General features: G+C 33.4%; 3 protein-coding genes and 2 long non-coding RNA genes across 5 annotated transcripts in view; 3 read left to right on the plus strand and 2 right to left on the minus strand.

Annotated features, from left to right (window-relative positions):
• Positions 1–15,972: 15,972 nt before the first annotated feature.
• Positions 15,973–20,731, plus strand: LOC127707305 (uncharacterized). Its single transcript, XM_052211832.1, has 4 exons — positions 15,973–16,323; positions 17,094–17,281; positions 19,477–19,543; positions 20,679–20,731. The coding sequence occupies exons 1-4, from the start codon at positions 16,104–16,106 to the stop codon at positions 20,729–20,731; spliced, it is 528 nt and encodes a 175-aa protein (XP_052067792.1). The 5' UTR covers positions 15,973–16,103.
• Positions 20,721–23,971, plus strand: LOC127707306 (uncharacterized). The gene is made up of 5 exons (XM_052211833.1): positions 20,721–20,894; positions 21,310–21,439; positions 21,963–22,121; positions 23,298–23,468; positions 23,941–23,971. Exons 1-5 carry the CDS (start codon positions 20,831–20,833, stop codon positions 23,969–23,971), a joined length of 555 nt encoding a protein of 184 aa, XP_052067793.1. The 5' UTR covers positions 20,721–20,830.
• A 276-nt stretch (positions 23,972–24,247) lies between these two features.
• On the plus strand, positions 24,248–25,300 carry LOC127707300 (uncharacterized). Its single transcript, XR_007984754.1, has 2 exons — positions 24,248–24,301; positions 25,254–25,300. It is a non-coding gene; the product is annotated as an uncharacterized LOC127707300 (long non-coding RNA).
• Positions 25,301–54,023: 28,723 nt separating this feature from the next.
• Positions 54,024–61,700, minus strand: LOC127707298 (uncharacterized). The gene is made up of 2 exons (XR_007984752.1): positions 61,671–61,700; positions 54,024–56,855 (listed from the first exon to the last, which is right to left on the minus strand). It is a non-coding gene; the product is annotated as an uncharacterized LOC127707298 (long non-coding RNA).
• A 4,738-nt stretch (positions 61,701–66,438) lies between these two features.
• The window catches only part of LOC127707293 (uncharacterized), a 21,757-nt gene continuing 16,106 nt past the window's right edge, over positions 66,439–72,089 (minus strand). The window contains exons 9-11 of the mRNA XM_052211825.1: positions 69,552–70,145; positions 68,716–68,837; positions 66,439–67,020 (exon numbers count right to left, since the gene is read on the minus strand). Coding sequence (XP_052067785.1) covers positions 66,733–67,020; positions 68,716–68,837; positions 69,552–70,145 — 1,004 coding nt within the window. The 3' untranslated portion in view covers positions 66,439–66,732. The remainder of the gene's footprint in view (positions 67,021–68,715; positions 68,838–69,551; positions 70,146–72,089) is intronic.

Consider the following 72,089-nt stretch of genomic DNA (forward strand, 5'->3'; position numbering starts at 1 on the left):
GAAATAAATTAGGGTTGGATTACAGAAATCGCAAAAACAAATGAAGAAGAAACACAAAATGAAAAAAATAGTACAGATCAAGAGGATAACCAAGATGAAAATGATTCAGACGATGAATCTGATCATTTCAGTGAAGTAGATGAAAATGAAACACATGTTGGAAATACAGATACACTGTTAGATTACATTCCAGACGACAATCCACCATATGATATAAGTTTAACTTTTGCTCCTGTTGAAGGCCAACGACCAATTAGCCTCTATAGTGATCCTGATGCAGAGTACTTATCTTTTCCAACTATATTTTGTGGGCAAAGGAGGCCAGATAACAAAGAGAGGTCTGTTTCTGTTCACTATACTGATATTGTCAAATGGGAACTAAGGTCCATGGATAGGAGAGTAGCACAGTCTGTACCAAACATATTTTTCAAGTTAAAGAAAATTCAGTTAAAAAACATAAGTGATAAGGTCAATCTTGCTCTGAAAAGGTGTCAATCAGAAGGAAAAAAATGGACAGCAAAAGATGTACCGAATCCTAACACTGTAAATGATCTTGTAAGATTGGATGAAGGTTATTATATCTTTAGAAGTTTAAGAAACTCTCCAGTATACCTTGAAAAGAGGAAGAAAGATTTGTTTGCAATGATCAGACAGTTGGGTCTTCCAACTTGGTTTGGCTCTCTTTTATCTGCAGACACTAACTGGAAAGATTTATTACGAATTCTAGGCAAATTAAATGATGGCAAAGAGTATACTGACAATGAATTGGAAGAAATGGATTGGAATCAGAAATCTAAACTTGTTCAGAAAGATCCTGTGACATGCTCTAGATATTTTGATTATCGTGTCCAACAGTTTATCAACTTGGTGTTGAAAAGTGATCATGATCCTATTGGAAAATTAACAGATTTCTTTTATAGGGTTGAATTTCACTGAGAGGTTCACCACATATTCATATCTTGATTTGGATTGAAAATGCACCAGTATATGCAAGCGATTCAAATGAAGATGTTGTAGCATTTATTGATAAATATGTCTCATGTTCAGTTTTAGAAAATGACAATAGTTTAGTCAATTTGCAAGTTCATAAACATTCAAAAACTTGCAGAAAAAAAGGTCACCCAATTTGTCGTTTTGGTTTCCCCCTTCCTCCTATGAAAGCAACAGTTATTCTAGAGCCATTGAAAGAAAATGATGACATAGAAAAGTACAAGACTATATATAAAGAAATACAAAACGAAATTAATACACTTCACAATTATGAAGATATAGACCAGACGACACATAACATGTTTTTAGATGATGAATGATGAAAATTACATCAAGGCCATTAGAAGTAGCTTGAGTGCTCCAAAAGTTTTTCTCAAACGAAAACCATCTGAAGTTCGTGTTAATGGTTACATGAAAACTGTGTTGGTAGCTTGGCAAGCAAATCATGATTTACAGTTTGTTTTAGATGCATTTGCATGTGCAGTATATATTGTTTCATACATCAGCAAGTCTCAAAAAGGTATGAGTGCATTACTAGACCAAGCAGCAAAAGAAGCACGACAGGGAAATTTAGACTTGAAACATCAAGTAAGGCACATTGGGAATTACTTTTCAAATTCTGTTGAAACAAGCACACAAGAAGCAGCATACTTAACACTACAGATGCCTTTAACAAAAGCTACAAGACAAGTTGTATTCATTAACACATCTCCACGACACAAAAGAACTCCTGAAGCAATCATCAGCCCTAGAAAAACTAGGCCCAGACTCTACTGAAATAGAATCAGACAATGATATTAAAAGATACTCGCGTAGACCAAAACAACTGGAGAACTGGTGTCTAGCAGACTATGTATCTCAGCTTGAATTGCAGTATCCCAAAACTTCAGAGTCCTCAGATCATGAAACAGAACAGCAGGAAAATGAATCTGAAAGTGAAAATGAAGAGGCAAATGCAGATGTTATAGAAGAAAACAATGACAAAATCGACATAACCCTGAAGAATGGTATTAGAATATACCAAAGAAAAACACCCAAGGTTATAAGATATGTTAAATACAATTACAAGACTGACTCTGAAAACTTCTACAGAGAACGCTTAATGTTATTTTATCCATGGAGAAATGAACTTTCAGATTTGCAATGTGGACATGAAACATTTGAAAAAATGTACTTGACTGTTTCAAGACTATTAGAAAAGAAAGCTAAACAATATGAATGAAAAGAAATAGATCTAGAGAAAGCTATAGAAGAGGCAGAAAATGAATATAATGAGAACGATCAAATAGCACATGCCACTCAGCAGGTAGAAATGAAAGATGCTGAAATAGGCCCAACAGAATCTGAACAGTATGTTCATTTCAATCTAGATAGGCCAACAGAACATAGACTGTATGATATGTCCCGTGAAGTTGGAATAGAAGCAAGAACAGTAGAATTGACAAATCATGCGAACAGAATAAGTGAGAGTAATAATTTGCATTGATAAGATCCTTGAATAAGAAACAGTGGGAATTTTTCCAACATGTTGTCACATGGGTTAAAACAAAACATGAACCATTTTATACATTTTTGACAGGTGGAGCAGGATGTGGAAAATCTGTTGTTGTCAGAGCAATATTTCAAGCTTTACACAGACACTTATGTTCTATTGAAGGTGAGGACCCTGACGATATTAGAATTCTTCTGTGTGCTCCTACTGGAAAGGCAGCTTACAATATAAATGGTCTGACTATTCACAATGCTTTCCAGATACAACCAAATAAAGGACTCGATCAATCACTGTCATGTGATGTCCTCAATACACTCAGAACGAAATACAGAAATTTGTCTCTGATTTTGATTGATGAAATTTCAATGGTTGGTAACAAAATGTTCTCTTTGCTGGAGAGAAGGCTGAAAAAAATCAAGGGAAGCAACTGTTCATTTGGTGGCGTGAGTATCATAGCTATTGGTGATTTTTTCCAACTACAACCTGTATTTGACAGCTGGATTTTCAATGATCTTAGCAAAGGATTAACAGCATTAGCACCTAATTACTGGAAATTATTCTTTTATTTTCATGAACTTACTGAAATAATGAGACAAAAAGATGATTTAGAATTTGCTCAATTACTAAATAGGTTGAGACAAAATCAGCTGACTGAAAATGATTTTGCAGTTTTAAGTACCAGAACTGTTTTAATCAGTGATCCAACATACAGAACTAATGCTACTCATTTGTTTGTTGAAAATGCTTTAGTGGATAATTTTAATTTACAATACATATCTAGATTATGTTCACTGAAAGTTAAAGTTAAAGCAGTTGACACTGTTTGTGGGGATTTACCAGCATCTGTAAAAGCTAAATTACTTAGTTCTTTACCAGAAAAACAGTCTGATACAGCCAATCTTGCAAAAGAAGTAGTATTAGCAATATGGATGAAATATGATATTACAGCTAATATTGAAGTCACTGATGGTCTCACAAATGGTTTAACTTGTGAACTTGAATTGATTGAATGCAAAACTACATCTTTAAGACCAAGTATCATATGGGTTAAGTTTGAGGATGCCAGAATTGGTGCTAACAATAGAAGAAAATATTCACACTTGTATGGAAAAGATGTTGAAAAAACATGGACTCCAATGTTCGACATTAAAAGGTCGTTTACTTATAAATATAAGACCTTTGAAAGAATTCAGTTTCCTCTTCGTCCAGCTGCCGGAAAAACAATTCATAAATCGCAAGGAGATACATTACACGAAGTTGTTGTTAGTCTGAAATCAAAACGTAAAGGAAAAATACCTCATATTCACTATGTTGCACTAAGCAGAGTTACATCTTTAACTGGATTACAGATATTAGATCTTAATCAAGAAGCAATAGCTGTAGCAGAGTGTGTTCGACAAGAATTACACAGACTAAGGACAGATGCAACTCTACAGTTGTGCTTTAAGCCATTGTATAACTTATCAAGTAATCATTTTAAAGTAGTTTTCAACAACTCAAGGTCATTGCATGCTCATTTTAATGATCTAAAATCAGACCCTAACGTCTTGGATGCTGATGTTATTGGTATTGCTGAATCAAGACTTATTTCAACAGATGAAAATGATGATTTTTATGTACCTGGTTTTGAACCACCAGTTCGCTTAAACCAGAAGCAAACACACTTTAATACAAGACCACCTCATGGATTGGTATTGTGTAATCGAAATGATTGTATTCTTCACAATACATTCACTTTCTCAACTCCAACATTAGAGTTTGTAATAGTAGACATAATATCATCCAGCAAAGGTCTTTTTCAGGTTGTCTTTGTTTACAAAGCACCAAACTGCAAGTTGCAACAACTGAAAGATACTTTCCTTGCAGAACTTCTTCCTGATGTGTATTTAAGACATCCAAAATTTATCATAATGGGAGACTTTAATTTAGATTTAAACACTGGAAACACTTCTTTTTTAAAGTTCATGAGAGATACATTTTGCTGTTCACAAATTGTGTCTAAACCTACTACATCTTATGGCACATTGTTGGACTTAATATTCCTAAATTTTGATAGTAAGGTAAATTTTGAAACAGATGTTCTTGATTCCTATTGGTCAGATCATAAAGTTATATATGTGGCCATTGAAACACAATGATTCAGTGTAATGATTATTTTATGTACCAAAACCAGCTTTGTTTGATACGGTGAAAATTAAACCCGCTGAAAAAATATGGCACATTTCAGGTTGCTGAAAATGCAACCTCAAATGTGCATGGAGTGGTTTTAAAGGAAAAATGGGTTTCCACTCTAACAGATTTGCCTTTTTATAAGTAGGAATAAAAATGAGTTGGCTTCAAGACTCCTGATATCCAGTATTACCTGTATAGAAAAAAGCTTCTTTACAAAGCTTTCTTCTTTATAGGTACACTGGATTAAGGGTAGCAGAGGTACAGAAATTTGAATGTGTGTTACTTTGACTTCCATAAAGCAGAAAGACCCTTTTTGATTGGTTAACCATTTTGCTATGGAAGAAAAGTAAGAATCCATTCATTTCAAGTCAGTAAGGATTGGAGACATTAAATTTTAGCACATCTACTACCTGAATGCTCATTGTATCAATAGAGAGTGCCGTGCACTTTGCATGTGAACACTCCTGATATTAACTTGAAATATTTGTTTTTGAACACAATAAAAAATATCTTTTAAATATAGATGTAAAATAAAGGAGTTTTGAAGACCACATTAGTTCTATGTCACATTTCTCTTCTTACAAAATTAATAATTTTAACTTGCTGTTTGATGAACTATCATTAAATCATCAGAATGTTTATGAATGTTAAAATCTTTGCTGTCACTTCTTTCAATTGTATAATAAACCCTTATTATTTACATATATTCATTATAATTTTTCATATAGATTACTTGATACTTATTTCAATAGTTCTAACACTGTTGGGTGTGATTTTCAGACTTATATATAATATATATATATATATATTACTAAACATTTATCATGTTTTAATATGTACAGTTAACTTTTTGTAATGCCAAATTTATCTTATTCAATTTTCATTGACATTTTACTTTGAAAAATGCTCTCATGTTCATGTATCATCAGACATATTAAATCAGTTTCTGTACAGAAACCAAATATTTTACTGTAATATAATTACTTGAAGTTCTTCAAATTGAAAAAAATGCTTAAATCTAACATTTTTGATTTCTTAGGATTTCAATTGTTTCTTATGATAATTACAAGTTTATCAAAATGTGTAAATCATTAATTCATGCAAAGGGCTGAATGTTGAAGAAAAATCAAATATTGCATTGAACTGACGTTCTACTCAACTATGTGTTTGCTTATATTTGATAAATGTGTAGTAGACATTTATAAGACAGTAATTAACGAACAATTCATTTACACATTTGCTTTATAGAGAAGAAATTTGTGAACATTGATGATACTGTATTATGATAAGCCAATGTAAAGTATATTCAGTAAACTAACTGCTGAAGAAAATTTGAATTATACAGATTGCTTCAGTAGTTGTTATATTAACATACAACAATAACGTATTGAGTAAACTCTTGAATCTGACAGGAAAGAAAATAAACTAAATTTGATATGACAGAGTATAACTCAGTATACAATGAATATAAAGGAAACAAAAATGACAATTATATATAATTATTTTAACATGATATTTGTTAAATGCCCAAGAGGAAATGAAATATAGAATCTAGACTTTTAAGTTGAAAAAACTGCTGAAAATTCTTCTCAATAAGTGTTTCCTACAAATTAACTTGAAGGCATTTTAAAGGTCAAGTTATGGAAACAATTCTCATATCATAATGTAATCAGTGTGTTGCTTTTCATAAAAACTGTCTTTTACTGTCATATTTTGACTTTGAAAAAAGTGTTGTTGTAGAATGTACTTTAAAGAATGTAAATATTGTTCTATAACTGAACTGTTTAAATGCACCTTTTGTACATATAAAAAATGTATAAGACAATGAATATTTTAATGCATCGTTTGAAGTATTTGATGAGTTTAATTTTTCATAATAAACAATTAAATTTGATGTCTTTTATTTTTTTTCTCACCCCATTCATTTTTGGAGTAGATAAAAACATAACATCCAGTCGAGAAGGAAAAAAAAAAACCCAACGCGTCAGAGACAAATATGGTCACAACTTAAAAATGACATACAAATGGCAGCTTCACACATGTTAGAACTACTAAAAATTTTAAGGTTATCTCTATTTAGCAAAAACATACCTCTCTGTGGCTATCTTCTTGTTCGATTCAAGTAATACCTATGCATTTTGAATCTTAATTTAAAGGTCTGGAGTCGGTTTCACAAAAAACTTAGGATTAAGATTTGTCGTGAATATACCACATAGTTCATGACTTACGATAAGTTTTTTTGTGAAACCGACTACTGGTCACCACTCATAAAAAATGCTAATCTTGGGTCTAGGAAAAAAATCTACAAACAGATTGTCACAGTTCTGCTGTGAGTCTCCATAATGATCAGTAACTTTGCTGTGACAACCAATTGAACAACTTAAAATAAACATGACAAAATTAATTAAAGTTTCCTTGATGATCCTTTACCAGTAATGATTTAGAACAGATATATATAAAAATGTATGTTCATTAGAGAGCAATACAAAATACTTGAAAAGTGTGTTTTAAACTTGAAAACTGAAGATAATAAACTGGTTGAAAGCAGTTAAATCACAAGAAAGATTAGATTTTGATCCACAAAGTTTTCTTTAAAAAATGTTTTATTGTTACATTATTTCATGCATCAATTGTCAACAAAAATATCAGGTGAGCGACACAGGCTCCTTGAAGCCTCTAGTTTAAATGTTCTTTAAGGAAAGAAACAGAAACCTCATGTACATAGACTAACTGAAAATCCATTTATAATTTGAATTTCGGAGTTATCTCCCCTTATAGCGCCAAATTTAAGAAATTTGAAATAGCAAAACAAATTATTCCGTATTGTTCAAAACAAACAAACTATATTTCAACATCAACAATTCTTCATTTGAATATAAATTTTAAGAAATTTGTTGCATGTTTGCCTCCAAATTTGCATATTTCTTCAGAGAGCATTAACGACTGTGTATTGCTGTTTTCCAGAAAAGAACAAAAAAAAAAAACGAAACCCCAAATCGGCCTCAACGCCATCGTTTGTTAATTTCATTGTTACTCATTTCATACAGTAAGTAAGGGAAATTGCCATAGATATAACTGGGAGATAATATTTTTAAGCACATACTCGCCCACAGAGTGGTGAAGAAAGAATTACGTAGAATCTTGAAGAAAGGATTTCATTATTTAGAACATCAAAATTTAGATTTACTGCTGCCTCCTGTAACAGGCAGAAGAATAAAAAACCAGGACCTGGACTTGTGAGTTTGTCTGTTTGTCTAACAGAGACGCCATTAAAACCCCCACCGGAGAAGAGAGGGTGATGCTCAAAAGAGCAGGCATGGGAAACAAGAAAATACAATTCTGCTTAGATGACAACGAAGAGCTCTTTAGAAAAAAACTAATCAGCGGTGAGGGATTCAGTAAGTTGCAAGATTGTGGTAGGTTTGAGCTTCTTCGATGTCAGAGCAATTGCCAAATACTAGAAATTATATCTAGTAAATGTTCACCAGAAAGTTTGAGGTCAATTATTGGTGACCAATCTAAAATTTACATTCGACCAATCCAAACAAACCTGTCAATGAGTGTAAGTTCCGTTGCCAAGATTGCAAATACATCGGAAATAAAGGGAAAATGCAGATTTTGCGATAAAGATATTCTGATAACAGATCTTAGAGATCATTTGAAGAATTGTGATGGTAATGTACAAAATGTACAGTCATCAGAACCTTTTGCAGAAACACAAAGCGCATCTAGTTTTAACCTTCCAACAGAATTTGATTTGGTAGACAATTCAGATGAAGATCTTCCAGATTTGTATTTAGCTAGAAATAATAATGAAACAACTACTGAAATGACGGGACAGACTGAAGATCTATTGAAGCAAACAATAAACTCTTGCATAGATTTCTGTACCGAACATAAGGTAACAGTACCTGTTGACATTCTTCGCCACATACAAGAGAAAATTGTTTGTGGCCGAGACCTGGATCTTTCAGATGATGCCACAACTAATGATGGTCAAACCAATTTTATAATAGTTGATAGGTATACTTTGTTGCAATCGGTTTTGAAGAGATACCTGCCCTTACAGATCTTAGATTGACTTTGCTAGAACAGTTTTATGAGGAGGTATAGTTACGTGTATCATTAATTTAAATTATACCATCTTCAATGTAGCCCATGCAAACTTTTTACGACAAAATGAGGCAATATATTGAACAAAACCTATAAATTATCCCATAGTTAATTTTGAAACACAAAAGAAAAGTACTTAGTCTGAGATTTATCCCTAGCGATTGATAAAATTCACTCTAGCTTATTCCCCTTAGCGGAGTATGAATCCACACTTCTGTAGCAGTGTAATTATTCAAAACTTACTTGATATGATTATTCCATGTATTCAGACAATCAACATTCACATAAGACATAATGGTTTTACAACATATTTGTTTTCTAAATGGATACAATTAACTTATCTAAATGGATACAATTTACTTATAATCAAAATATGTCGTTTAAACTTCTAAACTTATTTTTGGCATTTACGTCACAGCGTTTACCATTAAAGACGGTGGTATTGACCACTAGATCAAATCTGTCCAAATCATCAATATACTAGGATAAATAATTGTTTACATCAATGTTACTTAGTCATGTACCGATATAGTCCCTTCTTCCTCCAGCAGGAGCTTGTGTTTCATTTGTTCCCTTTCACATATATAAGCTACTATGTTTTACATCTATCGTTGTCATTAAATTTTTAAGATTCATCTACTTCTGTTTTCACTTTCGACTAACTTGATAAGAATGCTATACATACATGAACGTTCATTTAGCGGTTTTCTTTCTTGAATCTATACAACATAAGATTTTATACAGTTAGTTGAAAATTATTTGTACACATTAAATGTTTTGAAATGTTATAAAATTGATGTCGATAAAGTGGCAAATAGTGTGGTAATGATGGCAGATATCCATGGAAATCCTATGCGAAGAAATCACATATTCATCTGCTTCTCTGAAAATGATTAGCAAATACTAACCTGAAATCCTATAATTCCAATACGAAATTATAAGGCCGGTATTACGACTGGAAATCTAGCGTAATAAACTTAAGTGGTAGTTACGTGTACAGAGCCAGGCGTAGGGAGCAGGAAACGTATTTATTTGTACAGGTGTAGAAAAAAATGGTTAACTTGACGTACTAAATCGAAGTAAGCAAGGCGTAAATTTTCATACGGGCGTAAACTTTTGGAAGGACGTGAATCATAATACCATTATTGCTTTAAAGGGTCATGGGAAATTTTGTCAAACTTAGGCTCACTGACCAGTATTATCTTATATGACCGCTTGATTATGATATATTCAGATGAAAAAATTGTTTTTTATGCTTTTTGGAAGAATTTGAAATTAGAATTATGGAATCAAATTGTAAATGAAAATTGTGAAATGAAAGGAAAGTAGTATACATGGTAAATCAGAAGCGGATTTAGAGTTTTTTTTTAGTCCCACCCAATCCCTTTATGGGGTGAAAATGTGGTTGATTATATTGGGAATCACTGAAGCATGACTGGAGCGTGCCTCCTCTAAGGCAGTCAGTGGGCCCCTAGGAAAAATAATTGTCATAACTCTTATTTAAACTTAAACTTATTTTATCAAGTGTCTGTCTAATATGTATTTATCTTTATAGCTTCTTCGGTCGTTGATATTTCAACTTGTATATCAAACAATGAGAAATTTTAAACAACAGTACAAGTTTCACAAATACACAAAGTACACAACTAGAGTAATACACTGATTGAAGTCTGGAGCTGGCATGTCAGTTAACTGCTAGTAGTCTGTCGTTATTTATGTATTATTGTCATTTTGTTTATTTTCTTTGGTTACATCTTCTGACATCAGACTCGGACTTCTCTTGAACTGAATTTTAATGTGCGTATTGTTATGCGTTTACTTTTCTACATTGGCTAGAGGTAAAGGGGGAGGGTTGAGATCTCATAAACATGTTTAACCCCGCCGCATTTTTGCTCCTGTCCCAAGTCAGGAGCCTCTAGCCTTTGTTAGTCTTGTATTATTTTTAATTTTAGTCTCTTGTGTACAATTTGGAGTTTAGTATGGCGTTCATTATCACTGAACTAGTATATATATTTGTTTAGGGGCCAGCTGAAGGACGCCTCCGGGTGCGGAAATTTCTCGCTGCATTGAAGACCTGTTGGTGACCTTCTGCTGTTGTCTGTTCTATGGTCGGGTTGTTGTCCCTTTGACACATTCCCTATTTCCATTCTCAATTTTACTGATGTAAATTAAGTGTAGTATTATGTAAGGATATTACACCTGGTTTATTTTTTACCAGACGTACTCATTTGTATATTACGTCTTGTTTTCTGTCGACCAGTCGAATTCATTTAAATGTTACGCCTAATTTTACGCCTCAGTTACGCTTGATTTCCGCTGGTTTACGCATGGTTAAATTATTTGACGCCTGGACATACATTCCTAAAACACTGCAATGACGCCAGGATAAAGTATGATTTCTACGCCTGGTTTCTAGTAATTTACAGGCTTCACCTTTCGTACAGGGTAGATTGAAAAAAAAGAGGCTAATGAACGTTAAGCCTCGATCACACCTTAACGGATAGCTCGAACGGATGCCGAACGGATTACTTTTTTTCTATCCGTTCATGTCCGTTAGACGTCCGTTCTTATCCGTTAGACGTCCGTCCATATCCGTTTCATGTCCGCTTAGCGTACGTTTTATCTGTCGACGTCCGTTCTGTCCGTTGGAAAATTGTGAGATGTTCAAAACTTTGAACGGACGTCCAACGGATAAAGTGTCCGTTGAACGTCCGGTAGGCGTCCGTTTTGTACGGTACTCGTCCGTTTCGTTTCCGTTTTGTATCCGTTACTTGACCGTTATACATCCGTTGGAGGTCTGGTAGACAAATTCATAAACGGACTTCTACCGGACGTTTAACGAATAAATCGGATGTTGAACGAATGTGAAACGGACTTCTACCGGATGTATAACGGATAAAACGGATGATGAACGGATCTGAAACGGATAAATGCTAATTGAAAATTTCGCGTCAGAAATGCCAATTATTGGTATGTCAGATTTCTTGAATGTCATGAATTCTTATTATTCATAATCGATCTTAGAGTAAGGGCACATCTTCACTATCAAGTAGCTCTTATTCAGGCCAGACACTACCCTTTAGCAGCATTTTGAAGAACATACCAAAACCAGTTACACATAATCTTTTTGAATATTTCTGCGATTTACATGTATTATTATTGTCTCCTTTAATTTTTCCGTATATATTGTTCATCCGTTTTATCCGGTACGCTTCCGTTAGGTGTCCGTTTTATGCGGTACTCGTCCGTTGGATGTACGTTCGAGATCCGTTCTGTCCGGTACGTTTCCGTTTCTCGTACGTTGCATATCCGATGTGTGTCCGTTATGCATTCGTTACTCGTCCGTTTTATTTGGTCAGTACATCAACGGACTCCCAACGGATAACAATTTTGTCAACGGACAACTTTTATTTTCATCCGTTAGGCGTCCGTTCGTGTTATCCGGTAAGGTGTGACCACAGCTTTACATTTGGTTAGACAGTAACGTTTAATGTTTCCAATCAGGCTCTTCTAATGCAATATTTTAAAAATATTTCTCTATTTTAGAGTGCAGTTGATTTGGGTGGACCACGAACATTTTTTTTCGCAATTCTAATGAGAGAAATCATACAGAGGTATTTTGATCCAGTAAAGGAATGGTCAAAATATTACGAGGTTATTGGGAAAATATTTGGTAATTATTTCTCACTAGATTATGCATATGTTCTTCTCGCTATAACTATTATCTCGATTATTTAGCTCGTAATTAGTTTCGAATCAATATTTGTTGCTGACTGATATAATTTTGTAAGTCGAAATTCGTGTAAAATTATATTTGAAACAACATCGGAATACCTAATTTGTATCATTTTAGCTGACTAGCGGCAGCCAAGGATTACATACGAACATTACAATCCGACCCTCCAGTTCAAGTGGACCCTAAGCTTGCGAAGATATGTTGTTTAAGGGGTCTCAGCAAGTCTGTGTCCTCCATTAAAAAAATGGTTTCAAAACATCTGTCACTGTTCTCCATCAAATATAATCTATCAAATACACTTTCTGCTAAAAGGGATATCTTTCTAGTTTGAACATGTTGAATGTCTCCATGTTTCAATGAATATTTGCATATATAAAAAGGAAAGAACAAAAAAATTGCGAAAGCAAATTACCAGATCTAACATTGTTGGGCTGTTGTTTAGACGAATTATATATACAGAATGTATTGTCAGCCTTGTATCACTGTCACAGCTGGTGATCCGATGGATAAATCTGTTGTAGAGTTGTCACGGGTTCAGTCTTTCTTATAAATATATTTATTTCTGTGACTGTATCTTGCATTTATTTGTAGGATCCTTTACAATAGATAATTCAGCTGATCTGCAACAAATCCATCTTCGTACCTTATATATCATTTACTGTATTACGACGCTAGATTAAAACGGACGTGGAAAGGTAACACCCGGCCAACGAAAGCTTTATTTTGAAGCCTAGGTGGTCGAGTGGTCTAGCGGACCGGATACAGTGCAAGGCGATTTGGTGTCACGATATCTCACTAGTATGAGTTCGAATCCCGACATCAAAAGCACTATTTTGTGTCAGAGTAGGGCTACTTTTACATACGTTCTCAATTAGAGGGAGTAATTGGTGGTCTGACACCTAAAAAGTGATTCGGTTGATAATTTGTCTATACTGACTTATTTATAAACCTTCTCTATTATGGTTTTCAAGATAATAGACAGCAACGCATAAAATTGATAAAATCGTCATTCCAATAAGGAATCGAAAACAGTTTTGGTCATGTTGACTTATTTGTAGATCATGTCTTGTTGATCATTTGTGTTATTTAATGTTTGTATCTATGTATTAAAGTTTGGAAAGATATTAGGCAAACACGCAAAGAAAATAACCGTCATTAAATGGCAATAACTCCAAAAATGAATTATGTGATTTTTTCGACAAAGTTGGCTTACTTGTAAATATTGTCCTGCTTGTAAATTTTCCTTTTAACGATTCCCTCTATCTATTACAATTTCAAAGATAATAGGCAAAAACTGGAAAAAAATTGTTAAAATCCGTCATTAATGGGCAATAACTCCTAAAAAAGTCGTCTTACAGTTTAAAGGAAAATGAACAGTAGCTATATCGCAACATTTTGAGCATTTCTGTCCCTGTCAGATCTTTCTATCTATAGCGGTTTTCAAGATAAAAGACAAAACTTGCAATTTACCCCTATGTTCTATTTACAGACATGTAATGCCTGTAGGGGTCATCGGACACATTTGTTTTTATCTAGATTAGAAGGTCGGTCAATTTTGGACTGCCACGAGAAAAAGAGGGTAAAATTAGATAGAGACAGAAGTTTTGCCTTGCAACAGGCCACCTACGAACCCTTTAAAGATCTTAACGTGCATTGAGTGTGGCACTCTATACACGAGGCATCGGATTTCACGTCCCAATTTTACCGCAAGTAGCTGCGTACGTTTTAATTCCGCACAGCCAAACAGACGCTCCACTTCGACAAGGGTTTTACTGCCGGTCGGAAGAAAACCTGTAGTGACCATATTTTTATTTCCCAGTCACCCTTGGGGGGTTTAAAAAGATACCTCAACAATATTTGTGACCAGGTTTGGTTAAATTTGGCGAAGTAGTTTCAGGGGAAAAGATTTTGGTAAAAGTTAACGAACGACGGACGCCAAGTATTTGGGACTGAGGAAGACAATCTCCGGGCTCAGCTGAGAGCCCAGCTTATACCCGATATGAGAAACAAATTTGTTAATGCATATCGTTTTATTATGTTAAGTTATTTATTTGATTTTGTTATATATGCCTGGAATATAGAAAATTTATTATCTAAAGTAAATTTATTAAATAGATTCGTGCAAAACTATTTTTTTTATATATTTTTTTCAATGTGGATATTTTAATGTACTTTAACATGTTTAAATGGACAAAAAATTGAAATAACATAGTTTACGTTAATCAAACAATATAACGTGTTTAAATATCGACTGAAAAAAATGTAAAGAATAATCAAATTCCGATATTCACAGTAAAATCCGATAAATATATATATATATATAATGTGGTGAATTTGTTTTTTATATTTGGCTTTTTAAACTAATAATTAAAACTCACCTCACTGACGTTTGATATTTATTTCACTATTCAGCCTTTCTTATCAATCTATCGTTTGAAAACAATCCATTTACTCTTTCTTTCCATTTAAGGTATTGATGTCTTTAAATTACATTGATAACTCCCCAATTATAATTGTTTCAAATATTTTGTTAACCCTTTTTTTTTTAACTTTTACTTGTAAAACAATGTGAAAATTAACAATTACTTGTAAAACAGTGTATCACAAAAGTTAAATGTCCGGTGAGAAGTATAAGGCTGATCTAGTACACCGAAGTATGTAATATGATATGATTCAGTTTGACTATAACTTATTGTTGTTTTAATGCAATGTATTTTTTTTTATTTTAAAAAGAAAAGATAAGAAGCCAATATGTATTGCAATTTAACAAAACCAACACCGTATATCATAAAAAACAAAAGGAAATTAATGAAGGGAAATTGAATTTAAATAATGAAATCAAACGAGAAAGACATACCTTGTCAAAAAGACAGATTTTAAAAGAATACTAAACAGAGACACCTATCTTTGTTTTCTCCATAAATAAAATAGGATTGATTTTAAAATCATTAAGTGAATTAAAAAATCGTCAAGACAAAACATTAACATTTTTACAATTGTTACATACAAAAGATAATCTTTTTCTGACCTAAAAAATAAAGAATACAGAAATGAAGGATCCCCCATCTAGACCCTCATACCACACTGTGATATAAAATATACGTCTACTCAGATTGACGGAATTGCACAACGCACAACGCTGTAACTCGCCTATTTTACGTGGACCTGCGCTGAAGGAAGTCTATTTTTTTTTTGCTAATATACTTAAGGGGGTACCATACACCTAAGAAAAGATAACTCTTACTGAAATTCTGAATTAACTTACGTCAATATAGCTTTTTAAAATACGCCTCATATTACAAGTTTTATTGACCTTGAATAGTTGTTTACCTGTTGATATGAAACAGACGGTACATCAATGTTATAATGGAACAGCGTAAACGTGATCCATTTGGTAAATTTTCGAGGTCTTAATCTGCCGATAAGAAATCAAATCGTTCAGATTACTTCAAATGGTTAAACGATGGCAGGAAATTGGAAGATTCTCCGCAAGTCGGCTTGCGTAATGATCATGGCAATTACGTATACGAGTTTCTTGATGTTGGGGCCGAGGCTGAATTGGAAGATGATAACAAGTCTGATGTGTCAAAATCTTGGACAATGGGGAGAAGAATTGTTGAGTTGAATGTCCTAGCAAAAGGAATGTATTGCTGCACTTGCAAGTGTCCGTTTCACCTGTCAAATATTGTAGGAGAACGATTGTTTGGGCTAGGTGGTCTACTGATGGTGGATTGTGAACTGTGTCATACTGTAACTGATGTCCAGTTTGGGAAGAGGGGGCCATCTGGAAGTTATGACATCAACACAAAAGCTTCCATAGGTAGGTATAGAAACTATATGATTATATCACATGATTGTAAATTATAATAGTCTGTATGATGCTAATATTTACAGTTTTACTGTTTACATTTAACATGTTGCATTGTTTATTTTTCATAATTATATTTAAATGCATTCATGATTTCTTGTTTAATAAATAGATTAGTATTGAGTCCTTGGGGGCAATTACAACTAATGTGTCTATATATACAGCTCACTCAAACAGTGCATACTGCTTGCATACTTGGGCAAATTGGGGTGTTGGGAAAACTTTTTAGATTAAGGTATATAGGATTTTTTCTGAGACAAGTGCCTGTGCCTTATAGCAAATTAATTGTTGAAAACATTGTCATTGTTCAATGAACATCACCAACTTTCAACCCCTCTCTTCTTATCTTTTTCATAGTCAAAGTAGGCTTTGAAAAGAGTTATAATAACTAATTATAAACTGTGAAATATTTTTTTTTAGGGCTTGGCCATTAAATGTACAACTATATGTACATCATCATATCGTGTAAATATTCTTAGATGATATTTTGTAAGCCAAGCCAGAGAAATTAGCACAGGACTGTCAGCCTGTGTCCTGTTAATATATCTTCAGTCTAGGAAATTTTAAAGAATTTTACAATTTTAAGAGAAACAAATTACCATCTTTTCTTTGTTTATAACACAACTGTTTCTTAGTCTTAGAAATGCAGGTGTGTACATTTTCCATTATTAAGACATCAATTTTCTTTCTCAATTTTAATAATAACTCATATTCTATTAAAGGAATGATACATGCAGGGATGGGCCGAACTCATCTGCAGAACTTTCTAGCAGAATGTAACCTGCCATCCATTACAGAGAGCACATTAAGGAAAAAAGAGAAAGAATTAAGTGGACAGATTAAAAATGTAACAATCCAGTCGTGCAATATGGCATTAAGAGAGGAAAAGTCACTCAGCACAAATGGCAATGTTAGTATTAAATGTATGCACACAAAGTGGAATATCCAGACTGGATGGCCCTTTCTAGAAAACTAAGTCTTTTTTACCCCCCCCCCCCCCCCAAAAAAAAAAAAATCCTTATATTATATAACTTTTCATGGAGTACATCTGAAAAAGTCCTAGATCCTAGATCTAATTCAAGGGACTTAGGTAATATATATGAGAATTATAATACAATTTGATCATGTAATGCTACATTGTATATATGTACAGGTATATCATATGAAAGTAACTGCAAACATGTTTTTGAAGTTAAGCTGATTTTTAGCTCACCTGGCCCAAAGGGCCAAGTGAGCTTTTCTAATCACTTGGCGTCCGTCGTCCTGTGTCCGTCGTTCGTAAACTGTTACAAAACTCTTCCCCTCTGAAACTACTGGGCCAAATTTGACCAAACATGGCCACAATCATCATTGGGGTATCTAGTTTTAAAAATGTGTCCGATGACCCGGCCAACCAACCAAGATGGCCGCCATGGCTAAAAATAGAACATAGGGGAAATATGTAGATTTTGGCTTATATCTCTGAAACCAAAGCATTCAGAGCAAATCTGACATGGGGTAAAATTGTTTATCAGGTCAAGATCTATCTGCCCTGAAATTTGCAGATGAATCTGACATCCGTTGTTGAGTTGCTGCCCCTGAATTGGTAATTTTAAGGAAATTTTGCCGTTTTTGGTATATCTTGAATATTATTATAGATAGAGATTAACTGCAAACAGCAATAATGTTCAGCAAAGTAAGATCTACAAATAAGTCAACATGACCAAAATGGTCAGTTGACCCCTTAAGGAGTTATTGCCCTTTATAGTCAATTTTTAACCATTTTTATTAAATTTTTGTAATCTTTTACAAAAATCTTTTCCTCTGAAACTACTAAAACAAATTTAACCAAACTTGTCCACAATCATCATTAGGGTATCTAGTTTAAAAAATGTGTCCGATGACCCCGCCCGCAAACCAAGATGGCCGACATGGCTAAAAAATAGTACATAGGGTAAAATGCAGTTTTTGGCTCATATCGCTAAAACCAAAGCATTTAGAGCAAATCTGACAGAATAAAATTGTTTATTAGGTCAAGTTCTATCTGCTCTGAAATTTTCAGACCAATCAGGCAACATGTTGTTGGGTTGCTGCCCCTGAATTGGTAATTTTAAGAAAATTTTGCAGCTTTTGGTTATTATCTTGAATATTATTATAGATAGAGATAAACTGTAAACAGCAATAATGTACAGCAAAGTAAGATCTACTAATAAGTCAACATGACCAAAATTGTCAATTAACTCCTTGTTTCTCTTAAAATTGTAAAATTCTTTAAAATTTCCTAGACTGAAGATATATTAACAGGACACAGGCTGACAGTCCTGTGCTAATTTCTCTGGCTTGGCTTACAAAATATCATCTAAGAATATTTACATGATATGATGATGTACATATAGTTGTACATTTAATAGTCATTCTTTTACAATTTTCATAAACTTTGTAAATTTTTGTAAATTTTTACAAAATATTTTCCACTGTAACTACTGGGCCAAGTTCATTATACTAACAGCAAGAATGTTCAGTAAAGTAAGATCTACAAACACATCACCATCACCAAAACACAATTTTGTCATGAATCCATCTGTGTCCTTTGTTTAATATGTAAGGTGAGCGACACAGGCTCTTTAGAGCCTCTAGTTTATTATTTCATGGTTTCATGCATCAAGAATCATTCAAAGAATTATTTAACAAAAAACAGTGTCACAGAAGAGTAAATTTGTAATAATAAAATGTGTCCCCTTAGTAAATATTGTCCTAATTACAAAAAATACAATGATCATTTAGGTATAAGTGTGAGACAGACAGAATAAACAACAATACATGTACATGCATGTACAGATCAAGACTTTTCACCACCTAAAATTGCACAGGACAGCACAATTTTTGAAATTTTTCATTAGATTTAACAGTGAGGACCAGCAGAATTTCTTTAAGGACCACAAAAACATTAATTTCTAATTGTGTATTTGGTGTGCAGTCACTGCAAAGATTTGTTTGTGTTCTTAATAATGTATTTGTAGCTTACTACAAAACTAGGTATCCTAAAGATGAAGGTAAATGTTTAAGGTCAATCTATAAAAAACTTGCTGGGACTTTTTTTTTATTAGAAATGCAATCTTTTTCTAGATTGAAGCAAGTTTTGACGGTGGCTGGCAAAAGAGAGGCTCCGGTTGGAATTATAATAGTAATACAGGTAAATACACAGCATTCATATTATATAATTTAATGTCTGACATTCACTATTTAATTTCTGTATTTTGTTAAATTTTGCTGAATCAATTATTAATATAAATAACTGAATTGGACAAAGATTTAATTTCACTATTTAGTTTGATATAAAACATGTAAGAAGCTGTAGTTAAAGAAATATCTTCCCATACTTATTTTTATTCAATCCCTAGGCTAGATCTTTTTAACTTACCTGGTTCAATTATAGCAAATAGGTGAGCTTTTGCCATCATTTTGCATACATTATAGAAGTAAGATGTGTTACATGATTGCCAGTGACTCAACTGTCCACCAGAGCTCAAATGAATTGGAAGTAGGCAATTATAGCTAGACAACTATAAAACCTTCAACAATGAGAAAAACTTATATCCAACATGAAAAATACCAAACAATTCAAATGAAAAAACTAACGGCGTAATTAATTACATTGATTGATTGTTGGTTGCTTAACGTCCAGTGGCAAATATTTCATGCATATTCAGGAAGAGAACAAATTAACAATAAATACAATAGGTAGGTTCTGTAATAGAGGCGTCTGGGGTTGAGGTCGGAGAAATTTAGACTGCCACGGGAAATGAAGGTATATTGGATAGGGACAGAAATTTAGCCTTGCAACAGGTCACCTACGGACCCCTCAAAGAGTTGTTGCAAGGGTTCTTAACGTGCAAAGAGCGTGGCACTCTCTTTACACGAGGCATCGGATTTAACGTCCCCATTCTGACCGGACGTGGCCGCAAATTTGTACATCCCGCACAGCCAAACGGACGCCCCACTTTCACGAGGGTTTTACCGCCGGTCGGAGGAAGACCAATGGTGACCATACTTCTATTCCCCAGTCACCCTTGGGGTTAATTAATTACAAAACAATTTATGAAGAAAATATGACAGATATAAACTAACAACAACCACTGAACTACAGGCTCTTTATTATCAATATCTGTCCGTCATATTATTCTGTAACATTACATCTGTTAACCTTTCATTAAAATATCCATTATCCTACACCCCTAAACAAATTGAAACCAAACTTCAAAAAAATATTTTCTAAACTGTTTATCATTGCATCATGTATGTAATACCTTCTACTTTATTTCTTGCAGGACATGCAACTTTTTTTGGAAAGGAGACAGGAAAGGTGTTGTCCTTTGATTGAAGAAGTAAGACTTGTAAGACTTGTGAATTCCATCTAAATAGAAAAGAGACTGTTCCGGAGCATGAGTGTCAGTTGAATTGGCATGGCTCTAGTAAATCCATGGAGGCAGATATGGCGGTGTCTATGGCCCACAGATTAAAAGATGATGAATGTGAAATTAATGGTATGTTTCATATTCAAAATAAAGAATTTTGAAATACAATTTCATGTAATGAGTTCCCCAAAATGCATTGAAAATATCATATAAAGGGAAATAAGTCTTATTTCAACAATACTTTCAAATTTGAAAGGTGAATATTTTGTGATTTTCACAGGAAACTTGTATTTTGTTCTTACACTTTTATGACAAAGAATCAATTAATTTTGTTGTTAATGATATAACATGACCATTGTCATGTAAAAATCCAGTTTATATTTATTTTAGTTGCTTTATTTACATTAGCTACATGTAATTAAATAAGGCAGAATATAACAGCTATCACTATTTTCCAAATAAAAAAATATGCTTGCAGTTGTATATCTTGACTGCTGTTGTGTTGCCTTTTTGTAGGTTTATAATTCTTCAATCTTCATTTCAGTCATACATGCTGATAATGATGCAGCAACATCAGCCAGACTTGAAGTTGAGTTTGAAAATATAAAGAAAAAAGATGACCAGAACCATGTAAAGAAGGGGATATCAACAAGCTTATATGATATTTCAAAGAGGTATTTTTACAAATTAATTTTAGTGTTACGAGTATGTCTATGAAAAGGCTTAAACCCATCCTTTACCAAATCAAATCATACTTATAGATCTTATTAGATTTAACTGTCAAGACTACAAACTCTAAAAAAAAACATTACAATGAAATTTCAATTTTGTGTTGTTCAAAGACATATAAAGATCTTTGTGTTATCTGAATTCACAAACATTACATTGAAAATTGAAAGAACTATTAGTATATATATGAGTAATCTTCATGGCTTATGGAACGACCAAATAGTTTTTAGTGAGGCTTTATGAAGTTTAGAATAGAAAGGCCGGACTAAGAAAAATAGAAACTAGGACTCTTTTTTCTGAAAATTAAAAGGCAGATGCATGAATCCATGATTGAAGATTTCATCCATGCCCCATAAAAGTCTGAAGGGTGCTTGCTCCCTCAATAGTATAGACAGATAAGCAATAAAAAAAGAAGACTTTTTAAATTTTTTTTTTACATTAATTATTTGTTTCTTTTTTATTTTGTAGTTACAAAGAATTGCAAAAGGATGAAACAAAACAATATATTTTGAGGTGCTTTATGTATTCCATTAAGGGAGGTGACAATGAAGATGACATTAAGATTTGGCTGCAAAGAATTGTACCACATATTTTTGGATCACATGAAAATTGTAATGATGCTGACTGGTATAGCTATCATCACGATCCAGAAAATTTTACGTAAGATCTTCTATACTGGTATTGAAAACATATTATTTTCTGTATTGCCTTATTTCTCAAAGAATTAATATAAGAAGATGTGGTATGAGTTCAAATGAGACACCTCTTCCATCCAAGTCACAATTTGTAAAAAGAAACTAATTATACATATGTCAATCCTAAAAATTGATTCCTTAATATGCTGAATCTAACCGTGTATTAAGTTTTTGGATTTTAGCCCGGTTTTCAAATTGGTCCACATTGAAGTCCAAAGGGTCAAAAAATAAACTTTGTTTGATTTCATCAAAAATTGAATTATAGGGTTCTTTGATATGACGAATCCAACTGTGTATATAGGTTCTTAATTTTTGGTCCCGTTTTCAAATTGATCTTCATTATGTACATTAAGGTCCAAAGGGTCCAAAATTAAACTTTGTTTGTTTTTAACAAAAATTGAATTCATGGGGTTCTTTGATATGCTGAATCTAAACATATATTTAGATTTTTGATTATGGGCCCAGTTTTCAAGTTGGTCCAAATTGGGGTCCAAAATTAAACTTTGTTTGATTTCAACAAAAATTGAATATATGGGGTTCTTTGATATGCTGAATCTAACCATGTATTAAGTTTTTGGATTTTGAACCCCATTTAAATTGGCCCACATTGAGGTCCAAAGGGTCCAAATTAAACTTTGTTTGATTTCATCAAAAATTGAAATATTAGGGTTCTTTGATATGCTAAATATAACCATGTATTTAGATTTTGGATATTTGACCTTAATAGGTAAATGTCCAATTTAAAAATAAAAATTTTAAGTTCTTAGACTACATTCATTTTGTGTCAGAAACCTATGCTGTGTCAAATATTAATCACAATCCAAATTCAGAGCTGTAGCAAGCTTGAATGTTGTGTCCATACTTGCCCCAACTGTTCAGGGTTCGACCTCTGCGGTAGTATCAAGCTACACCCTCTTTTTGTTCTAAGAACTCCCCTTTTTTCTTAACAACTCCTGCCCCTATTTTAAAATTTCTTGATCCGCCCATGTACAGAAATATTGAACATATACTACACTTAACATAACACTAAAGTTTCAGGCTAAGTATTTTGTGCAAATAAAAATTTGAAATGTAAATTTTATTTTCATTTTATTCAACTCCATTTTAGGTATAAAAGTTTACCAAATGGGAAACCGCTCAAGTCTGAAGGATTAAAGGTTGAATTGAATAATTTAGTGCAAAAAATGATTGGTAGGAGTAATTCTTTGAATGATCTTGGATCTACACAGTCAAATGAAAGCTTTAACCAGCTTGTATCTGTAAAGGCACCTAAATCAAGGTAATTTGTATATGGTATTTGCATGTCAATTCACATTCTTAAGCAACAATGAATATAAGTATAAAAAATATGTTGTATGATTACCAATAAGACAACTCTACACAAGAGACCAAATGACACAGAAATTAACAGCTATGGGTCACAGAAAGGCCTTTAACAATGAGCAATTCTAATATGACATAGTAAGCTATAAACGGCCCCAATTCACAAATTTATGTATAGATATAAAAAGATGTGGAATGAGTGCCAATGAGACACCTCTTCCATCCAAGTCACAATTTGTAAAAAGAAACCAATTATACATATGTCAAAGTACAACATTCAACACAATTCAAACAAGAAAACTAACGGCCAAATTAATGTAAAAAATAAATAAATGAAAAACAAATATGTAACATTGCAATTACTGACAGCTAGTTCAAAGCCAATAACAAAAAAATCCATGCATCTAAGACTTAATTATCTTTTTCAGGGCTTTAAATCTTTCATACCCTGACTTCTAAAAGTGATGTACATCCATCTGTCCAACTCAAGTTAACAGGCAGGTTGAAGTTTATTAGTTTTCAATGAAGGGAGTCAATACTATCATAGTGAAACTTTATATACAAATATTAATCTTTTGCAAAGGGTCTTCATATTTGGTGAGTTGGTATGTAACTGTTACCTGCACCTTTGACATCAAGTTCAAATAAGGGAAGAGGGGAATATATTTTAATGTATTTAAAAAGTTCTTCATACTCTTTTTTAGACATTATGGTAGATCATGCTCACTTCAGAATAGGCTATCTGTAGCTGTGCTTCAGAAAAATGAAGGATATGGCTACTTATCCAAGGTAACTATGAAAATTTTTACATCTTCTTTTTGAACGAAGGGTGACATAGTGTTTGAATATGATTTCTTCTTTTTCTTTCCTCTTCTATTTCTTTCTTCTTCATCTTCTCAGAAAGACTGTTCAGACCATAACTTTATTAATCTTTTGATATAGCATATAATGAATTTTTAGTATGTCGGTATATCGCTTGTGTCAAGTTCCAGGATTGGTAACTAAGACCTTGACCTAAAGTTCATTAAAATTAAATTTCTAGTACTATCTTTATGTCCACTCCATGTCTTTTTGTCCGTCTGACCTTACTCTCATCCTCTTTCCTTTCCTCACTCTAACTGAAGTTTGCCTCATCACGGAAAGTGAGTCACTTATTGTTCTAGAGTCATGCCCCTTTATAACTTGGAAAATTGCAAATTGTTTTGTTTCCTTACTCTAACATAAGTTTGTCTGATACAACTTTTATAAAACTGATACATATAAGAATCACAACACTCAGACAGAGTTCAAATTTGTGTTGTGACTCATTTGTCAACCTATAGTTCTGTCCCTTTTTAACTTGGAAAATTGCAAAGCTACAGCGGAGGCATTCATGACATCTTACACATTCTCCTTTAATAATTTTTTTATCTTTTTGAAACCATGTTACATGTTGCATCCAATGTTTATATACAAGGAGATTACTGTATTGCTTTTTTAGCCCTGCAGATATACATTGTACAATTTACAGTCACAAATCATGTTTATCTAGTATGTAACTCAATTATCTTCTTTCTTCTCAAATTATTATCAGATGTGGTATGTGTGCTAATGCAACAACTATCCATCTAAGTCACGATATATAAAGAGTTACCATTATAGGTCAAAATATGTGTTCAAGATGGAGATTACTGTTTTTTCTTGATTTTTAATATTTTAATGCATATATGTATTACATTTTAATTATGTTGCATTTTTTTAGATCAATGAAGCAGCAAACCTCTCTCCAGGAGAATTTACAATGGCAATTTCCTCTGTAAGAGATAAAAAACTGGAAAAAAGAAAAGATAAGAAGAATTCAAAGGAATATAAAGTTGGCCGTATACAAAAGAAAAGAAACCGCAATAAGAATAAGCGTAAACATCTGGTAAGAGAAGGAAAAACCTATGGATCTCAAATGGAATTTGATCTTCAACAGGACCATGAGCAAACCAGAGAAATTCCACTTCCTTTTAATCTAGATGGCACTGAATGCAAAGTGTTTTTTGATTTAGAAACAACAGGCTTGGGTAGGAATAACGACATCATTCAGATAGCAGCTAAGTCAAATTCAAATAGTTTTAACAGATATGTCATCCCAAGACTGGACATTCAGATTGAGGCCAGTAAGATCACTGGTATAACATACGGCCATGGAACAAATAAAATGTATGTTCGAGGAGAAATAGTTGATTTTATACATTTTTTAAAGGAACAGAACCAGCCAATTATACTAGGTCATAACATTTGTAACTTTGACATTCCTGTAATTGTTAACAAATTGAAAAAATATAATTTGTTTTTGACATTTTGTGAAACCGTGAAAGGTTTTATTGACACAATGAAAGTGGCTAGAAAATATATTCCAAAAAATGATGTAGAAAATTTTAAGCAGCAGACTCTTGTCAAACAGTTTGTAGGAGAAATTTACTCTGCCCGCAATGCAATAGAGGATGTGGATTCATTAAAAACATTATACGACAGTAAATTTACCTCACTAGTGAAATCTGATGATGTATTTTCCATTTTATACTAAGTAATAAAATTGTTTCAAGGCCAGTTTGCATGCAACTAGCAAAAGATGGTATATGGTTGAAACACCTCAAACTGGCATCTGTACGAGATGTAAATGGACTGAAATTTGTCTTACATGACCATAAGATACCACCAAAGAGTGTGAAATGCATTCAGGACTACTTTCAGACTGAGGAATGAATTTTGTATGGCCAAAAAATAAATATATGTCTGTGTTTTCCTATAACCTGACTGTGTCTACCCTGATACTTGTTTTATTATTCTCCCAACACAATGAAGTTGCCAAAGATATGATGTTTCAGTCTGTCCATTTGTCTATCCTATTCTTGTTAATTCAACTCCTTAAAATCCGCACAACAGAATTTAATGAAACTTGGAAGGTGGTAAGAATGCAATAAGTGTGTACTTTACAAAGTTCTATGAAATTTTGATTCCCTGCATTATAATTTAATATTATAGTCCCAGATCAATTGACACTGAAAAATAATTAATTTGTCATTTTTATCTGCAAAAAAATGACCTCCAAAGTCAAACATACTAGTTGTTGGATATTGTACCCTATGAAATAAATATTTCAAAAATCATTGATCTGAAGCTACTAAAATAAAATGAACCAAAATTTAAAGTCTCATGAAGGTCAAATTTGCAAGGAACACACCACTTCATGATAATACATTCATATATGCCAAAGATGTAAGACCTAGGTCAAAAGTGATGGCCTGGTCATTTTCATGCAAAAAACTACATTACATGTAAGTTGACCTTATGGTCAAATTTCAAGATCACATGAAGGTCATCATGGTGCAAGACACATTACCTGATGATGATACATCTACATACCAAAGATCTTAGACCAAGATCAAAAGACAAGAAGGCATGGTAAAGTGTTTATAGTAAAAAATAAAATTGACCTTGAGGTCAAATTTAAGGTCACATGAAGATAATCACAACACAGGACACTCCATCTCATTATGATACATCATCATACAAAAGATGCAAGACCTAGGTCAAAAAAAAAAAAAAAAAAGCATATTGCCTTGTTTTCTATCAAAAAATACATTTATTTGACCTTGAGGTCAAATTTCAAGGTAACATGAAAGTCATCATGATATGTGACACTCCACCTCATGATGATTAACCAACATGCAAAATATCTAAACCCTAGGTCAAAAGACAAGAAAACTATGCCCCAAATATATTATCAGAATGGAACTTGCTCTTATTTATTGAGGGTGGTGGTATTATAAAAAACTATAATTGAAAAAAATCTGGTGGATAAAAACTTATAAATTTTTGCAAAAATAACAAACTGATATAGCACTACAAATGGTTAGTTTTTAAAAAAAATTAAACGACACATTTTTTTTTTTTTAAATTTCTTCTTCAAATACTTGACCCATCATATTCACTTTTGGGGGCCGAATCTGAGACCCCCCTTTTTTAATTCGGACAAAAATTTAAATCCAGAATGACAAAAATACAAGTAAAGGGAATAGGTGAACTAAAATTCGCCTCAGTTTTCACTATTAACTATGCTATTGTCAATTTAGGATCAATTTTAATTTTTTTTGATATATATATACCCCTATACCCATATTGCTGAAACTTCCAGATTTGGCTGATATTAGCATGCAAAAGATGCCATATTCGAGTTGCCAAATCTTTTAAACGTATGGTTCAAATCCTTTGAAATTTTTATAAGATGTTTAGCTTGGCCTAGTTTATCAATGGGATAAAAACAAGAAAAATTAAACGACAGGTTTTTTTTGGTGTATAGTGTTGGGTACCCCCTCAACTTAAAAAGTCCTGATTAAAACTCCAACCCTTGAACATGTTGAACGTAAAAAGTGGTGAATATTTGAACTGATAATCTAGTTAGGCAAAAACCAGCTAATGCCGTTTAGTTGTGTGTTGTCGGGTTGCTATTTTATTGATGTAAACCTTGCCTTTTCTTTTATTCATATTTTATGTTTTTTTGTCAAAAAATTGTTACCTATTTACTAAACATTGAAATCTAGATGTCTGTCGGTTTTTTTTGTAGTTGGGTTTCTGTCTGACTGACGTATATCTCACATCTCCTTTTATGAATGCAGCACTTAATTATCCATGTGCACATATGGCTGAAAAAAAAATAATATGATAGCATTTGTGTGACGTATGACGTATTTTTAGGACACCTGTCCATTGTTGAAGACTATACACGTCTCCCTCGATTAATCTTGTTTATTTCAATTTATTTCAATTATCTTCCGGTCGTGACCTTGTACACAATATGGACATCAATAACTATGATTATATATCATATTGTATCTGTTGTAGAGCACACATGTGCCTATCATTAAAAGTAGGTAAATATACTAAACAAAGTACGCATTATTTTCTATACTATGTTATTTATTTCAGTTGATCCAACACTGACTATAAAACAGTTTTTTTCCAAAAAAGGACCAACCGTTAGTAAATATCTGCTAACACCAAAATAAAACCCCAACAAATAGTTGCATTTCTATCTTAATTTAAGCACATTAAATGTTGAACCGCGCAAACAGAATTCCCATCAAAAGGCTACTAATCTCTTACGGTAGATATGCCTCTTTTTGTACTGATGAGTCTTTCTATCAATCCAGACTTTCGTGTAATGCTATCCCTACCATATATTTGTATTTGTTTCCGTTAAGCAAACACTATTCAAATAATCTATCAATCAACATTTTGTTTCTGAAACTAGTACACGCATACCAATAAATGAGTACACGTCAGCCATTTTCCCTGCGACATTTAAGAACCTATGCCATGTAAAAGTCAACATTCAGTTTTCAATTATTTGCATACGTCCATTTAATATGTCAACGTCTTAATCGCTAGGGATCTAGGGTAGTGCATAAATTTGACGTAGAAAACTTTTCGAGGTCAAGATAGACAAACGTCAATACAATATGATCAGCTCTTAGTCGAGACATGTGAAAAAAGGTAGGGATTTCTCGCACGTTCATAATCATTGAAAAGCTAAATTTACAGTTTACTAGCAACCGCCATGTGTGAACCTCGAGGTTTTTAAAATGACAAAAGATGGCCCAAAATTGCCTTTTTATAGATTTTTGGCAAAATTTTAGTAATTATCGCAAAATTTCAACAACAAAAAAATAACAAAATATTTGTTATCAGAACAAAACTTCTGTTTCTCAATTGAAGTAAAACTATTCTTTCAATTCAATGCATGTAGAATTTGCGATATTGTATCAGCATTTTTTTGTTTGTCGAGTCTGAAGAAAAACATAATCTTTAGCGAATTTAAAGGTTTAAATATAAAGGTTTGCTTGTTCGGTAGTGTTTAAGGCATCTTTTAGTCTTGGCCCGATAACACAGTTACTTCGAAGTGCATTTCTTTTAGACAACAGATAGTCTCCATTATTTTATTTTTTTGCCTGATTTTTTTTTATTTTTTATCTTTTTTGTTCTTAATCTGTGGCCATTTTACCAATTATTCTCTATTCTGTAAAAACAAACCACATCCAGACCCTTAAACATGCAGTTATATCACAACGTCTATATCCGTTAGAACGGATGTACTTAAACACATATTTCTTAATTGATAAAGCTCAATCGGTACGTTTTTCCAAAGGCTAAAAATAGCTTGGGATATACTGAATATGCGTGGTATATAAAGGTAAACATACAAAAGCTGTCGATACATTTATTGAAAGTCAAAATGAACAGACGGGAAATTATGTTCGATACAGAACAGAAAGATTTCGATTTGGAGAAAGTTTTAGAATTATTGAAGAAATGATGATGGTACTGTAACGTTTGTCGGTCACTTTATTTGGTTCATTTATCTATTTTATTATTAGTGATTGTTTATTGTTTTCTCAAAAAGATTGATTATTATTATTTTATCACTTTCCGATTGATTCATTCATTAAACTTTAGTGACGTAACAAACCTCGCATTAGCATTCAAAATAGTTTTCCCTTCTCGATCAATCAGAGAACTCGATTAAGTTATTATGGAAATTTAGCTCGTGCAGCGATTGTCTTCTGGAAATCATTCCTAGCTCAGATTCTCGGGTGTGTAGACTTATAGGTAAAAAGGGAAATTTCCACCATGTGCGCGATTTTTTTTAAGTGGTCTCGGTGAGGAATCTCTTACTATTTTTGTGCTATATTTAGTGTATTATATAAATTGTGTATTTTGGCGTTTTCTTGGTAAGAAGTCCCCCCTACCATTTGTTAAAACTGGCTAGTTTTGGGGTCAAGGTGGTTTGCATTGAATATTTAAGCGGACACTTTGAATAATTACGTATTGAAACGTAATTTTTTTAGAAAGCAGTTCGCGGGTTAAATAAGTTAAATTATGAGCTGAGTTTTTGAATAGTTCTTTGAACTGAATAAACGTTGTCAGTTTGCGAATATAGAGATTTGATTAACAGCTTGTCATTTGTTTAGGTTAAAGTTATTTATACATGTAGATAGCTGGAAAAAAAGATTAAAGTTCGGGGTCATTATTTGTTGACATTTTCGTACGTGTCTCAAATCTAAGACTTGAACTTAAAGACAGAAATTTAAATTATTAAAACGTTAACAAGCGAGTTTTAAATGCAAATCCTGGCTAGAACGGCAGAGTGAGTCTTTAGAGAAAATTACAGTTTTAAAAACATTTACCTGTGTTCTAAGAAATATAGAGACTGCTGACTAAGGGACTATTGGGATTACAAAATCGTAAATTTACTTTGAGACGCAGCTGAATAAGATTGTCTTATAACAATTGTGTGTTGTTTAATAAACATTGTGCTTTACTGAATTATTTTATTACAGATAAACGCCTTGTCTCTTGGTTAGGTTAAGTTTTGTGATTAATATTTATTCGTGTTACCCCTCTTTGTACAGGAAATAACCTAGACATCAGTCATTCCCCTTGAGCATGTGTTTCAGTATTTCCTGACTACAGACCGTTTGTTTGAAAGCATTTTCAGGACAGAACGAGTCTTATTTTGCTTCAACTTTCCTTCAGTGATTTACACGCTGGTTCTAATAATTTGAATATTTGGTATACTTGTTAAATTACTGGCCTTGAAATTGAGAACTAGTTTTCCAAAAGGTCTGACTTTACGTTTGTTGTCCCGTGCTTGAAACGACAACTATCATCATGTCGGGCTAGTATATTTTGTCCGTCGGTCTGTTCCATCTTGATTCATAATTTAATCCCTTACTTATTTACATGTAGTAACTTTATTCTGAGACTTACTTTGAAGATAGATTGGGATTGTTCTTCATATTAGAATTAGATATACCGAGAGATATTCCATTCGAGATGCAGCTTGATGGTTGTGGTATGAAACCGATGAGACAACTAATATACTGAACTTCTACGAGAACATTTGAGTTTGTGAGTTCTATAAATTCATTGAATATCCTCTTGTTGAATATTCTGTCTTGTGACGAACCAGATTGTTTCACCTGTTGATATAGATAGTCCGATACTAGGACAGTCTGACTGCGGTCAAGGTAAAAAATTAGCATCTGGTTAGTCGTAAGATCAGACTAGTCACTCTCGGTCATCACTTCGAGGAAGAGTCTATAAGCTATTTATGACTGGATGTCTGGGTATTATTAACATCAGATATATGGGTCATCAGTTCGAGAGAGAGGCTAGAAGCTATTTCTTACTTGATGTCTGGTATTATTACTATCAGATATATGGGTCATCGGTTCGAGAAAGAGGCTATAAGATATTTATGACTGGATATCTGGGTATTATAACCATCAGATATATGGGTCATCAGTTCGAGAAAGAGTCTAGAAGATATTTATGACTGGATATCTGGGTATTATTACCATCAGATATATAGTTCTTGAATACACAGGTTTAGACCATTTATAAACTGGTGGCATAAACCGGTAAATAATATACCTAATAAAACTTTAAAATATTCTTAAGACAGGCATAACTATAGTAGAAGTACTAGAGCGAAAGCATAGGCCGAACCCTACCCTAGATTTAGACTAAAAGAAAAGTTGTTGGGTTGTCTTATAGATACAAAGTCCTGTTAAGGGTCCATAGACAGTACCCTGGCTTCATTGCAATACTATTTTATTGGAATATTACATAAACTGGTGGCATAATCCGGTAAATGATATACCTAATACAACTTTAAAACATTTTAAAGACAGGCATAACTATAATTATTTTAGAAGTCCTAGAGCGAAAGCATAGGCCGAACCCTACCCTAGATTTAGACTAAAAAAAAGTTGTTGGGTTGCTGTCTAATAGATACAAAGTCCTGTTAAGGGTCCATAGACAGTTCACCGGCTTCGTTTGAATACTATCGTATTCGAATATAACATAAAAGCTTACAAAGAACTATGCAGGTAAACACTATCACGTGTTACTCAAAAATGTTTTACATAAACACAAAGGATTAAATTTAAAATAACTGTTTTTAAAATTTAGATTTGAAATATATATGTCATTAAGTTTCTTAAGACTTTCAGTTTGGAAAAGTATGTTTGTCAGTTAGTTTTGTGTCTCGTATCGATTATCACTATCTGAGGGTAGGAGAGTGTTGAGCGCTTACAAATATGTTAAACCCCGTCACATTATTTGGGTTGCTGTCCCAAGTCAGTAGTTTGTAGTTGGTTTATGTCTTTTATTTATTTTTTTTCTTCTCGTAAATTGTTTGTTATAGATAGGGCCGTTAATTTTCTCTATTGAATTGTTTTACATTTTTCATGTCGGGGCCTTTTATATAGGACTATACGGTTTGGGTTTTTCTCATTGTTGAAGGCCGTACGGTTGGCTATAATTGCTTACATCCACATCATTTGAAATTTGATAGTTGTCTGATTGCCAATCATATCACATCTCCTTATTTTATATTTATTAGGAACATTGACATAATTAAACAATATTAAATATAAACAGAATACCTATTTGGTTTCATAAAATATTCACTTTGAAACAGCATGTTTATTATGAATAAAATGTTGGTATCATGAATTGTAATGAAATATTTACATGATGTAGGGATTTGTGTCAAACAGGGTACATACTTTTAAGACATTTATTACAAGTCTCTTAAGAAAGTTTCAGTTGACAAATAAAATTAATCTGTAATTGTATCATCTAGTAGCTCCTTTTTCAATAGGTTAGCTAAGAGGATTATAACTTTTATATAAAAATAAGGAGATGTGGTATGATTGCTAATGAGACATCTACCATTAAAAGACAAAAAAGACAACTATAGGTGTATATGTACGTCACAGGTACTAAAGTAACTGTACGGCGGTTAACAATGAGCAGAACGTATACATCATAGTAGGTTAAAAGAGCATGTGAAACATTCTGAAGACAAAACTCAATAGTGTTAAACGAAAAACAGTTCTGACTGACAGCAACCAACAACTATATCTGGAGTACAGGCTACTCAAAACAAACACTCAAAGAATATAGCAGTTTACACACCTTGGTGATTGCTTAACACTCCCCCTAAAACTAGGACCGGTGTTTAACAATTTGCTCTCAGGCTTTATTTTCATCCTTTCATTATTTTTCTATGCGCGTTAAAATAATTTTAAAAATTTCGATTTTGAGAAAAACAAAAATGTTTTTTTTTTTTTAAGTCAATTATTATAGAGATTATCTCTTATTGTTAATAATTATATATTATTCAAGAGATTAGAATAAATAAATAGCATTTAATCCATTGACATCGAGCTTTTTGTTGGTGTAAAAACTAAAGAAAAAAAACCCATCCTATTGAATTGGAAGAATTATTGATCATGGTCTGTCCTCATTGGTGAGGGTGAGGATGAGGGTTTACAGAATATAGAATAATGGGCAGAAAATTTAAAGAATATAAAATAATGGACCAAAAAATAAAGAATAGAAAATAATGAGGTACTAATATATAAAGAATAGAGGATAATGGGCAAAAAGTATAAAGAATAGCGAAAAATGGACTAAAAATTAAAGAATAGAGAAATGAAGCACCACATTTAGACACTCATTGGTAAAAATCATTGTACATGATTGTGTGTACATGAATGTGCATCACAAGTACTACTAATGACCTTTTACTAATCATGATATTTTATTTACGCAATTGGTAGATTAGTTAAATTAACTTGAATGACAAAGTGAATTATTTGCTTCACGCATTATAATAATGATAAATCATGATGTAAGTCTGAACAAAAACAACGCAACACAGATTGTGACATCTTTTTTTATAAGCAAACCCGGAAAACGCTTTGGACTCGCCAAATTTTGGAAAAAAGTAAAATAACAAAAAAAACGAACTCAAAGGGAAATTCAAAACGGAAAGTCCTTTATAAATGGACAATATCAAAAGTTTAAACACATCTAACGAATAGAAAACAACTGTCATATTCCTGACTTGGCACAGGCATTTCCTTATGTGTTACTTTACTTTTCTATCAAGATGCGGATCTAGGATTTTGAAAAGGTCTGGGAACCGGAAGGCGGGGTGGGTGGTTGGAGATGTAAAAAAAAGTGTTATGCATTAACCATATATATGTAGCTCCGTAAGGGGGGGGCTGCTCAGTAGTCAGTTCTTCGATAGTAACTTGATTTATAAACGTTTTTATCTTTCGCCTCTCTTTCTTAAGTTATCCGTTGATTACATATAGAAATAATAAAGAAAACAAAATTTATAAAGTGTTATTTTCATTTTTACTTACATGTTTTGCGGGGTAATTTCTATAATTTTATGGAATTTTTACTAGATTATATTTTGCCTTGAGTGTTTCTGCTGAAATATCAAGAAAATAATATGGAAAGGAACTAAATGTATGAGGGTCTGGATGGTCGTTACAGAATAGAGAATAGTGTGGAAAATGTACAGAATAAATGGCCAAATATATATAGAATAGAGGCAAATAGGCAATGAAGATAAAGAATGGAAAATAATGGTGTGCTGAAATATGAAGAATAGAGAAAAAGTGCAAGATTAAATAAAGGATAGAAAAAAATGGTTTAAAATAATTAAAGAATAAAGAAAGGAAGAACCCCCTATCCAGACCCTCGTGTATTTTATGTTTATTTGTTGATGTCCCCATATCTAGACCCTCGTGTATTTTATGTTTATTTGTTGGTTGTCCCCCTATCTAGACCCTCGTGTATTTTATGTTTATTTGTTGGTTGTCCCCCTATCTAGACCCTCGTGTATTTTATGTTTATTTGTCGGTTGTCCCCCTATCTAGACCCTCGTGTATTTTATGTTTATTTGTTGGTTGTCCCCCTATCCAGACCCTCGTGTATTTTATGTTCATTTGTTGGTTGTCCCCCTATCTAGACCCTCGTGTATTTTATGTTTATTTGTTGGTTGTTTTACGTTTCACTAAATATATAACATATTATTTGATTTTTACAAAAACATAAGATTTGAAAAAATTTTTTTTTTTTTTTTCTTTTTTTAGGTTTTTCCGACTTCAAGGAAGATTATTTGGCTTTGTAGCAACATATTGAAGGAAAGTTGGTATTCTTGATACATGGCGTTCATGTTGCCAAGCAGAATAGAACTTATAGAAACCAAGTGTCAACAAAAATATGACCAAGTACTTATATTAATGCACGAAGTGACTCAGGAAGGGAACACACTATATGACAATACACAAAGTTTATATACAAAACACAATTTATTAAACCTGAAATAAATTTGCCTATGTATAATTTTATATGTTTGCTTTTAACCAGATTTACGAAGTAAAAATCGGTTATTGATTTAGGGATGTACGGCGGGCAGGCGGCTGTTAAACAGTGTCCGTGCATTTACTCATGAACCGTTCAACCACAGCTTTTCAAATTTGTTTATGTTGTTACTGATGACAAAATAGAGGTCAAGTTTAATATTGACGATTTTCATTTCACCGTTCAGGAGGTATGGTTCTTGAAAGATTAAAAATGGTGTTTCCAGTCATGTCCGTGCTGTAACTCACGAACCGTTTAACCAAAGCTCCCCCCAAGGGTGACTGGGGAATAGAAGTATGGTCACCATTTGTCTTCCTCCGACCGGCAGTAAAACCCGTGCTAAAGTGGGGCGTCCGTTTGGCTGTGCGGGATGTATAAATTTGCAGCCACGTCCGGTCAGAATGGGGACGTTAAATCCGATGCCTCGTGTAAGGAGAGTGCCACGCTCTTTGCACGTTAAGAACCCTTGCAACAACTCTTTGAGGGGTCCGTAGGTGACCTGTTGCAAGGCTAAATTTCTGTCCCCATCCAATATACCCTCATTTCCTGTGGCACTCTAAATTTCTCCGACCTTAATCCAGGAAGCCCCTATTACAGAACCTGCCTAATGTATTTTTTGTTAATTTGTTCTCGTCCTGAATATGCATGAAATATTTGCCACTGGACGTTAAACAACCAACAATCAATCAATCAAATTAACCAAAGCTTTTCAAATTAATAGTATGCCTATAAATGGTTACACCCACTTCATTTGAATTTTGGTGGATAGTTGTGGCCTTCAACAAGAAGCAAAAGCCATGCCGCATAGTAAGCTATAAAGTGTCCCGAAATGACATATATAAAATCTTCCAAACGAGAAAAATAAAATGTACTCCCTTTTAATGACCATATCCAAAAATAAAATAACATTTTATATGGCTATATATTATCAAATAAAGTATTTTCCCTTGAAGTCACATCCATCTAAATGTTCCGTCAATGTTCCTCCCACACTCTACTCTGTACCGTCGTTTTGATTCTTTCTTCCTTTTCTATTTCATTTTGATCTACGTAACGGGTGAAGTTAGTCATCATTTTTCGTCAGTCACCATATGATCGTTTCTTTTCAATTTTATGTTTTCTTTTCAAAATTGTTTGAATAAAAATCTAACATAGAACACTCTTTCAACTGCTTTGTCAAAAAAAAAACAACTGCCGAACTGAAAAACTGAAAAGTTAAAGATCTTGTAGATTGTCTACTTTGAAAAAAGAAGCGTCGTTTGGTTCTTTGTCAGACTTATTTGTGTACACTTCTAAAATCAAACTAACAATTGCAAGCTAACTTGACAAGGTGGATGATTGGAATGACTCAGAAGGTTAATGCTGATTGGATATTCATAATCATTCACGTAACTGATTTTTTTCTCTCATCAAAATAATTGCGAACAAGAGTATGCATTACAATTCACTCGACAGCTATAAAAAAACAAGTTTCCTGACCAAAAACGATTTGAAACAATTTGCAATTATTCAATTAAAAATACTTATTCTATCCTCCAAAAACTATATACAATTGGGGAAAAGTTGCTTCAAAATAAAAAAAAAAAATTAAAGAAATACAAAAAAAAAAGAACAATAGTTTATTCAATTCCCTCTAAATAATTCATCAGTTAGGAAAGGACCATTTAATTTGATTTTTTTTTCTTCTCTGGAATAGCTAGAACATACACCAGTGAAGGCGATACACGGCTGAAAACACATATTATATTCATAATTACTCTAAATATCAGCACAACGATGTTAAATTTCCGCAAATTTTTGTTTTTCCCTCGCCGGGATTCATGCTATTGAGATATCGGACACCACAGCCTGCACAATACATATAAAATGATTTTTTCCAATTATATTATATTTAGTTGTCACTCTCTATTAACATTTTTTTTTTCAATTCTTATACAATGTTTATATAAACCGTAGCTATATTTTTTTCCAGTAAAGTTTAAATTTTCTCTTAAAGATGAAAAACAGGAAGACAGAGTAAAGAAGTGCTAATGATGTTTCCCGCCATGGAAGCGTCTGTCATTCATAGTTGTTAATATTATTCATAAATGTTGTCATCTTTTTGAAGCATTTACCGTCGTGTGAGAACAAAAATCTATCAGAACAATTAAAATTATAACAGGGATGCTTACTATGCAATCATGGTTTTGCTCATTGTTGAAGGCAGTACGGTGACCTATAGGTGTTAACTTCTACGTCATTTTGTCTTTGGTGGAGAGTTCTCTAATTGGCAATCGTAACACATCTTCTTATGTTTACGTTAGTACTTCTAAACTTACTAAGTACTACAGAACGTTATTTACACTAAATAATACATGACCACATGTATTTGTTTATAAACAATGCATTTGTTGAATGTAAACAATAGGTTAAATGGTTACATGTAAATGTTTTTCATTGGTTGAGTTAGAACTGATCATAATATTTGAATAAGGCCAGTAATGTTTCGTTAGATATTTTAGTTTTGGTTGTTGTGTTTTTTAAGGAATTTTCATTTGAGTTTCGTCTTCGATGGTGCTTATTTCCTACCCTCCAACACGACAACATGTATTTGTCTTATGTTATGTTTTATTAAGAATGTGGGTAATTTTGATTCATAATTTGTATTTGCGTGCATAATGAAATTTTTTTTTATACTTATAGATTTGTTTTTGTGTTTGTTACCTGCAGCAGGCTAAAGAAAGCCTCGTTAAACAATTCAAAACAGAAAACGTCTTGATTTAAGCTTATGATATTGTACTTTTGTCTAGGTGGCACACTTTCTCCCTTGTGTGGTAGGGACGAACAGCTGATACATCTAGTATTTCACTCTCTTCACATATTTTATTATTTTGAATGACAAGAAAAAATATCCTATTATGTGTTTTTTGTCAAAAAATGTACCTGTAGCTATCGTGACTATGCCATCTCGTGGATAGATTGACACTATTTGATGCATTTATATGCATCTATGAATTACATGGGTCACAATGTTTTATTTAAATTGCACGTGTATCCATTTGTTTTGAACTCTGGTGGATAGTTGTCTCATTGGAAATCTTACCACATCTCCTTGTTTTTACAATGGTTCAGTCTGATGAAAAAAACAAGAGAAATAACATGCACAGACTATCTAAATGTGTGGAAGAATAGGGACGTCAGATGTGAGCAGATAAAAGTGGCGAAAAGAGGCGGAAGATACCAAAGGAATATTCAAACTCTTTAAGTATATACAAAACCGACGCCATTGCAAAAATCCAAAAAGAAACAAAAGAAAAACAGCGGTCTTCAAAACACAACATAGAGAACTAGTCACAGAGCAACAGGAACGAACGGAACAATAAATAATATAAACAGTAATTAGATAAACTGTTATCTATATTGGTGCAAATGAAATATTTAGTATGTTATTTTAGCGGAAATGAAATATGTTTTGTGGTACAAATGTAAAGCGACACAGTTTTACCAGCTGTAATTACTAGATAGTGTTTCAGCAGAACATCTTTAAATACATTGTATGTACGGACAACGGCCCCAACTAGGAAAAAACGGGCCGATAACAAAGGACAATCAAAAAACATAATCACAATAAAAAAAAAAAACAGATAACACCATAGCATTATACAAACCCAAACAAAACAGGGGCCACACTCTGTAAGGGGTCCAGTTCCTGCACACCTTGTAACAAGAGTTTTTTTTTCTCGTGTAAGTTCCATTGAATTGTTTAACTTTTTCGTCGTGCCAGGGCCTTTTATAGCTACTATACGGTATCGGATATGGTCATTGTTGAAGGCCATACAGTGACCTTTTTAATTTAATAATATCTTATTGCATTAATAAAAAAGTCCTCTTCTTATATATATGACGACATCAAGCACATTCATAATATAACTTCAAATTATAGAAAACAAAGGAAAGAGTCCCACATTGCCATTGGCATGGCAACAACTTGAAAAATAAAAAAAAAACAAATCGGACAGAAAAGGAAAAAAGACAAAGCGAAAACTGCTGACTTGGAATGTTAAAGTCTTTTTGGCTGTTTAATGAAAAAAAAACGAACTTCTTCAAACATTTAACAGTTAGTTTCGTAATTATATGCATCTTACTAAACAATGGAGTTTCAAAAGTGACCGTTAGGAATAAAACCACTAATTCATAGCCACATTGCTTTCTATGTTAAATTCTGCAATTTCAAGCGCTCATTGAAATTTTTGTCTTAAAAAAAAAATGACAGTCATTTCATGTCAAAACTATAAACCTTATTCTGATCTGAGCAACAGGGCAAATATGCCCTCTTATTTTAATTTAACTTTTTTTTTGTTATTCAAAAGAAACTTTCTACAAAGGTTAAACAGTGATCTAAAGTCATTAAGCTTCCATTTGATACCGAAATATACCAAAATATTCTACTTATTGATAAAGCTATGCACAAGAACTACTTTGATCTGGTTGGGTTTGATACATGTAGTTGTCCGATTAGTAACACATACACCCCAACATCTGTTTATTCTTAAATCGCAGCTTTGTATCATTTTCTGCTATTTTCGACATATGCTGAATTCTTAGTGATATTTTAGTGAGACTTAATTTTCAATGGTATTTTTGCGTCGTCTGTAAATCTAAAGTTTTGTTATTCACAACTAAATATTGAAGAAACAAATTATTGTTCTCGCAATGAAGCAGTTTTAGATGTTTGCAGTTTGCCTTGAGTCATGGATAACAGCTAAGTATGTAGTAATCATTTTCTAAGGATAGAAACTGGAAGACGTGAGAGAAAATACAACTCTCTTGGAAAACTACAACCATTACTCAGATGTGAACAGCTTTGTAAGTTCTGTAAATTAAACCAAGTAGAGGACGAGGTACATTTTTTACTTCAATGTCCTAAATATAACCATAGGAGAAAAACTTTACTATCTCAGGTTGATAACCAATTCCACTATGTAAAATATGTAAGTACAAATAACTTACATGGATATGGATAATGATAAATGAAGACAAAACATTTTTATCTATATTGTGTGAGTTTTTAAAGCTTAACATTGCAGAAAGAAAACAGCATATTTGTACTCAATTATAATGATCATCTACCTGGTAAAAACAAATGTATATTATAACAACCATGGACTTTTATGAATTATACTTTATATGCTGACTTTTATGTATGTTCTAATGTACTGTATCTAATTAACATAATCAGAGTGAGCGGAGTGAGAAAGATTGGTATTTTAAAAAGTGTGAATGATCGTTTTAAATTTTGTAATGACGGAAAGGGCCCTGTGATTAGGAAATAAAATATTTGAATTTTGAATTTGAATTTGTAGATGTGAGATAAACTTGTTGATGCTAATTATAAACAACTAAAGATAATTAAGATAATTACCACATTTTTCGATTTGTTGTCCCAGCAAACACACGACGTACTCCCGACGTCGGTTAATGGTCGTCCGAACGTCATGTCTTGAGTTTACGTCGTACCAACGTTGTGGGAACGTAAAAACCCAACGTTGGATGCAGACGTACAGACGACGTTATAAAATTACGTCGAATTTACGTAAATTTAGTACCCTGTCAGGACGTAACATTTTATTACGTTGTGACAACGTGCTTATAACTGTCATAATCCGACGTAATATTTTGTTTCGTCGTATCAACATTATAATAACGTAGTGAACAAACCCTGTGAATACCAGTGACACATTTAAATTTGGTTTTATGGGACGAATTTTGTGGGTATTAGTCTTCCTTGATATATCATTCACCTTCACTAGAGTATATTCACGATTTTTTTGATTTTCAAAATATCCCCCTTTTTTCCCGCACAGACATAATTAATTTGCACCAAAATGTCCAAAGAAAATATTACAAATCCAATTTTCATGTTCTAATATATATATTTTATATGAATATTTATTGTTTAATATATCATTAAAGTTTTGTCATCATTTATTATTTTAATTTCATAATCGGTTTTTTACGATTGGCTATAATAGTGGAACGTTCAGCAGTACTCGGGTTTTACCGCTGCATACTATGAAAAGTCTGAGCATGCGCACTTTCACCGCTTGATTTTTAAAAACAGTGATAAAACTTGCAGTGAAATTAAGCTCGATCCAGATTCCAGAACAAAGAAAAAGGTAATATAATAATTGCTCATTACGCCAAAAAGGTTCAAATGGGGATGCACAGCCACATGCACTTGTTTTCTATCCATGACAAGAGCTACTATCCCTATATATTAAGGCTGCAAGTGTCTTTTGCACTGTGATTTTTTGATACTGTTGAAAGCATAAAAGTCTGATCAATATCACAAATGCGAAGCTAGACATCTGGGCACATTACAAACTCGGCCCATTACAACCTCGGCACATTACAAACTCTGCATATTACAAACTCGGCCTATTAATGATAATACTACATGTATCACTGGGGGTCATCTGAACATGCATGAAATATTTGCCACAGGACGTTAAGCAACCAACAATCAATCAATGTGTCACTGGGTCTGACATGGGAATAGACAATTGTGCCAATCAAGACTGTCGTAGATAGGCGTCACAGAAAAAAAATGAAAATAGCCTTCCAAGACGTCATAATTATTTGGGACTAGGTCGTCGTAGGAAGGCGTCACAGAAAAAAATTAAAATAGCCTTCAAAGACGTCACAATTATTTAGACTAGGATCCAGTCGGGAAAAGTTGGGTAAAATTTTCCTGTTTTCATGGTAAAACCCAGTTTACTGGTGTTGAAAAAACCAGTATATATATAGGGACGTCTTTTTTGCTGTTCAATTTATGGTATGAAATCTACATGTTTACCAATGACGAGCTATAATCAACACTCACTAAATATGTGATCAGAAACAATGTCGTAATCAATCATAAAACTTATGAATTTTGGAATGCATGTTTATTTGTCACTTACCTAGTTCTCCCAAAGATTTGTTGGACTGACACGCATGTAAACAGACGTAAGAATATAGAAGATAATTGAATGTATTGATAATTTTTTTTTCCAGAGTCTTGTATAAAAGTACACATATCCAATGTTTCTGAGGTTGATGAATGCATTGCAGTAACACTTAAGCATGCACCAGCTAGCTCAAAAAGATGGACCAAGTTATAAATAAAGGCAACAGTAGTATACCGCTGTTCGAAACTCATAAATCGATAGAGATAAAAACAAATCCGGGTTACAAACTAAAACTAGTAAAAAAGGTAAACATCAGTTGATCAGCTCTTTTTATGTCCTCCTTCACTGAGTGATATAGTTTAACTCTTGTACTGTACGTACATACATTGAACTCAAAATTGGTTTCTGTTCTCTAGTTTGCCTGAACGACATGTTATGAAATTTATACACAATGCTTATTATCATAAGACGCAGAGTTTGAATTTGGAGAGCATCTGTTTTACTGTTCTTTAGTTATGTCCTTTAATAACATCATTTGTGGCTCATGGACATATTCTTCTTTTATTAATTTTATTTATCAAATTATAATTTGTTGATTTTATAGATTGCGTTCATTGGCATATGATATAAGGTCTTGCTGTTTTGATGTAAATTCTAAATTTATTAAGGTAAAATCCTATTAATATCTTAAATTAATTGATAAATGACAATTTTGAGAAGCCAAACTTCCTTTTTTAATATGGATTCATTTTTATTTGTAAATTAACTACTGGTTGTTCCAGAAAATACTATGTCCCCCCAGGGAAGGCTCTTTTTTTTAAATTTTATGTGGGGATTGTTGTATTTGAAATACCAAAATGCAAAGGGAGTGTTGTTCTTATTTATTTTTAAATCTGTCGGTGCTGGGGGTTAAAAAAAGGGCCGTCCCTAGGGGGCTGACATAGTATTTTCTGGAACAGCCATAATTTCATTAACACATGTTCAATTTAACAACAAATTTATTTTTTAAATAAGAACAAAGGTTAACTAAAAGTTATAAATTATTATATACTGTTGAAATTATGTTAAAATTTCTAACATACATTTTCAAAATGTGTATAATTGGCAAAGATACAAACATCTCAGTAACAACACAACATAATTATGGATCTGCAAGATTTATTATACGACCAGCAATAGAAAAAATATTGATTATGTTTACACACAGGGTATTTTTTAAGAACTGCTGTAATTCATAAGTTTCTTTTTTGTATTTTATAATTTATGATTATTTTTTTTTTCAGAGACCTGAAACCAACAAAGGCCAGCTGATCAGAGGGCAGAAAACCAAAATTTGGAATGACATGTATACAACCAACACAAGACTAAAATTTGGAATAAAAATTTAAAAAAATCAGAAACATATTATTTTTTATTGGTTCATGTAGCTTAGAAAAAAGAAGTCTTAACTTTTGGATAGGTCTATCTCTAGTTGGTCAATGGAAAAAAAGCAATAGTTAGTTTGATTGAATTTCAGGTATTTTCTTCAATTGGGATATTTTTAGAAGTGTGTATAAGTTGTGTAGAATATATATTTGTAAATTAGACAGTCAGCTTTTGGGCCTTTTTCCAAACTTTTTTCCTAGCTTGTCATTGTGTAGTGAATCCAGCTGAATGAATCTACAGTATATATTAAGGTATATGTGGTAGTTTCACTTTGTTGTATTTCTGAATAATTCATTAAAAAATGTTTTCCTTCGTCAAAGTGAAATCTATATTCTAGAATTTCCACCATCATAGTGAAATCTATATTCTAGAACACTGAAACCCTAAACATTAAGAAGTTGCAGCATGTACCAAGATGTCATGTTGAAGGCTGCACAGTTACCTATAATTGCTAACATCATCAATATTTAATTTTAGGATAGAGGGTTGTCTCATTGGCCATCATACAAATCTCCTTTTTTCGAATAGTATTATGTGTTAAACTTTTTAAAGAAAAGTTGCTTTTGTTAAATGGAAATGTGTAAATCTTGTATTTCAGTATTGCAAAAGTTAAAAACTAAGACTTTAACCTTAAACAACTGTGTGAAACATGAATTGGACAAAACTACAGGTTTAATGTAAAACATAATGCAAAGTTTTTGGGAAAACGAGATATTTATACATTTGACATTGAAACCTGGCAAAAAGGTAAAAAAAACCTTGTGACTATATTATACACAGCTGGCAGTGTGGAAATAGAGTACATATCGACATTGTGTCCATCTTTTCTACATAGACAAATTTACAACTTGAAACAGGTCAAAAGAATAAAATATTGACCTTGTTTACTTCTTCAATGGAATCATATTGCTCCTATCAATCAAATGATGACAAGGGACATTTACAGTTGTGTTGCGACGTTGTCACAACGTCTTATGAGGGTAATAAATTACGTCACAAATTACATTGTGCCAACGTTGTGTGGATGGTTGTCAGCACGTGCCTTGGAGTCCACAAAATTACCTTGTACCAACGTAATTTTACTACGTTGTCACAACGATAGTATTACGTTGTCACAACGTAATGTCAACGTTGGATTGTTTACTGGGGTATGACAATTTCATTTTATGAACATCTAATGCCGTGTACATTATAGATTTTTTTTTCAATATAGGTTGCGGTGTATCTTTTCGTGTATTTTTATTGCATTTGTGTACATGTATTATAGCGATGAAAAAATTATGAAAGAGAAAACAGCAGCATTCAACAAACTTTGAAACGTTCATTACTAACCGAGCAAAACGAACCAAATTAATGCATTTTGTCCTTTCTTTGAGTGTTTATTATTTACTTATTTGTATATTTTCTAAATTTTCGATTGCTAAATAAATCTGGGGTACATACGCCAATAAGGTCGCAACCCAACAGACAACAGTTGTAAGGGTTATTTTCAGGTTTTTTATGGGTGTGCTTTGGGTCGATCTGATGTATAAAACTCTTATGTAGTTGTTACACCACTGCCCAAGAAAAGACGATGTTTGAGAGCCCGCAAATATGTTTATCCCTACCAATTTATGTATGTATAAAAAAAGATGATGTGGTATGATTGCCAATGAGACAACTCTCCACAAGAGACAAACTGACACAGAAAATAACAAATTACAGTCACCGTACGGCCTTCAACAATTCCATACCGTATAGTCAGTCATTAATGGTCCCGAAATGACAAATGAAAAACAATTCAAACGAAAAAAAACTAATGCCTATCCTAGGTCAGGAGCTTGTAATTTAATGATTGTCGGTTGTTGCTGTAAATCATCATATTTTCTTTGTTTATTGTTGTGTAGATCAATCAGGCCGTTAGTTTACTTGTTATAATTTTTTGACATTTGCCATGTCCGGACCTTTTATATGTTATTTATATGCGGTTTGGGTTTTGCTCACTAGTGAAGGTCGAACGATGAACTATAGTTGCTGAGACTTATGTGTCATTTTGTCTCTGGCAACCATTCCACATCTCCTTATTTTTATATCAACAGTCTTCAAGATAACATGAAAACTTATCTATATAATGTGACAAGATCCAAAAAAGTGAAAAACGTGAGATAAAAAGAAGCTATCAACCATGGGCCGTCAACGCATAACTAAAGTTCTATAGTAAAAACAAACAAGAACAATTAAAAATTAAAAGCTTCTCTGAGAGAAACAAGATAACCCCGCCTAATGCATATATTGAAATTATTTAAAAAAATAGAATAAAAGAGTATAGATGAGATAATGCGAAAAGTACAAAAGGGATATTCAAACTCAAAAACAACCTGTCAAATAAAGGCAACAGTAGTATACCGGTGTTCAAAAGTCATAAATCAACCGAGGGAAAACAAATGCGGGTTACAAACTAAAACCGAGGGAAACACATCAACTATAAGAGGGAAACAAAGGAACAACAGGAACACTGAAGTGCAACAAAAACAAACGTCAACATACATAGAAACGAACTATTTGATAACAACTGCCAATTTCCTGACAAAAAGGACAAAAAGACAAACAGTACACAACACACAAAAAAGAGTTCTAAAGTCTGAATAACACGAACCCAACCAACAACCGGGCTGATCGCATGTGCTCCGGAAGGGTAAGCAGATCCTGATCCACACGTGGCACCCGTCGTGTTTATGTTTGTTAAACGTCCACTGTTTATCGTATGCGTTTTGAAATGTTTTAAGGTCACTGGTACGTAAATTGGTGATTTCATGGAATGGTATAAAAGTTTGAATACAACTAGAGCATGAGGTATTGCACATGAACATAGAAAAAATATATATAATTTTCACATTTCTTGATCGGTGTGAGAAAAATATTTCTCCTCACTAGTGAAATATCTGTTCTCGGCAAATGATTGGTCGAAATTTCATTGTGACGTCAAATTTTCTTGGTTTCTTCTGAATGTTCCTATTGTTACGTCATGAAAAAAGGCGACCATGCATGATGACGTCACATATCAAGAACACAACTGTCTGCAAATCTTTGAAAAAGAAGGATAAACATCATTAGAGAAACAGATTCCAACACTATAACTCGTGTATTACGACATTTCTCCACTCTCAACAGTTAAATTTTATAATTATTTAAAAAGCTCGACAAGCCTCGCGCTTTAAATATTAAAACTAGTGACGTTATAATTGACTTTACACCGTCACGTGGTGACCCCGATGGATCATACGGATAAGTAGATTTCATTAGGAGTTCATGACGCCAATGGTGACGTCATGTACTAATGTTATTGTATTTCATTGGTTATTTTTACACAAAACTTGACAGGAAAAGTCCTGTTTGCGATAAATTCGTTATGAGGTTCACTTCGGCCTTAACCCCTATGGATTTTACTCACCCTTTATGGATCCGTAGGGGGTCAGTAGCAAACCATATAACTTATAATATGGGCGTTAAGTGTATTTTCAACAAAGTAAAGTTTAATGTTGGTTTATTGGTTTGATCAGTTCTTTAACATTTTTATTAGGTTTTCAAATATTTTAGCCACGAACATAACCTAAAGACATTCATTGTCGAAATGCACATCTAGTGCAGTAAAATTGGTACTTATATAAGTATATAGCTTGTTATGTGGTACGGGTTTTCCTCATTGTAGAAGGCTGCACGGTGACCTGCAGCTGCTAACTTCTACGTCATTTGGTCTCTGGTGGATAGTTGTATCATTGGCAATCATACTAAATCTTCTTATTTGTATAACGATACTGTTATTTGGCTGATGAAGACTGCAAGAGATAGAGAATATGCGTAAATTTTATAGACGGCTATCCGACTTTAAAAAAATATAAATAGATCTTCAAACGGCATTTCACAATAGACTAGAGTCTTTATTAAATGTGAAGCTCCATACCCCTTAATCTAGCCAACTTATGCATCTGAAGTAATATTTTCTGTAATGTAGAAATTTATTATATGATAAACTTCAAAAGTATTTGAAAATTAATGTCCAACCCCATTAATACATCATTCTTTATCACAGTTGTTGATTCTTACGGACGAGACATTATCTTTGTAAAAAGGTCACTGTAAGGTCAAGACATAAACAGCTATACATATCAGTAAACACAAAATCTGCGACTTAAAACACAGGTAATCTTTATACACACCAAATCAGCGGCATCGAATTTTTCAACTTTCGTTTTTTAAGCATTGTGCTCTTAAACTGTTTCGGTACTTATAGCTGCTCGGCTTTCAAATATTTGGCTTTAAGCGTTTCTGTTGAATGTTCAATATTCGATGTCAACATCGAACATTCAATTTTCAACATTTAATAATTGACTTCAATATTCAACAATCGATTTAAATATATAACAATAGTTGTCAACATTTATCATTACTGCGTGAATGCTACATCTTTTGTTGTTGTATTTGTTACATCTTTTGTATTATTTGTGTCTTAGCGGTACTGTTTTATGGCGTATATGCAAGATTTATTTGTTATTAATTTTGTTGTTGGTTGTTGTCTTAATGACGTATATACCACCTTTTTCATTATTTACGTTGTAGGGATACTGCCTTATTTATTCTTAAGCCACCTTTTTCACTCTTAATGTTGTAAAGATACTGCCTCATTTATTCATAAACCACCCTTTTTTCCCTTTTAACGTTGTAAGGATACTGCCTTACTTATTCATAACCACATTTTTCACTATTTACGTTGTATGGATACTGTCTTATTTATTCATAAGCCATAATTTTTCACTATTTACGTTGTAAGGATACAACCTTACTTATTCATGTCACCTTTTTCACTATTCTATTTACGTTGTAAGAATATTGCCTTATTTATTCATTAGCCACCTTTTTCACTATTTACGTTGTAAGGATACTGCCTTATTTATTCACAAGCCACCTGTTTCACTTTTTACGTTGTAAGGATACTGTCTTATTTATTCATGCGCCACCTTTTTCACTATTTACGTTGTAAGGATACAACCTTATTTATTCATAAGCCGCCTTCTTACTATTTACGTTGTAAGGATATTGCCATATTTATTCATAAGCCACCTTTTAAACTATTTACGTTGTAAGGATACTGCCTTATTTATTCACAAGCCACATTTTTCACTTTTTACGTTGTAAGGATACTGCCTTATTTATTCATACGCCACCTTTTTCACTATTTACGTTGTAAGGATACTGCCTTATTTATTCATAAGCCGCCTTCTTACTATTTACGTTGTAAGATATTGCCATATTTATTCATAAGCCACCTTTTAAACTATTTACGTTGTAAGGATACTGCCTTATTAATTCATAAGCTACAATTTTCACTATTCGCGTTGTTAGGATACTGCTTTATTTATTCATACGCCACCTTTTTTACTTTTTACGTTGTAAGGGTATGGCCTCGTTTATTCAGAAGCCATATTTCCCACTATTCGCGATGTTAGGAAACTGCTTTATTTATTCATAAGACACATTTTTCACTATTTGCTTTGTAAGAATATTCTTTCATTGACGTATATGTCATAATGTAGTGATTGATTGATTGTTGGTTGGTTGCTTAACGTCCAGTGGCAAATATTTCATGCATGTTCAGGACAAGAGCAAATTAACAATACATACAATAGGTAGGTCATGTAATAGAGGCCAGTCGGGATGAAGGTCGGGAAATTTAGACTACCACTGAAAAATGAGGGTAAATTGGATAGGAAAAGAAATTTAGCCTTTCAACAGGCCACCTACGGACCCCTCAAAGAGTTGTTGCAAGAGTTCTTAACGTGCTGAGAGCGTGGCACTCTCTTTACACGAAACATCGGATTTAACGTCCCCATTCTGACCGGACGTGGCTGCGTACTTGATACATCCCGCACAGCCGAACGGACGCCCCACTTTGGCAAGGGCTTTACTGCCGGTCGGAAGAAGACCTGTAGTGACCATACTCCTATTCATTACATTACTTGTGTAAAACAATTCAAGCAGGAAAACCAACGGTCTAATCTATATATTGTTTGTTTTATTATTGATGTCGTCAGTGTATTGTGTTATTGACGTATATGACAAATGCGCTCTTTTAAGATATTTATAGTTTTGGTATGTTTTCCCTGACGTAAATGTCACATCTCTTTTGTATTCGCGTCGTAAGGGTTGTCTTTCTGAGGAATATGCCGTTTACATTATTTGCGTTGTTATGATACTGCCTCGATGACATATAAGACTTCTTCACACTTTGCTGTGTAAGGGTACTCTCTCATTGACGTAGATGCCACATCTTTTGTTTTATCATGGACGTTGTATGACACATTTTTTCATTATGTGTTTCGTTGGAGTTCTGTTTCCTTGTCAAATATGCCACATCTTTGATTATTATTTTTGTCCTACTTTACTGTATCCTCGACGGATATGAACATATTTATTAAACACCTATATGCCACAACATTGTTTTTATTATTTGTGTCGTTTGAGTCTTATAGAAGTAAATGCCACACCATTTTACTGTTATTGGAGTTATGTCTGATTTTCGTTAATGCCACATTATTTAACTACTTGCGTCGTTAGTGTACTTTCACGTTGGCGAAAATGCCACAGCTTTTTACTATTAGTGTCGTTTGTTTACTGTCTCATTAACGTATGTGACACAATTTTTTTTCAAATTATTTGTTTCATTGGAGTTCCGTCTTACTGCGTATATGCAACCTCTTTTTATTATTTTTTTGGTTGGGGTACTCTTTCTCTAGCGCCCCCAAGGGTGACTGGGGAATAGAAGTATGGTCACCATTGGTCATCCTCCGACCGGCAGTAATACCCTTGCTAAAGTGGGGCGTCCGTTTGGCTGTGCGGGATGTACAAATTTGCAGCCACGTCCGGTCAGAATGGGGACGTTAAATCTCGTGTAAAGAGAGTGCCACGCTCTTTGCACGTTAAGAACCCTTGAAACAACTCTTTGAGGGGTCCGTAGGTGACCTGTTGTAAGGCTAAATTTCTGTCTTTATCCAATATACCCTCATTTCCCGTGGCAGTCTAAATTTCTTCGACCGTAATCCCGAAAGCCCCTATTACAGAACCTACCTATTGTATTCATTGTTAATTTGTTCTCGTCCTGAATATGCATGAAATATTTGCCACTGGATGTTAAGCAACCAACAATCAATCAATCAATCTTTCTCTAGCGTATATGCAATATTTGCTTCTCTTGTCTCATTCACTGTTTTGCTTTGTGATGATTCTGTCTTGTTGATGTACAACTTGTTCCACTATTTTTTATGTACAGATACTTTTTTATTGACGAAAATGACACAAGTTTTTTTTATTATTTGGGATGTTGGAGTATTATGTCATTAGGGTTTATGCGACATATTTATATAATTTGTTTCGCCGGATACTTTCTCGTTAACGTCTATATCACATATATTTTTTAGTATTGTCGCTATAGTACTGTTTCTTCGACATATTTGACACATTTTAATTTGTTATTTGTGTCGTTGGAGTCCGGTCTCATTGACGTATATGTCCTTTTTTTTTTCGTCGATGGAGTAGTTTCACTGAATAACATTCTACACTTTGTTTCAGTTATTTGTGTCGTTTGAGTTTTGATTCATTGACGTATATATATATTTACAGATCTATTATTGTTGGGCTGTTATGTAGACGAGTTACATATACAGAATGTGTTTCAGCCTTGTATCACCATCACTGGTGATCCGATGGATAAAATCTGACGTAGAGTTATCACTGGATCAGACATACTTATATATATATTCGAAGGAAGAGTGGGGAATAGAAATATGGACAGTACATGTTTCTTCTGACCGGCAGAAAAATACCTTGCCACAGTGGGGCGTCGTTTAGCTGTGCGGGATGACAAGTACGCAGCCACGTCCGGTCAGAATGGGGACGTTAAATGTGATGCCTCATGTCGAGAGAGCAGCATGCTCTCTGCACGTTAAGAACCCTTGCAACATTTCTTTGAGCGGTCCGTAGGTGGCTTGTTGCAAGGCAAAATATCTGTCCCTATTCACCCTCATTTTTCAGTGGCAGTCAATATATCCCGACTTCATAGATGCCAATCCCATTGAGTGCAATCAGTAAAAAGATATTCACATTTCCGTAATTTGTGTTTTTTTCAGTAATATTAACGTAAAATTTTATAATAATCATATGAACAACTGGGCACACAGTGATATGATTGATTATTGATCGCTAAACGTCCAGTGGCATACATTTCATGTATATTCAGGAAGAGAACAAATTAACAGTAAATTCAAAATGTAGGTCCTTTAATAGAGGTTGTCCGGGATGAGGGTCGGGAAAATTTACACTGCCACTGAAAAATGAGGGTATATGGGATATGGGACAGACATTTCGCATTGCAACAGGCCACCTACGGTCCTATCAAAGAGTTGTTTCAACGGTTCTTATCGTAGTGTGTGTAGCACTCTTTTTTCAAGAGGTATTTGAATTAACGTCCCCATTCCGACCGGACGTGGCTGCGTACTTGTACATCCACCACAGCCAAACGGACACCCAATTTGGCAAAAGTAGTACAGCCTAATGGAAGAAAACCTGTAGTGACCATATTTATATTCCTTAGTCACCCTTTTAGGTGTCATTCAGTGACAAAACGATGTCAGTTATTTATCAGATCTACGATTCGAAGTTGATTAGCAAATGACCATCGCGTTAAATGGAAATATTTTTCATAATATATACAAAAGGCATAATGGTCCGGCTTTCTAGTTTTCTTTCTTTGTTTCAGAAATTTAAATTGTTACACCAGACATTGTAAAATTAAAAACAATGACTTGTTTCGTTCATTAATTATTCAATATTAGAGGATCGTTTTTTACTGGTAGTCCCGATTGATTGTTGGTTGCTTAATGCCCAATGGCAAATATTTCATGCTTGTTCAAAACGAGAAGTTAACCATTACTTCAATAGATAGGTATTACAATAGAGGCTGTCCGGGATGAAGGTCGGGACAATTTAGAATACCGCGGGAAAATGAGGGTATATTGAAGAGGGACAGAAATTTAGCATTGCAAAAGGCCACCTACGAACCCCTCAAAGAGTTGTTGCAAGGGTTCTTAACGTTCAAAGAGCGTTGCACTCTCTCTACAAGAGGCATCGGATTTAACGTCTTCATTCTGTCTGGACGTGGCTGCGTACTTGATACGTCCCTCTCAGCCAAACGGACATCACATCTTTCTTTAGTACTTGTGTCGTTAAGGTTGCATCTCTTATGCCATACTTTTTTCATTATATGAGTCGTAAGTCTCATTGACGTTTTTTCCGCATCTTCTTTTTTTTCGTTTGAGTACTGTGTCCTTGGCGAATATGACACACCTTTTATGTTTCTTTGTGTCGTTTAGTTACTGTCTCATTCACACATGTCACATCTTTTGTTTTATGTCCTTGGAGAAATGCATAATGACGTAGATTTTTTTAATATAATTAGTGCCGTTAGGGTACTTTCTCATTGACGTATATTTTCACATCTTTCATTTCGTTTACGTATGGTGTCATTGATGTATACCCCTTGGGCTTTCTTACCCTGACCTTCATTTTCGTTAGGACGTGAAATATTAATGGTTGGTTCAATAACGTCCATTGGTAAATATTAATTGTACAGTGGCAAAACTCTCCTTCATATTAAGGACCATACGAATAAGAAATTGATGTAATACGTATATTAAAGTCTACTGGAACGGACTGGAGGTGGGGTGGGGTTGTTGTTGATCTTATTTAGGCTATAAACTGGAGAATGGAAGTGATACATGAAAATTTTAAAGTTGTTCTATTTGCTAAACATCCGTATAGAATCTTTTTATTTCGAGGACAGAATAAAATGTAGAAAATACATATGATTAAAATTTAAATAATAATCTTTATTGCAAAAATCAAACCCCGACGGGATAAAATGCGAACATTGTATGTTCACAAGAAGCATACAACACATAAAAAAGTTCTAAACGAGTCAAGTTAATAGTATGTACATGAAACTACTTTTGTCGGTTTCCAAAAGCTGCTCTGAAATATATTGTGAGTTTTCACCAACCATCACAACCTAACCGTCAAATAGAAGTAAAGAAAGAACAACAATTTTTGGGTCTAAGCAAAATTTCTCTACCATTTCATAAACATAATTGTTTTGTTGTCGTACATACAATTTAAGCGGTGATAATATAACGCATACACATAAAAATATACTTAAATAAAATCGGAATACGGAATAACTTATAAGAAAGCAAGATAGTAATTTTGTAAAATGAATCATAATTGGTTAAATTGAATTTGTATTTGGTAGATAGCACACAAACAAATAAAATCCATTTAGAATGACTCAATGCAAAAACACATCCGAATTCGAATGAAATAATTTAAGTTCATTTATGCAAGTTTCTTTATCACGTAAAAAAAAAAAGATTTCCGTTATCTCTATTACAAACAAGCAGAATATTTTCTTGCATGATAAAATTAATTCCAAACGGCGAATTCAATACATTTGATTAAGTAAGATTTTTTTATCTAGATGAAAACGCCTGATAACATTTTTCTGGATAACATCCTTCTCATAAAAGTGTGAATTATATATAAAAGATAAAGAGCATGTACATTTATGACATTGTTTATTACTCGGAATTTTTTTTTGATTTTCCATATTGAATTATATAGAACAATTGAATGTTCACATGTTTTAAAAATGCAGAAAACATAATATTCGAACCACATTATTCAAATACAACAGCCTAGATGATCCAAGTTACATTTTCAAAATTAATCATAATCTTTCCGTAATTTTGTTTTCAATGGAAATTTAACTTGATGTAGGATACACAGTTATTGGAACACAGTCATATCAGTCTGTATGGTGTTAGACCATATGTTATTTGTACTCGATTAACATCAATTTAAACCAAAAAAAAACTGTCATCAAATTAAGAAATAAACACATTGATAAACTTAAAAAATGTGATATAGTTTGGTATGAATAAAATAATTAATTGGTTTATCTGTTGGTTGTGTATCGTACAGTGGCAAATATATTATACATGTTCAGGATGAGAACAAATAAACGATGTATATATCTGAATTAATTGTATTTAAAATGTACATGTAAGACTACCGGGTTAAAAAAAGCAGATGGATTGGCAAATGAAGGAAAAAGACAGCATCCCAACGAAAAAATACAATTTTAAATTTGTAAAGATTATATTTACAACCTACACATCCGTAAAGAGAATGTCTGTATTTCCAACAACAAAAATAACTACGAATTTCCTCTTAAACAATTTATATGCGGTTTTGAAAGATGTGATGATATATAACTTGCATTATAATTTTTTTCTCCAACTATCAAACCCTAAATTGACGTGAATCAAAGAACAACATGTCTTTGTAACATTTCTCTAAATTTCAATATAAAGTTGATGTGTTGTCACAACATGTCTTTGTAACATTTCTCTAAATTTCAATATAAAGTTGATGTGTTGTCACAACATGTCTTTGTAACATTTCTCTAAATTTCAATATAAAGTTGATGTGTTGTCACAACATGTCTTTGTAACATTTCTCCAAATTTCAATATAAAGTTGATGTGTTGTCACAACATGTCTTTGTAACATTTCTCTAAATTTCAATTTAAAGTTGATGTGTTGTCACACATTTAAATAAAAAGAGTTAATCACAAAAAACATGAACATAATAAAATTGTTAATATTGTCCTTACTTTGAATACAGAATACAACTGTACAGATCATGACAATCAGTAATTGATAGTATAGAAAATAAAGAAAAGTTATTTTGAATGACAAAATGCAAAAACAGACCCGAGTCCGAATAAACTCATTGTCTGAAAGAATTATTCATGTTTATTTATGTTGGTTTCCTTTTCACGTCAAAAAGAAAAACCTTTCCGTCATAATGATTAAAAACAAGCAGAATATTTTCTTGTTTGTCAAAATAAATTCCCCACGACTTGTTCAATCCATCTGATTTAGTAAGAAGTTCTCTATGATGTTTACCATCGTCAGATATAACTAGTACAGAGTTGGTGAGATAACTAGTCACAAAAACATTCCCCTCATCATCTGTTGTCACCCAACGTAAATCTTGAAATTCATCCTTTTTAAACTTCCAAATTAGTTTTCCATCTAACGAGCAGCAGTATAATGATGTATGGTCTATACAAACCAACCTGTCTCTGTCTACTGTAATGTCGTAGATAGGGTCTGAAGGTAAAGGTATAGTACGTATTACTTTACCTGTCAGGTCCATCACATGTATTATACTCCTATCAATAACAACGTACAGGTTATTATCATTATATGATATTCCGTAGCAGTAACGACTGGTGTTGATTGTACTGGTGACAGAACCTGTAGATATATTTATTATCAGTATGATATTGTCATCTATACAGGATACTGCTACAGTATTAATATTTACCACTGTCATATATATTGGTTTATAGGACAGAGGATTGTGATGGATATCAGTACCGTCTGAATTACAAATAATAAGTCGCTCATTCCTGTAGTCGGTAAACACTAATGTATTGTCTGTTTTGATACAGCTATTAATGTTCAGATATTCATTCTTTGACTTTTGGATATTAATCTGTTGACGCAAATTGACAGAATCAGGAAGGTTGGTTTCGACAGATGTTTGGTCCTGAGCTTCTATTTTTGGTTCATTTTCTGAAATAAATAATCAAGTATCGAGTTGGTTAATTCAACAATTTATTGCTTAATCTAAAATGTAGTTTACCGCTCAAAGGGTTTAGAGTTTCTTTTGTTTTGCACACTCTATATGAGGTATTGAATTTTTCACTCTCGGATGTTATTTATTTTTATAAGTGTTATATTCACTTTCAAGTTTGAAAGCTCGTTAAAGCTCTAATTCGAGCTTAGCATAATCGAGAACAGCATATAATCCAAGGAAAATCGGAAAAAAATGTAAAAATGACAGAGATGGAAAAACAGATATGTGTAGAGCATAGGCGTGTACTGGATACACCAATGCAGTGGGAGAAGATATTTGTTTGACCCAAGAATTGTAAATCTGTGTGTATTTTAACACAAATATATGTATATGCTTCCTTTGTCCTAATCACGAGGAGAAAAAAAGGTTGGTGGTCTTTCTATATGAAAGTTTTACATAGACGTTTCGCTGAAATAGGTGCCTCTTAGATGTGTCAAATATATCAGTGGGTTGCAATTCCACCAAGGTAAAATGTAAATGAGTTGGTTATTTTTATCTTTCGATTGAATATCTGTATGCTTGTTTTTTTTCTGTTTTTAAATCAAATTCAGATGAATGTACTGATAATTATATAAAAAGTAAAATCACAATAAAATATTTAAATATATGAACGGGTAATAAGTTTGTCATGAAATATGTTCAAGGGTCGTGATTACGTACAAATTGATGAAACAAAGAAAACCAAAATGACATATAGACACGCAATATGAATGATTTTTGGTTACTTAACGTCCAGTGACAAATATTTCATGCATGTTATTGACGAGAATTAACAATACATACAATAGGTAGGTCCTGTAACAGAGGTCATCCTGGTTGATTCGGACTGCCACGGGAAAATGAGGATATCTTGGATAGGGACAGACATTTTGCCTTGCAACAGGCCATATACTGACCCCGCAAATCGTTGTTGCAAAGGTTCTTAACGTTTAAAGAGCGTGGCAATCTCTTTACACGAGGCATTTAACGTCCCCATTCTGATCGGACGTGACTGCAAACTTGTTACTTCCGCAAAGTCACACGGACGTCCCGTTTTGGCGAGGGTTTTACTGCTGGTCGGAGGAAGACCAATGGTGACCATATTTATATTCCCCAATCACCCTTTTTGGGGAAGGGGGTTGTGAGTTGTAAAGAAAACAAACATCCGAATTTAATCGGTCAAAATAATTAAAGTAGAAAAACATCGGAGATGTTGGCTAGTAGAGCGGGTTTAAATTGTCTTACTTTACAGTACTTGCATTTTAAAGGTATTCTTAATTTGTTCTCGTCTTGAACATGAACGAAACATTTGCCAATGAAGGTAAAGCAAACAACAGTTAATCGATCTTTAATGAGCTTACAATTCAGAAAACATGTGTCTCTGCGGATTGTGGTGGCCGATGTTTAGTTTCATTGAAAAATATTTTAAAAAATATTCTTCATGAATTAAACTATGTTTTTGTTTGGTTTTTTTTTTTATAATAGGAGGAAAATGAATATTATATTTATGTACATCTTAGTACATGATGTATTTCGGTTTGACAAACATCTGGTATGTAGCAAGTTTTGCAAGAAAGCCCCCTACTAACCGCACAAATCTCTTTGTTTAAGAAGCAAGGTTTCGCCTCAAGAGGCTTCGCGTATTTCTGTGGGATGTCAACATGCGCATTTACGTCAGATCAGAATTGAGAAGTTGAATATTATGTATGGTAATGACACGGTTTCTGCAGCTTCCAATTACAACATTTGTGGAGTTGCCTATTCGAAGCAAAATTGTTGACCATATATGAGGCTGTCAAGATTCAGAATACTCTTTACTTTCATACCAGTCGAAGACTTAAATGTAATATCACTAATATACCTAAACAACAGGGATGAATGGGTCATATAAATATTGTCCCTGGTATCCCGATCGGCAGTAACATCTTTATCAAAGTGGGGCGTCTGTTTGGTTGTGTGGGATGTTTAACTACGCAATCCCGTCCAATGTCATGTTCTCTGCTCGTTAAAGAACCATTGGAACACCTCATTGGAGGATCAAGAGTTAGCATGTTGCAAGGTTAAATGTCGACCCTCTATCCAGCATACCCTCATTTCCATTGACAGTCCAAATTTCTTCGACTCGGGAGGCCTTACTGACAGAACCTACATATTGCATTAATTGTTGATAGTGTATCTTCCTGAATATGCATGAAATATTTTCCCCTGAACGTTAAGCAATTAAAACTCGAGCAATCAATCAATATTATAATACCTTTCCCTACCATACATGCCGTTTTGATTTTTTTTACTTTTTGATTCCGGTAATCAGCGACCAATGAATCATATATTTGACCCACCAAGACATTCCAAGGGTTATGTAAGTTAATCGTCATTTTGCGAAAAACTTCGTTAACTATTAAATTAACTTCAATTTTCTATTGGTACACGTGTTTATCTCTATTCTGAACTTAGAGAAAAATAATAAAAATGTCGTTTGATTGCAAATGAAACAACTCTCTTTCAGAAACCAAATGACATAGAAATAAACAGCTACCTGTCACCGTTCTGCCTTCAACAGGGGGTAAAACCCATACGACATCAAAGAAACATGTATGAAAGATCAGTTTAAGTAAAGCGTCAGTTAAGCTGTACAGGATGTACAAGTACACAGCCACATCCGGTCAGAATAGGAACGTTTAATCCGATGCCTCGTGTATAGAGTGCCACGCTCTCTTCACGTGTAAAACCCTTGCAATAACTCTTTAAGGGGTCCTGTTGCAAGGCAAAATTTTGTCCCTGTGTAATAAACCCTCATTGCACAATGGCAGTCTAAATTTCTCCCCGACCTTCATCCCGGACGTCTTTTATTACAGGACCTTGCTATTGTTTTCATTGATATATTGATCTCGTACTGAACATACATGAAATATTTGCCACTGAACGTTAAACAGCTAATAAACAATCAATCGAATTAGGCTTTGCCCGAGTGAGTTGGAACCTTTTCTTCTTAAAAAAAATCATAATTGATCAAGGTGGAATTGAAACATTGCCGACTGAGCTCGGGGATTAAACAGATCACCCTGCAGCACTGGTATTAATCCAGTGCAGGTAAATGAAAATAACACTTTACCAATGTCTTGTCTCGGAAGTGTTTTTCTTGATTTTTATTAATCAGGAAATCTCAAACTGTAACATTGAGTTTAGTTTTGGCGTTACTTTTGATTCCTCTTCGTTTTATCAACCCTTCAACATTTTATTTAAATGTTATTGATATCCTGGGATGTAAAGATATGTTGAAACGTTAGGGAATTTATCACCAAAAGACCATAAAAAGACCAAATTTATCTACATCTACATCAGTAATTTCATCTTTGCTTCAGGTAGTGGGAAGCTTTATTTTGTTAGTAATTTCTTAATTCATCATAAATCATGAAATTAGAAACGTTTATACATATATATCCCTAAATTCACATCTGTATTATTTCAACCGCTTCAAGGAGAATGTTACGATTGATCGATTGTTGGTTGCTAACGTCCAGTATCAAATATTTCATGCTTGTTCAGGACGAGGACAAAATAACAGTAAATACAATATACAGGTGCTGTAATAGAGGACATCCGGGATGAAGGTTGTGAAAATTTAGACTGCCACTGCAAATTGAGGGTTAGTTGGATAGGGCAGACATTTTTCCTTGTAAGAGGCCACCTATAGACTCATCAAAGAATTGTTATTAGGGTTCTCTTAACGTGGAAAAAGCGTGGCACTCTCTTTACACGAGAAATTGGATTTAACGTGACGTGGCTGCGTACTTGTACATCCTACTCAGCCAAACGGTCGCCCCAGTGTGCCAAGGGTTTTCCTGCCGGTCGGGAGAAGACCTGTAGTGGCCATATTTCTATTCCCCTGTCACCTTGGGGATGAAATTGTATGATAAGGCCACTTTACCACCTTTAATTCCTACTTATAACAATCATCAGATGTTCAAATGGACATCAGTATTTGCTTTTTGAAAAGGTGTCATTTATATTTGCATTACGAGTCTAAAACTTTTTACATGTAAAAAAAACTGCAATAAATACCCTACTCTTGATCTTGTCGTTAATAAATTGATATGAGAAACAGTAGAACGACATGTTGCAACTAATTGTATTTTACAAAGATGTTATGTTTGTATAACATCTTTCTTAGTAAAGCTGTTATTCATATGTATAAATATATATTGACGAAAACCTGTGTGAAATGAGCATATCAGGTCAAATATGTTAAGTGTAGTTCCCGAGGGAATCATGAGCTCAGTAATCAGTACTTCGGTACTGACATGATTTATATCAAATTATCTAGAATTGACAGTTTATAAATCTTAAAATTATACAGAAACTAAGGATTCAACCCCCTCAGGCAAAGTTGGCCTTAGGATGGATTTGGCTATTTTTAGGTCCTTTTTGGTTAAAAGCTCTTCAACGTGTTCGGTCCTTATACATCCTTGGCTTTGAAATATTCGACTATGAGCGTTCCTGATGAAGTTAAATCCAGAAAAGCGCTTCGGACCTATAGCTGGGGGAAAGCTATATTTATGAATACAACATTAATTTGAAAAACTTTTAAAAAACTATGTTTAATTCTTCTGAATTAAGAAACGTCTCCTTTCTTTGTTGTTCCCTTTGCATAAAGAGGAATATTCTAAGGACAGGACTGAAGAGTTATATCGCCATTAATATATGATCTAGAAAAAATGAAACCGGTTAAAAGATAAATATACGAAAGGAAAATATGTAAACAATGATATTACTTGGATTATGGTCATCCTGCTTGGTAATCCGTGTCACCTGAAAAAAAATTAAAAAAAATTAAAAATAAACTGAAAAAAAGAAATAATAATTTAAAAAAAAACCTACATAATTACAATGTAGATAAACCTTTCATAATGTTCTACTGATTATAAAATAAGTATGATTATTGAAATACGTAACCTATTAGAAGGTTATGCGAAATTTAACCTGTAAGATATTTTTAAAGAATTACATATAAACTAGTTTCAGATATAGTACTTGCAATTGCAACCTTATGCGTTACCGTTTCAGTGATAGTCAGTAGTCGTCAATCCGTCACCGATCAATCAATCAATCAAGTTCACATCACCAATCCATTTAACTTATAAGGAGAATACTGATTGATCGTTGTTAGGGGTTAAACTCAGATTATTACAACAGCTGGGGGACTTTTTGACCACGAGGTTAGCATTAGCCCAGTAGCCAGTACCTTGGTATTTGCATGAAAACCACGAATATTATTTTGATTTAAATTGTTGTTATTAAATTTCGAAATCATCTTAAAGCAAGGAATGTATCTCCTTCGTGTATAGCTATGATTCCTTGTCCAGGTTTGGCTTCATTTTGGTCATTTTGGTTTAGTCCCCACTTCGTCGTTTTGATAGGATTTTGTATTTTCAAATTGTTTGGCCTCGAGCATCGGTGAACAAACGTGTATGTCGAAATGCGCTCCTGGTGCAGTAAAATTAATACCGTTAATGTTGTTGTTATTATAACCACTGGATCTTTACTTCTGCTGGAGGACCTTTCGTATCCGAGGGTATCGTTTGCCCAGTACTGGCATGGAAATACAGATATTTATTGGAATTTTTGTTAAACAATTTTAAATCATTTTGTATTAAAGAATGTTTTATCCTCATGCATAGCTCCTTATCCGAGTTTAGATGTACGTTTCGGTCTTTTTGGTTTTATCAGCTGTTACACGTTTGTATTCGGTTTTTGAATCTCAAGTATATATTGGTCTCGATCATCATTGATTGTCGAAATGCAGATCTGGTAGAGTTAAATTGGTACCGTTAATGTTAATTTGATTACTACTACTGGATTGATACATCTAATGGACTTTTAGTCCCCAAGGATATCTTGAATCCACTTGCCTGTACTTCAGACTGACTGATCGGTCTTCACGGATTGCACTCGATTTATTACTACCACCAGCTCGATACATATAACTGTGCGACTTTTTAGCCACGATCGATATATCTCCTAATGGTTTCTAAGTATACGAGGGTATAATTAGCCAAGTAACCAATACTTCGATGCTTGCAAGAAGTGATGGATATTGTTATATTACAATGGCTGTTAAAAAAATTCGGAATCGTGCATAGTTTTGGTTCCTTGTACAAGGAATGTATCTCCCTTATGCATAGTTCTAGTTTTGTTTCCTTGTACAAGGAATGTATCTCCCTCATACATAGTTCTAGTTTTGGTTCCTTGTACAAGGAAAGTATCTCCCTCATACATAGTTCTAGTTTTGGTTCCTTGTACAAGAAATGTATCTCCCTTATGCATAGTTCTAGTTCCTTTTACAAAGAATGTATCTCCCTAATGCATAGTTTTGGTTCCTTGTACAAAGAATGTATCTCCCTTAAGCATAGTTCTATTTCATTGTCCGGATTCGGCTTTACTTTTTGGTCCTTTTAAGATTATCAGCTCTTCAACGTTTGTATTATGTTCAGCATTACTGAGGAGACGCTAATTGTCGAAATGCGCATCTGGTGCTGTAAAATTGGTATGTTTAATGTGAACGTTCCTCATACGTCATCGTTGAGCTTTTGCACATAAAAAGGTACATTTAGAGTGCCCAAGAAGAAGTCGCGCCAATAACAAGTCTGTAGAAGACTCATTTCCATCATTGCTTTACGCGATTACTATAGTTTAAGCTTATTTATATTTTCATAACCACGCAATACAATACAATCTTAACTGTTGTCAACGAGAGGCGAACAGTACCAAAGGGATATTCAACTGATGTAAAATCGAAAAGAAACTGACAATGCCATGGCAAAAAACGACAAAAAGACCAACTAGAGTACAAACAACACAACATAAAAAACTATGGACGGAGTAACACAGACCAAACATAAAAACTTGAAGTTGTTCTCGCTCTGGAAGGATAATATGTAATTAAAATCCGTTTTGGACAACCGCTTGAAATAATCGTAATTTTAATAATTGGACTAATATCAGCAGACCAATAACGTGCATATATACACTTCTAATTATTGGACCCTCCAATCAATAGACCATAAATGCTTAAAAGGCATTGTCATCAATAATAACATGAGAAAATATGATAAGATATTGTTGCCCCTTACAACAAATGTAATAAAAATGTACAGGATGTTCCGACAGACTGTTAACGTTGTCTCGGCAACCATTCAGCCTTTAGTTCACCTTAGGAATACACGTTATATTTGTAAGATTTTCTTACTTAAAGTGAATTATCAACTTTTTAATGATTCTACATGTGTCGTAAATAATGTTTGAATAGGATTTTTGCATTTAACGCAAGTAGCGATCTCTAAAAACTGCACAGTAGTATGGAAACTATATCAACTGAAAATTGACGATGAGCACAGAAACGACATACGCAAGTAAATATTTACTTCCAGAGCATCTGCGATCACCCCTGGATTCTGGTTGGGGTTTGTGTTGCTCCGTTTTTAGTTTTCTATGTTGAGTGTTGTATACTGTTTATCTCTTGGTTTTTTTTTTTTTGCCATATCTTTGTAAGTATGTCTTTGACATGTGAGTTTGTTATAATCATACTTTTAATTTAGCATATGGAAAGCTTTACACTTGAAAAGGTTTACAAAACATTTGCGTAAATTAAGGATGCCGTGCAACTTTTCGTAAATAAACGGTATGTGTATCAAGTTACGTGCAAAACCCATTTACATGATGGATAAAAATATGTAGATTGTAATGTTTTGTTCGCAGAATGATAAGTTTCTATTTAACGTCCAGCAACAAGTATTACACATACATGGTAACAGAAATAAATTTAAAGTCAGTTAACATACAGTTCATTATGCTACCATTGTTACCGTCTTTTTAAAATTTTCCCATTTGTGTGTCGAGGAGAAGTGATTATGCATTCACTGCAAAGTCATCAGATCCAAAATGAATAATTTGTATCTGAATTTTTATGAATTTTGTGTTAACATTCTGAAGAAAAAAAATTCTAAACAGTAAAGATTATAAATTTACAAAGACACTATAGCACGTAATCAAGAAGATTAACAACGCCAGTACCTAGAATCTATACTTCAAGACCATCATGTATTTTTTGTGAAGTTAAGTTGACGCCGTATTTAATTTTTCATCGGAAACAAGATATTTTCATCTTCCATTTGAAAAAAAAAGTTTTTATTTTCAAAACATCTGATATACTCTGATGTGCACATGTCACAAAATATGACAATGTATATTTGATATATAGATATAAGAAGATGTGGGATGAGTGCCAATGAGAACAATAAACCATTTTAGGTCAAAGTACGGCCTTCAACACAGAGCATTGGCTTACACCAAACAGGACGCTATAACGGGCCCCAAAATGACAAGTATAAATCAATTCAAACAGGAAAACCAACTGTCTAATCTATATACAAAAATACACGTTACGAAATATGAAAATGCATGTTTCATATGCACATGCCACAAATATAAAAATGGATAATATGTTGCCACATCACCATCCTCCCTATTATCATAACAATTATCATTAACATTATTGTTACCATTATTATTATCATCACCATTTTCAATAAAATTAGCATTACAATTACCATTTGATACAGACAATGCTAATTAGGTTTTGCTAATTTGGCTTGCCATCTTAAAATTAACTCTTAAAAGTTCCCGGGAGAGAAAGAGAGAGGGGGTGTACTACAGCAAACATTCAGACAGTTGATAATATACGTATCCAGACAGAGTTAAGACTGTTTACAATGTGTCTAGACAATATCAGACAGAGTTAAGACTGTTTAGAATGTGTCCAGACAATATCAGACTGAGTTAAGACTGTTTAGAACGTGTCCAGACAATATCAGACTAAGTATAGACAGTTGGGGAATCCAAATGATAATCTAAGCAATTTTTAAAGATGTCATTTTAAAAACATACCTCATTATTCATCCAAGGCGAATATATCTGGTCAGATCGATGCATTTGCTTATGTTGAGTACAGAAACACTCCTTCTCACTTGTCAATTTCTCATATTCAAATGTGTCTTGAAAATAATAGCCATCACTGCATTTGAAATGGAGTTTAAAAGATGTTTTCACCTTATATCTCTCTTTTATATCTTCAATTAGTTGTTTCACTTCTCTGTAGATATCACTGCACGTGCTTCCGAATCCCTCCTCTTCGGAAAACGACACGAGCTGAAGAGCAATTGTATCGGTCGACATAGTAACTAGTATCTTTGTACCACCAGATCCATCAATGTCAAACATACAGATGCCACGATATAAAGCAATACCACCCTCTACTTTGCTAGAGTAGTAGTTTCTGATAAACCAGGCAGATAGATGGTTAAAGAAAGAAGGTGGGAGAAATTCAAATTTAAAACAAAGCCAAGAAGTCCTTTTACATTTTTGTGTAAGAATGTCAAATTTTTCACATACAACATCAAACGTGGAGGGCGGCATCATGCTTGGCATTATATAATTTGAGTTACCAATTTTGACCAATATATCAAGCTTTTCCATAATTGCATGCAAATTATTTGTCTGTTCTGAAAACTGACTTCCATCTTTTGATTTGAACAGTTCTGTTATTAACGATTCGCTTATTTTGCCTTGTCGTATAAACAGTGTCCAGTCCTCATGGTGATGCAATCTTCTGTTTTCAACTCTATCTGAAACTAAACATCGGAAAGCATCTGCTAACCATTGGGGTCTTAATATGATTAAATCCGGTATATTAGCAAAGAAAATGATGTTCCCTACGTTATGCTGAAATCGAAGAAACAACAACAAATCCTCCTTTTCTAGAATATTGATATCAGGATGTTAAGCCAGATTTGACATATCAGTAAAGTTGATGAAATGCTTGTTATCGTTCTTATTAATTTCAATCAAATGTTCTAAAAGAATCCATTTTAACGGAAAAGCATTACCCCAATTTCCCATTTTCCGTGCAGTATCGTAAATTGCGTATTGCAACTTCTCAAATTCTGTGTCACTGTCATTTGTATTTGACAGATAAAACTTGTTGTGCAAGTGATGATATTTGCTTTGAAATCCAAGAACTTGGTCTATTTGATCATTGAGTTCCTTTTCTCTCTTCTTAAAATCTGCCTACAGAAAATAGATAAAAGAATCAGCAATTGTCATGATTGATACTATATCAACAATTATTGAGAAGATTTAAATAGATAATGAACCCAAATATATATAATTTTCATTACAACGTATCACTACCTTTCATGGCAACTATAAAGACAATTTATGGGCCTTCTATATCTTACTATACTGCATGGGTATTTATCGTTGTTAAAGGCCGTATCAAAACCCCTTTTATTCATATTGTGTTGCTTTGTACAAATGGATAGTTTTCCCTTTAAAAATCATACCATATTTTCTTATAAAACCCACAATATTTGACTGGGGCATACATTTATAGTAATACCGTTGTCTTCTACCGACTGGCAGTAAACCATTTGACAAAGAGGGACGTTCGTTTGGCTTAGCAGGTTGTATCAAACGGCGTCCAGTCAGAACGGGGTCGTGCAGTTCGATGAGTCATGTAGAGAGCACAGAGGTCTCTGCACATTACGAACACTTGCATCAACTCTTTTTAGGGCCCATACAATAGCCTGTTACCAGGCTAAATTTCTGTTTCAATCTTCATAACCCCACTTCGCAGTGGCTTTGAAAATTTTAAAACCATCAAATCGGTTGACACCGTATTTGATGACTTACCTGTTTTATTGTTATTTGTTCTAGTTCTGAACCTGCATGAAATATTTGAAACTGGGCGTCAAATAAGCAACAACGAATTAATCCCTTATAAACAAAGAATATGCATATTTCTAAATCATTTTTTTTGGGCAATCTCATTCAAGTCATGTCATCTTCTCTCCATTAGACGTCCTTTTAGGGTATTGGAATCTTAAATTTAATTTCAATTGAAACCAATAACATGTAAGAAAAAAAATGGCACATTGTTGAACCTTTATCCTTGTCTTGATATACATGCCATATTTTCCACTGGACCATGAATACCAATTCATCATTCCTAACATGTTAAACATATACACATCACCTGAAATTAACGTTGTAAATTTCCAACAGGGAAAACTGTTAACCCTTAAAAGAACAAAATTGAGATGCGTTACGCATTCCTCAAGATAGGTTTGTTTTTTCTATAAAAAAAGTATTAACTTTGTTATGCCTAAGACAAAAAACTCGTATAGATTTTACTTTTTATTAAACTCTTTAATGGGTCCTTATGTAGCCTGTAGCGAGGCAAAATGCATGTTCCTGTCCAACAAACCAATGTTTTTCAGTCCTAAGTCCCCAAGCTAAATCCCTTTTGTCTCATATAGCAGAACATATATATTTGTACTTTATTTATTGTTTTGTTTGTGAATATGCATGAAATAAATGTCACTTGACGTTAATCTGGCAATGATTATTTCAACGGATTTTTGTTTGTTCATAATTTGTTATGTTAAGCTATTGTCCAAGGTTTGTGTTAAATTGAGCGCCCATAAGCACGTTTAAGATCAAACATGCTTAATGTGCCTGTTAAAAGGAAGGAGTCCAGTTGTTGTTTATAATTATCGTTTCAGTTATTGTTGTGTTATAACTAATGTATAGGTAACCATTTCTAGTAGGTTTTGCTTACAATAATTTTTGATCTTCTATGGATGGACGTCTCATTAGCAAATATTTCTTTGATGACATTCCGATCAAGAACGGATGATACTAAGTGAAACCATGTACATGACTGGTATGGAAGTGAGGAACAGCGTTCTACAATTGTATTACCTTGTCATATTTATCCTTTCCAGTGAAAACTAATAAAATCGGAGGATCGAAGTGGCCATACCTAGCTGGTTTGTCGGTTGTTCGATGACAATGGATAGAATCAAACCAAAAATCAACATATTCTGAAATATATCAACAGTGTTTAATAAATAATGTTTTGAGACCAAATAGGATACTTTGAATATATGTACCCTAACACTGACTATCTTAACACTAAGCTTTTGATTTTGACATTTGAGAAGGAACTTCCCGTTTTATTTTTTTTTTTTTTACTTTCTATTACTTGTTGACATGATCACAACATTAGGACATAATTAAGGTAACTTGTATTTCAGATATTGAAACACTTTAATAAAACATGTTTTTGTTTTATTATAAGACCCAACTGGATGAAACTTTATGAAAATGTTACTTGGTATGCCTAGATGGACAGACAATATTTAGTAATTCCAAAATTGATCCATCATGGAAACAGGGCGAAAGATTAACATTGACCCTAAGGGAATATACATTAAAGCAGCAGTTTCTTCAAAGAATATTACAAACAAAACTATATGGTTATGTAACCTGTCATGTGCCAATGTGGTATCTGTCTTTGGAATTTTTAAAATGGTCACCGTGACCATTGAAACAGCAAAACTATAAAAAATTTCAAAATGCTCCAAACTTCATGAAACTTTACAACAATTTTAATTGGCATGTGTAGATGCGCTGTTTGACTTTGGAATTTTCAAAATTGCTGCCGTTACCCTGGCAATAGGGGGACGAGGGTGCCATCCGTTATTGCTCTCAATTACAAATCTAGTTGCATTTGAATTTCTTACATGAAAACATACCTCCAATATGCTGAAAATCGGCAAAACACTGACCCAATCCTTGTTTACTTATGTCGTCCTTCATATCTGCAACTACAAGGTATACTGCACTACTTGTTAAAAATGCTTGATGTGTAGCATAAAATTCTTTTTGTCCTGCAAAGTCCCATAATTCACATAATGCATAAAGGTTTGAAGGAGAATTAACAGTTGACTTGGAAAACATATTTGACATCAAATCCTCAGGCATTACCAATGATGAAGACTTATTCGTTTCTTTATTGTTATCCAGATTAATCTTTGCGTCGCTAGTGATATCCTCAGGCATTACCAAAGATGGAGACTGGTTCGTTTCTCCTTTTTTATCCAGATTAACTTTTGATTTTGCTTTGAAATCCTCAAGCATTACCAATAATTCAGACTCATTTGTATCTTCACTTTTATCCCGAATAACCGTTATGTCGGTTGTGGTGTCTTTTTTATAGGTAGATATATCATCACCATGACTTATATTTATATTATTTCTCTCATCTACCTCAATATTTTCAGTGTTTCTGTCCTCGGCATTTGGAATCAGTGCTCTCTTAATCCGGCTCACTTTATCATCGTCAATTTCTGGCAGGAAAACAAAATTAGAAAAAAAAACAATACTATCTTTTACAACAAGTTACAAGGCTATCTATTGGCAGTAGTGGTAGTTTCCCATACCATCCATACGGTGTTTAATCTTTATTTTATTGGTTCATTAGAATAGTTCAATGCAGTTTTTATTACAGTTTAGGCGAATAGAAACATTACTTGAAATGAAAATGTTGTGCTTTGACGTTTCCCTACTTAAATGGTTGAAATATCCCAAGTGAAAAAATTGAAAACAACACTTTTTATAAATTATAGTTCGTCCGAAGCGCTTTTCTGGATTTACCTTCAGGAACGCTCAACGCCATATATTTGAAAGCCAATGATTTATAACAGCCGAAACAGTTAAAGAGCTATATGAAAATAGTAAAATTACAAAAATACCGAACTCCGAGGAAATTCAAAACGGAAAGTCCCTAATCACCAGAAGTACTTAAAATAGTCAAGTCATATGTCACTTTACTGAGGGAGTTGAAACCTCAGTTTCTTTATAATTTCAAAATTTATAAACGGACAATTTTAGAAATGTTATAAATCATGTCAGTACCGAAGTACTGACTACTGAGCTGATGATACCTCTCGGGTTAATAGTCAACCAGCAGAGGTATCGACCCAGTGTTATTAAAAATTAAAACAACTCGTTATAAAATTAATGCTTCCATAACGCAAACTCGGGTATAGAAAAATGTCCAGCTTATCACTTAAAACTTCTCTTAGAAAGGCGTTCGTTCTGCTGTACAGGTTGTATAAGTTCGTAGCCATGTGTGACAAGAAGGGGACATTTAATAACTTAAACGGTACCAATTTTTCTGCACAAGATGCGCATTTCGACAATTAATGTCTCTTCAGTGATTCTCGAGGCCAAAATATTTGAAAATAAACAGCTTATTAAAAAAGATAAAGAGCTATAAATCAAAATAAAAAACACCAAAAAAGTATAGCTAAAGCCGGACTAGGATTCAGAGCTTTGCATGAAGAAGATACATTCCTTAATTTTAAATAATTTCCAAAATTTTGTAACAGCAAATTTTAATTACAAAAAAGCCGTAAACTGGGCTGGTGATACCCTCGGGGACTATCAGTCTATTAGTTAATCTGATGTATCGTGCTGAGATGGTACACGATTCACTATATAACACTTGCTCCAGCTCAGTGGCAATACATTGCTGTTACTATCCATCATAGCATTGTTTTCCAGTGGCAGTCCATTCCCTCGCCCTTCATGCCAGGAGTCTCACCATGCCTTATATTCATATTGTATTAATTGGTAATAGTTCTTTTCTCAAATATGCATTAAATAATTGCAACTTGACGCCAAGCAAGCAACAAAAAACTCGATTAACGAACAGTTGACATGCTTTACATTTTATATGTCTATATTTTTATGATTGGACATCATGAGGCCATAGTATTGGGATAACTTTAACATGTATAAAGTGTTTGAAAGATAATGGTAATAAACAAATGTAAAAAAGTGCAGTACAGGGTCAGTCTAACACCCCTTTAAAAATGCCAACAGGATCTGATTGGATAATTTTCAGGGATCCATAACGTAGGGACACTGTAGGATTTTTGACACGTAATTGCAGTGTACTTAAGCTTAAAATCATTGAAGAAGATTCATTGAAAAAATCTGACAAACAAATTTGGCGAGGAAACTGTGATTTAGATAGTTCAAGATGAGTCCGTGCCCTTTTAAAATATAATGTAAACCTGCCACTAGACGAAACGCGCGTCTGGCGTATCAAATTAAAAGCCTGGTACCTTTGATAACTATTTTCACCACTGGGTAGATGCCACTGCTGGGTGACGTTTCGTCCCCGATGGTATCACCAGCCCAGTAGTCAGCACTTCGGTGTTGACATGAATATCAATTATATGGTCATTTTTTTTAATTAACTGTTTGCAAAAGTTTGAATTATT

Source organism: Mytilus californianus, unplaced genomic scaffold (genome assembly GCF_021869535.1).
Source record: "Mytilus californianus isolate M0D057914Y unplaced genomic scaffold, xbMytCali1.0.p SCAF_62, whole genome shotgun sequence".
Classification (NCBI taxonomy): Eukaryota; Metazoa; Mollusca; class Bivalvia; order Mytilida; family Mytilidae; genus Mytilus; species Mytilus californianus.

Bases quoted from the DNA above. Each gene is read 5' to 3' on its own strand.
- LOC127707305 (XM_052211832.1), top strand. From the start codon at position 16,104: ATGGGGAGAAGAATTGTTGAGTTGAATGTCCTAGCAAAAGGAATGTAT. The intron at 16,324-17,093 runs GTAGGTATAGAA...ATTCTATTAAAG, and splicing joins CAACACAAAAGCTTCCATAG to GAATGATACATGCAGGGATG. The intron at 17,282-19,476 runs GTTAGTATTAAA...ATCTTTTTCTAG, and splicing joins CACTCAGCACAAATGGCAAT to ATTGAAGCAAGTTTTGACGG.
- LOC127707306 (XM_052211833.1), top strand. From the start codon at position 20,831: ATGGAGGCAGATATGGCGGTGTCTATGGCCCACAGATTAAAAGATGAT. The intron at 20,895-21,309 runs GTATGTTTCATA...TCTTCATTTCAG, and splicing joins TGATGAATGTGAAATTAATG to TCATACATGCTGATAATGAT. The intron at 22,122-23,297 runs GTATAGCTATCA...ACTCCATTTTAG, and splicing joins AATTGTAATGATGCTGACTG to GTATAAAAGTTTACCAAATG.